This window comes from Triturus cristatus, chromosome 1_2 (assembly GCF_964204655.1).
Source record: "Triturus cristatus chromosome 1_2, aTriCri1.1, whole genome shotgun sequence".
In the NCBI taxonomy this organism is placed as follows: Eukaryota; Metazoa; Chordata; class Amphibia; order Caudata; family Salamandridae; genus Triturus; species Triturus cristatus.
The window spans coordinates 533,520,063-533,592,151 of NC_140580.1; the positions used below are offsets into that span (position 1 = coordinate 533,520,063).

Here is a 72,089-nt window from a genome sequence, read left to right on the forward strand (position 1 = left end):
GCTGTTCTGGGGTTGCGGAGAGGCGTCATCAGCCATGGCATGTTGGGATAGCCAGAGTCCCCTACATGGAAACATCATGTGAAGAAGTGGGTCAGGAGATGCCGTAAGATACAAAGATAGCGCAAAACACAGAACTAACAGAGTATACCCACCAACAAGACATGCTCGTTCCACGTGCAGCTGCAGCATCATTTCTGGCACCCTGCTACGCCTCATGATGTAGGCATCGTGTGCCGACCCTGGAAAACGGGCACCGACATGGGAAATCAGCATGTTAGCAAGACACATCACAAGGGCATTGATAGAGTGATAATGTTTGCGGTTCCTAAAGGCTACCTCCTGTGCCTGTGGTGGTACCAAAGCCACATGTGTCCCATCTATGGCCCCAATTACGTGAGGCATCCCTCCCAGGGCATAGAACTCACCCTTGACACGTGTCAACTGCTCACGAGTGGGAAAATGGATGAAGTCATCCAGGTGCACCAGCATGGCTTCTAAAACATCATGCAGGACACGGCTGAACATTGTCTGGGACATGCCACCAACATCAGCTATGGTCAATTGAAACGTGCCGGTGGCAAAAAAATGTAGGGCTGCCATCACCTTCATCTTGGAGGTCAGAGCTGTAGGATATCTGTGTTGTGGTTGGAGGTGTGGTGCAAGCCGGCGGGTCAAGTCCTCTATCAACTCTTGCGAGAAGCGGTATCTGCGTATGCAGTCATGTTCACGCATGGCATCCAGGTCTGGCATTCGTCTGGGGAGAGGCGGTGCCCTGCAGAGATTTGGAAGGAATAACGAAGAGTGAGTACATTACCACACCAATGTCACTGAGGTGAGCACATGTTCAACAGCTAATACACATCTGCTTAATACAGAGTCTGGGCTGTGCAATACATCCAGGACACATAGGCCAGCCAGGTGATACTCCTACGAAGAGCCAGCCACAATAGTTGCATGGCAATGTTGACGTGACATGCCATTAAAATAGCTGTGGGCCAGTGTAAGTGACAAGCCAGACACATTACATGAGTGACAGACATCCACATATCAGCATTTGAAGGATGTCATCTCATACAGACAGCTGGCGGGAGTTTAGACGCACAGGTCACATGTCATCTGAAAAAGGACAGATAACACACATTTCCATGAAGGGTTACATGTCAAAAACTGATGACCCAGACATTGAGAGAACGCAGATATTGCCTCATGTCAGGAAGTCATCTTCGAACCATCATGACACATGTAACGTGTGAGTCCACATGTGGCATGGTGTGCGTATATGTGTGTCATGCACATATGCACACAGACACATGTTGGATGCTGCAACAGCAGATGGATTTGACGGAACACCAACGGAAAGCTCATGGGAACACATGACACACACATGACATAGTCACATCGTGGCACGCTGTTAGTCACATGTCAGGTGTAATTATCCATGTACCTTGCATCAGGGGACAGTTGCGGGTGTTGCTGACTGTGCCATACCAGTGATGCAGTGCTTGACACATGTGTCCCACATGCACACATGTGCAAAGTGTGAAGGGGATGTGTGCCACGTAGTGCCCCATCACACATGACATGTGTAAACAGCTCATCACACATCTATTGTGCCACAACATGAGGAGACATGTGCCACATCACTGCCTGACACACCTAGGCCTTGCACATGAAGGACTGCACTGACAATGACTTGATGTCCAGCCTTGTGCGAGTCTGACACCTCCATTCCTTTCGTGTGCGCCTCCTATCACCAGTGTAAGCTGTGAAACGCAGTACACACGCTCTGAGGGTGTGTGTACGGCCCATACTCACGCGTGAGTACCTGCCGTACACGCGTGAGTATGTGCCTATCACTATAGTTGTGTTACTGTAGGTCCGAGTGATACGGCACGTACTCACGCGTGTACGGCCCGTACACGCGTGAGTACATGCCGTATCACTAGGGCCTACGGTACCCCCAACTATAGTGATAGGCACGTACTCACGCGTGTACGGCCCGTACACGCGTGAGTACGTGCCGTATCACTAGGGCCTACGGCACCCCCAACTATAGTGATAGGCACGTACTCACATGTGTACGGCCCGTACACACGTGAGTACGTGCCGTATCACTAGGGCCTACGGTACCCCCAACTATAGTGATAGGCACGTACTCACGCGTGTACGGCCCGTACACGCGTGAGTATGTGCCGTATCACTAGGGCCTACGGTACCCTCAACTATAGTGATAGGCACGTACTCACGCGTGTACGGCCCGTACACGCGTGAGTATGTGCCGTATCACTAGGGCCTACGGTACCCCCAACTATAGTGATAGGCACGTAATTACGCGTGTACAGCCCGTACACGCGTGAGTACGTGCCGTATCACTAGGGCCTACGGTACCCCCAACTATAGTGATAGGCACGTACTCACGCGTGTACGGCCCGTACACGCGTGAGTATGTGCCGTTTCACTAGGGCCTACGGTGCCCCCAACTATAGTGATAGGCACGTACTCACGTGTGTACGGCCCGTACACGCGTGAGTACGGCCCGTATCACTGTAGTGATGGTGCCCTAGGGGTACGTGTGAAACGCGCCGTACCTGTGTGGGGATTTAAGAATTACAATGGGGACACATGAGGGACAAGTATTAGGGCCTAAATGCATGCTGGTTGTCATGGATACCGAGTTTCAAGTTCAAAATTTAACATCATGTGGTCTGGAAAAAGCAGTTGGCCACATTATACGTTGTTGCAAAGTGGTTGTTGACTTGACATGATGCTGCAAAATCGAAAGATGCGAAGGCTGTCACTGGTGTATGTTTAAAGGGATTGGAGGAAACATAGGATGCAAATGAGTCTGACCAATCACTCTGTACTCCTGTAAATGAAATAGGCCAGCAAGGCAGATATAAGGCAGGCAGAACCCATGAGAGGGCACTTGCCTGCACAACATGTCAGTCGATACCACTGCTGCTGTATTGTCTCCCTCTGGCACCATGTCAAGGACTGTGGAGAGGGCCCAGCCTTTCACCCAGGAGGAGAACGAGGCCCTGCTGGATGTGATCCTCCCACGGTACCCCATGCTGTATGGTCGACCAGGGGAGCAGGTGAGTGCTGACTCCACTACCTTTGCCTGTGCACCTTTATTGTGTCTGTCACTTCTGGCATTGTGTCCAGGTGTTACAGACATGCAATGTTGGTTGGAGTGGGTTATGTCTCTCATGCAGGGCTTGATGTAGTTCATGTGTGCACTCCTCACTTGCATTGTGCTTACTGTGACATTCACTGCATAGTGCATGGCACATTCAGCCAGCCTAATCGTCTTGGGCATTCTTTTTCTATTGTCCTGCGGTGATTCAGTGTCACCCCGGTGTGACAGGTGACTGCACCCACAGATGTGTGTGAGAGTTGAGTGGAGCAGTGGTGAGAGAGGTGAGAGTGTCCAAATGATGTGTACACCCCCTGGACATTGATTTGTGTGAATGTTTCTTGTCATGTGGGTGAGTGTCTATGTGGAGTGTTGCACCACAGCTGCATAGAGGAGGCAACTGCTCAAGCCATCTCATGTGTGAAGTAAGCCGTGCTGTGTGTCTGACTTGCTGAGCTAGCCCCACACCTGTGACCCCCCCTGGCAAGTGGCACATGTGCAGAGTGAGGTTTGCATCCACTGTTGCCAATGGCAGGTGATTGATGTGTGCCTGTGTGTGTCTGTGTACTCTGCTGAGGTTTTGTCAGTGGCCTGGGGCATGTGACTGCTTTGTGGTGCTGTCCATCAGCCTTGTGTTGCTTGGGATGCACAGTGTGTGCCATGATCAGGGATTGTTTTGCACCCCTCATGCAACCTGTGTACTTACTATGCCATGTGGTGCATTGGTGCGTCCCCAGTGGAATAAGTCCCTATGACTAAGGTGCTATTACTTGCCAGCATACTATGCCCTGTTCAACAAATCAAAGATGTTCAAATGTGTGTCTCTGTGACATGGTGCAGGTGTAGTGATGTTGTCCCACTTTGTCATCCACACAGGTAACCGCCTACCAGAAGGGGAAGATCTGGAAGGATGCCGTCAAGGCCGTGCAATTGGTGGAGGGTCGCAGTCGGCGCCTGCCACAAGTGAGGAAGAGATGGCAGGACATCCGGTGCTGGACCCGGAGGATCGCCCGGGTCATGCTGAAGGAGGAGGCTCCTCGCAAGCATGGCGGGCGCCGGCGCCTGACCCACCAGATGAAGCGTGTCCTGGCGGTGGTCTTCCCTGACCTGGATAGGCGGATACAGGAGTTACAGCAGCCGGAAGGGGGTAGGTACATGTGTGTTTGTTGTGTGTCGCCAGCTTTTGTAGCTGCTCAGTCGCCTGGATACACTGCCAGGCTATATATGTGCAGTGCATATCTTGTTCCCCCAAGTCAACCTGTGCTGTTCTTCCTCCCTTCCCCTCCTTGACATGTGTTACCTGGTCTGTGTGTTATCACTATTGCACATGGTCATCTAGGCTGCCAGTTTATCAAGGTGCACACTGCTTTTAGCATCATGTGTGGGGGTGGTCTGCCTGTGCCCTGTCCTGTTCAGTCATTTTGGGGTGCATAATTGTTGGCACTGATGCTGAGTCTCAACATAGGAGTGTGAGGGTTCAAATGAACAGACTTGCAGCATGCATTACCAATGTTCTGGCCTCAGACATGATGTGCATGAGTGGGATATGTGCATAGTGCCGGGATGGTTGCTCCTGTAACAGTCCGCTCATTCTAGGACCATGGAGCAGTGTGCCCACTACAGTCCCCTGACACAGCCTGCCCTCCTACTCATGTGTGTCATCCAACACTGTGCACATTCACTGTGGGTTCCGCATGGCTCTGCCTCTGTGGCATTGTTCCCTGGCCTAGGTAGTATTTTTCACATGTGTGATACATTTGTCCACTGGACAGGGAAACACCAGTTTGCTTGTGCATACTCACACTGGCCAGTGCCTGTGTGGCTATTCACAACAATCTGTTGATGTTTGTTTGTGACCAATATGTTTTGGCAGCCCTACAAGGTGATGTCGTGTTAATGAAGCTAGTTTTCAAGCACAGTTATTGTAACCCTGAATAAGAGGTGTCACTTCTTGATCGTTATCAGTCACATTGACTCAGGTATGGGTGGGTGTGTGTGGGAGGGACGTACATGTTCAACCTTGATGTTTCATTGCCTGTTCTGACTTGTGTGTGATGATTCGCAGTACAGAAAGTCATCGTGCAGTGCCCCCGTGATGTTGGCCAGTGCTTAATGTTCGTGCTTCATAGCCTGTGTCAGTTTTTGACAATCATGTATCCTGCTTGTACATTTTTGGCACCTGTGTGTGGTTCAGATGCTACACAGTTGTGACTTTGTGTGCTGACATCTGTGGGTACATTCTGGCTTGCCATGAGGGGGAACCCACAGTACAGCTAGGCTTTTTTGCTAAACAATTGCAGGCCCATTAGCTTATGCATTGTCCTGGGTGTGGACATGTGTGCCACTCCAGATGACAGTCAGTAGGTCATATGTGTAACCAACTGTGTGATCAGGTGACGGATAGCCATGTGACAAATGACATTATTCAAGTTGTTACTCAGAGAAAATGTCCATTGGCACTCACTACACCTGTCAACATGTCTCAATGTTTCATATGCTTGACCTTGTTGTTTTGTTGTGAAGGACAATGATGTGCCTGCATGACAGATGTCTCCCAAGGAAGTGCACAAGACACCACCTTTACACTTTCCTGGGACCCGCTGGCACATTTTAAAGTAAGGCACAGTTTCAACAAAACTTGTTTAGAGTTCATACATATACATGTTCCCACAGTGTGGTTGCATTTGGGTTAGTCCTTGGTTGTTGCCGATACCAACTTACGAGTGTCAAGTCATCCAGACCACCGTGGTGCCATGTCTATGTACTTACTGATACCCCATTTCTGGCTAACAGTGGCTTATTTGAATGAGTCTGGCAGCTCAGACAATGACTGTGTACATGTAGTTTGGTGTGCACCTCCTTGTGTGACTTCTGTTATACAGACACATGTGTGTTCTGTTCACAAAGTGGCACATTCACACATTCTAGACATGTCCATTGTGTAAAGGGTTGTGATTCTCCAGGAATCACAATGTATTTCTTTGGGGTCTCCTAAGTACTCACAGGTTTCTGAGTGTGGGGACACCTTCTGCATTGGCATGTGGTATTTGGCCTTGGGTGCGACATTACAGTTGGGTTCACAGTGAAGAAGAGGTGGCATGCCTTCATAGTCTTGCTGTGCTCAACTGATCCCAGACACTAGCTTCTCTGGATCTTGGGATTTGAAGTTATTTGCTGTTGTGTCCTAATGTTCATTTTTTGCAAGTGGCATGGTGGGTCAACCAACTGGGGAGTGCAGGGCTTACGTATGTGGGGAGTATTCTAGATGTTACTCATGATGTCTTTCCTGTTATGCACTGTTGCCTATTTTGTTTGGACTCATGTGTCAGATGTATACAGGTGACTGATTTTTTCCTGTCTCTTCACCTTGCCCACAGCATCATCGGAGGACACCGAGGGAGACACTGGCACGGACGTGGAGGAGGGATCGAGCACTGGTGCCACCACTGCTGAGGAGTCGGCGGAATCTAGTGGCACGGAGGGCGAGGGGAGAGAGGCGGAATACCTGCCCAGTACCAACACTGACTACGAGGCTGACGGGTCCGAGGCTGAACTCCCTGAGTGGGCGGAGGCTGCTCCAACAGCTGGCAGCAGCACTCCATCCGTCACCGCCCCCTCCATTCCCATCACCGCCCTCCCACTTGCTCGGGTCCCTTCTGTCCGTGCTAGGCGACCACATGTCTCCTTCGTGCCAGGCACCGCACCCCCTGCCCCTGTCCCCCCTGCTGCCCTCGCTGCCGAGTCTGTGGACATTCAGCGGCAGTTGCAAGTTGGGCAGACATCGATCCTGACTGTCCTCCATGGCCACACCAGACTTCTGACCCAGATGGTGTCGTACATGGAGGGCATGTCATCAGCGATGTCTGACCAACGGATGTTGCTGAGGTCCCTGGACTCGTCACTGACGGCAGTAGTGAGTCACCTGCAGCGCTGCGTCCCCCCCTACCCCTGCCCCATCCACAAGTCCCACACCCATGCCTGTCCCAAGCACACCAAGACATCCACACACACGCACCCCACCAGACACAAGCAGCACACCACCACGTAAGGGCAAGCGCACACCTCCTGACACGCACACTCAGGGGGACGCAGGCACACCCACTGGGTCTGGGGCACACAGGCAGGCACACAGCCACAGTCCTCGTCCACATGACTCACTCCCCAGTCCCTCCGATGTCACTCCCCTTGGCTCCCTGCCCCAGATTCGGAGAAGGAGGCCCACTTTGCTGGGCTGGGCCTCAGCCCCACTAGTTCACCTGGCCGGAAACGGTCAAGGCACTCCACGGGTAGGGGAGTTGAGTCCCCCAGCCTGTCCACCACCTCCCCCAGTAGCGCTGCAACCCATCCCTCCGACCCCCCCCCCCTGCATGTGTGTAATCCCAGTCTAGCACACATATGGTACTTGTTCTGCTGGGTATTTGAACACCTGACTCACAATTGTGGGCATTGTATCTGTGTGAGCTCCACCCTATTCCTTCCATGACAGACAACATCTTGGTGGCTGGCCCAGCACCTGGACATTCCTATCAGTCCTGGGATGTGCGTGACAGTGTGTGTTCTCTTTGGCTCTCTTAGTTTAGTAGGCAGTGACATGACTATACAGTCTTGTGGCATGATCTCAGTGTGTGTATTGTGCTGCATCTGCCAGGGGTGGGTTTGCATGTGTTATTTGTCCTCACACGCACATGTGGTGTGTTATGCAATGGGGAAAGACATCCATCCTCCTGGGAGTGGGACACTGCTGTCAGTGATGTGTTTTTATGGCACTATCATCATAGTTCAAAGTTAGGGATGCGTACATACACCCATGGAGTTGTGGTAATTTGATAATGATGTACACCCCCCCATGTCTCTGTCCACTGCTGGTAGTCCTCTGCACCCACCCCCATGTCTCCGTCCACTGCTGGTATTCCTCTGCACCCACCCCCATGTCTCTGTCTACTGCTGGTATTCCTCTGCACCCACCCCCATGTCTCTGTCCACTGCTGGGAGTCCTCTGCACCCACCCCCATGTCCCTGTCCACTGCTGGTATTCCTCTGCACCCACCCCCATGTCTCTGTCCACTGCTGGGAGTGATGGGCACCCACCCCTCACATGTCCCTGTCCACTGCAGGTATTCCTCTGCACCCACCCCCATGTCTGTGTCCACTGCTGGTATTCCTCTGCACCCACCCCCATGTCTCTGTCCACTGCTGGGAGTGATGGGCACCCACCCCTCACATGTCCCTGTCCACTGCTGGTATTCCTCTGCACCCACCCCATGTCTGTGTCCACTGCTGGTATTCCTCTGCACCCACCCCCATGTCTCTGTCCACTGCTGGGAGTGATGGGCACCCACCCCTCACATGTCTCTGTCCACTGCTGGGAGTCCTCTGCACCCACCCCCATGTCCCTGTCCACTGCTGGTATTCCTCTGCACCCACCCCCATGTCTCTGTCCACTGCTGGGAGTCCTCTGCACCCACCCCCATGTCTCTGTACACTGCTGGGAGTGATGGGCACCCACCCCTCACATGTCCCTGTCCACTGCTGGTATTCCTCTGCACCCACCCCCATGTCTCTGTCCACTGCTGGTATTCCTCTGCACCCACCCCATGTCTCTGTCCACTGCTGGGAGTGATGGGCACCCACCCCTCACATGTCCCTGTCCACTGCTGGTATTCCTCTGCAATTAATGTGCAGGATATACTTGTTTTTTGTGGGGTGTGGGTTATGCTTCCTGCCCCTTGCACCCCCCCCTTTGCCCCTGGGGGTTGTTCTGACCTTCTGCGGCGTCTGCGTCGGTTTCTGAACACAAGGTCGTAGGCTATGAGGGCCGGGATGACGCGTAGGTTGGAGTCCATCGCTGTCCGTCGCGTACCGGTGCTCCTTGTTCGCGTCGTCCTCAATTTCCCAGCAGTTTTTGGCTCCCGTAAAAAATGCTACGTGCGGAGTGACGTAGGCACGAATCGTACTTGCTGGTCTGTAAAACGCTGCCTGACTCCGTCCGGACATCACGTATGCGCCATCCAGATTCAGATTAGTATGTATTTTTTTGCCGGTCGGTCTTTTGTACGACTCGTACGGAAATGGTATTTCTGTGTGAATCGTACTTGCGAGTTTGTAAGGTGTTTTTCCCGGGTACGAGTCGGACGGAGAAAAGGCTCCTTACGACCATTTGTACCCGGGTTTTACAGGATCGGAATCGGCACCTTAATGTTGAAAAAAATTCACACTGCAAAATATGACATTAGGTTTGCTCAATAAAAGCAGTTGAAAAAATGTGAGTTCATATCTTTTTAAAACATCGTCACTTCCAGCCATTTCCAAGCTCTTAAACCTTCGACGTGTGGAAAAATACATGTGATTTGTAAAGGGTAAAAGCAAAATAAACGTCCTTTTCATATTTCTTTGTGATTGTGTTAATTTGCTGTTTCTGTGAAATAGACCCCCGACCTTTTAAGTAAGGATTATTATGAGGGCACAGCATCACTACTTGTGACATCACCGTCGTGGTTTGTGAATTGGATATGATAATTAGTCCCACCATTATTTTTCATAGGGCTTGCGCCTGTACTTCAAAACTTGACTAAAACGATGGCAGCTCATTTCTCCCTATATGTGTTATCATGAAATGTGTTTTCTACACTTGTTCCACAGTCAACATTCTTGAGAACATCTTCCTCAAAAGAAACAACCTCTGCTGGAACGGTGTGAGGAGGAGGGACAAATGTGGATCATGTCTGTAGTCTGTATCATCCCATATTTGAAAATGAAGCGTATCTCTGTAGTCAAGCACATTGCAATGCAGAATTATGGAGAAGAATTAATGGAATTCCATTCTGTTTCAAAAACTGTCATGTCTGGTTGTAGCAGAAGAACAGCCCTTTTGAGAGGACCCGAATATCAATGCATGTCAGTGTGTTCTTTGACAGTTGTGTAACCAATTCCCACTACCATATCATCATTAAATGAAGGCTAATTTGCCATAGCAATGGTTAGAGACACACTTGTATCAATTGGAGTCTGCCCATGCACTTAAATTAAGCCAATCAGAAATGATTTGTTCAGCAGTTTCTAAAATAGTGGTTCACACTGAAAGTGGCCGACTTTGTTGCACACTAGAAACCAGTGTTACTAGTCCGTCTCCTCCTGCTGCTCTTCACTCTGTTGCTCCTTCCATCTGCACCAGAGCATTCATTCTAGCTTAGCAACCGCCAATTCTTTCCCCTTCTACAATGGCGATTATCTGCTGTGCTGAATCCTCATTTCCTATATAGAAGGACACACAACCCGCATCAAGGTCGGTAAACTCACTCGAGATTCACGTGCTATCCTCCTCCTTGTCTGGTGTAAGCTTAGCCCCCCCCTCCCCTAATTAAAATAGAATAAACCCATATAACCTAAAACTCCAAAAGATTGACGAATAGATCTAAGCAAGTAGATAACTTAGATGCAAGGAAACTGAAACTTTTTCATCTAAAACGTGAAAAACACCCAACCCAAAGAACAAAGGAACAATGCCAAAAAATGAAATTCAACCTTACTTGGATTTAAAATAAAAATATAAATCACAAGCTTTGCATAAACGAAAAATACACATATCCATAAATAAACAAACTTTGGACACACCCACAACTGTTTCAGACATAATCCCTCATCAAAACTATGCACAAAAAGCTCAGGCTACATACAGGGTAACTAATAGTGGTGGCAAGGAGAGATGTCAGTGACGGTGCCAAATGAAACAAAACCTTGCCCACAAACCTTTTATGTTCAACAGTGAGTCGGTACTTGATTAGTTTTCCACTCAATGATACAAAACTATATATATATTCACTTAAAAAACCATAGGTTTCACACATGTAATAGTTAGCTGGACATTTCCCTCGTAAAAAACCAATGAAATTCCCCCGTTATAGTTAGTAAAGGGAACTATAACTCACGCGACCGCAATCCACTGCTGATGACGTCAGATATTACATCACTGTATTTATTCACTTATTTACCCATTTTTCTTTCCTTTAACCTTTAGCTATACATATTTAATAAATATTTATTTTACAGAAAGACACATATATCATCAGTGATGTAATATCGCGTACCGTGCGCTTCGCGCACCTTGCGCGCTCTGTGGGCGCGCGGTGCGCTTTGCGCACCGCGCGCCCCCTTTACGCCGTTCGCGTAATTTTCACGTTTCTACCGTGCGCGCACGGTAAGCGCACTCCGCGATTTTTCGTAAAAATATTAAAAACATTTATGGCCCTTGGGGGTCCTTTGGGGACCCCCTGACAATGGCTAGGGGTTCAGGAACTGTCCACCCTGCCCCCTTTTCATGTTCTCCACCTTTATTTTTCACCTCCCTCGGACTGCGAGAGACAAAATGGCGGCCGACACTTCCTGGTTTCGACCGATTCGAATGTTTACTAAGATCTAACAACCAATCAGAATTGCGCTCGTGCACGGCAGGGTGCGCTTACCGTACGCGCACGGTGCGCGCCTATAGATATATATATGCTTTTAAATGCTATTTTCTCAGAAAATACTGAACAGATTTACACCAGACCTGCAAAAGGCACATCCCTGACCTGGGGACTACCTCTCTGCCAAATTTCAAGGTTTTCTGTTCAGCCGTACGGGCTGTAGCGCGGACTAAAGGTCCTATGGGAAAATGCATGGGGAAAACGCGTTTTGGGACCCCCCTTTTTCTCAGCCCCCGCTTGACGAATCCCCCCAAGACTTTCAGGGAAGGAGCGGAGCGGAGCGCCCCACCTATTTTGAAAATTTCGCGCGGATTCGTCAATCGACGCAAAAGTTATTCCAAATAGAATGTTGCAGATTTCCTATGGAAACACAGTCCTAACTATAACTATCTACTGGCGACCGCCAGTAGATAATATATATATATATATATATATGTGATCAAGTCCCCTAGCAGGGACGAAACGCGTAATGGCTGCTACTCTGTGGATGTAACCTAAGGACATTAAAAAACTATCGATCTTAAAGGATTGTGGTCCGTGCTCTTTTTGCGTGGCTGGTGGCAGAATCGCGGAGTGTAAGAGTGCTTGCGAATATATATATATATATACACATATCCGCTGTGCTTCTTATTGAAGGGTTTGTCAGCTCAGTAAAGGAGTCAGCAATCTCCGTACTGCACCCCTTCTGTCTTTCTTGCGTGCTTTGCATCAGACTGCAGACAACAAGAGAGTATTGCTCAGAATTACTTTATTTTAAAGTGCTCTCGTGCTCCTGCTGATGCGTTTCAGCTGCCATGCAGCCTTGCTCACAAGCAAAGGCGCCATGTTTTCTTTAAGTATTTAAAGTACTCGTTACTTCCTGAATCATAGAAAGTGACACTAGATTTTACCTATTTTGTCTGGGTACAACATACCCTTCTACATCGATGTGTTTCGATCCTACAAATCCACAATAAATACATTTTAAATGCATTTGTAAAAATTCTAAAACCTATTTCATTGTTAAATACATATATAAATAAATATTTTCTAAATGGAGCTAAAAACTGCCATAAATTCATTTTTCATTAAAAACGTACTACACGCCACCAGTTTCAACTTCAGTCAGTTTTCACTGTTGCGATTAAGTCCCTGTGCGCAGTATACACACATGAATGGTGCAATTCCATAACACTCCATCTTGTATCTCATAAGGATTCATTGTTAAATACATTTCAACCCAATTCATTTTTAAGTCATTTAAATACTTTATTTTAAGGTTTCACAATAAAACAAGATTTTCAAATAGTCCACAATCAACTATATTATAAACAGGCGTGGAAATACTTTGGAACAAGAGTCAACCGGTGCACCAATAGGTATTTAAATATTAAACAGGAGTGAACAAAGATCAAAATCTATTTCAGAGACGTGTTTTCCAAATCTTCTTTTTTATTCGCAAATGATTCAGACGAGACATGTGTTATGTAGTGAAAATCATCCAACGCGTTTCGTCCAGTACAATAGACTTCTTCAGGGCTGTAGAGTGACAGATATACACATATATAAATACATTTAAACAATATGACTGACAACATAACAAGGCACATCCCCATGTATCATGATGACACATATATCCATATTTTAGTTAAAACCCTTCTTAAATGTGGTATAAAGTCCAATTAACTTTAGACATGAGCAACCCATCAAGACAAGATACAGAAAATACACACAAGAAACATCCTGACAACGTACAAGAGGTGCAAGAAACCGTATTAAATATTTTCGAAATCCTTCTCAAGCATTTAAAACCATGATTTCTGTAGAGTCCTCATAAGTAGTGAGGCACAGTCAAAAGAGCGCAATATGTGCAAACAGTATAGTTTCATATAAGAAGGAGCAGATCAGGCACAGAAAAGATCGTGATGGCTAGATAAGGATAGTTAGGGACCCTATTTAAAAAGCCCATAGAGAAGAGAACAAGGAGAATAAATTGTGACAAAAATAAGAAATTGATATTGAGTAGCCCGGTGCTGTAGACACTAACCCCATCAGGCCAGATGGAGTGAGTACAGAAGCAGGCTAAGTAGTACCCACAATGTGCGAAGTGTTCATTCATGTGGTAACAAAGGTACCCACATTTTATCACAAATAGTTGGGAGTGGACATGTCATCCCTAAAAAAAAAAGTAAGTCCTGAAAGTAAATGAATAAAATATACATCCAGTTAGCTCAGCTATAACTAAGTGGTGTGTTTAAAAATAACAAAGAGGCATGTGCGGGGGTATGAAATACTCACACCAGACAATAGTTGAAATCATATTCAAAACGGTAGTGTGAAATTGGTAAGATCCATCCATTAAAGACAATTTTCGAGGTATGTTCCAGATACGGAGACCAAGGGCAAGTCACACAACAGGTCGATACCTAAAGCAAATAAGTAATCATCATATGATTATATCCAAGGTCGAAACCTGTATAGTTGTCACCTAGAGAAATGTATATTCCAATTACTAAAACATGATGCCAACCAAAAAGAGCTATTATGGCTAATGTCATTTTAATCGATGTTGCAGTAAATAGAGATTAAATGTCATCATAGAACGTAATGTGTGGAAATACTGTTCAGGTTTCCGCCCTAAAGTGTCGAACCAGCGAAGGAAATCTCAGGTCTTGAATTTATCAATAAGTCATTAGAAAGCCATAATTTCCGGTCAGTAAAAGTGGACAATTTAAAATCAATAGCATCTAAAATCAGTTGAACCATATATACAGTATCACGATAAAACTATCATCGGTCTCAGTACAAATCCATGGTGGGGAGAGAGCGCGCTATTCATTACAATGTTACAATCTAGACTCCATCCTGCTTGTTATGTAAGATCGTTAAAAACAGTATAAAATGATATAGAGTATTTACAATAAATGTAACATCCTTCATAGTACAAATTTCAAACAAGGGAATGCATTGTTCACTGCAACATCACAGCTTTAGCCCCTTCTTTCTTCTTATAAATCCTAGGGGGAGCAGGTATTTAGATGTAGCAAATATTACATACGGTTCTGTGTTATATTTCAAAACCCTTAAGGCCTCTTGATGCTTCCTAAATCCCAGCCTATTGCACAAGGGACGGATCCATTTCTTCCTTGCTCTAGCATATGCTGGGCAAAGAAGAGGATATGCACAGTGTTTTCAGTAAGGCCTAAAGTGCACAAAGTGCAAGTTTGTTCTCCCTGAGTTCCCCAAATTGCGGTATAGCTTCTGGGGTTTGTCGTACATTAATTTCAAGTACAAGATTCTCACCAGATGTGTCTGGAAATTGTCAAGGAAATCTTCAGAACATGGGTTAGATTTAACATTAAGAAATTGCAGTGTTCTCTGCCCAAATTAGGGTCTTGATGAAGTACATTTACGGCATGCGCCCAGTATGTTTGTTCCAGCGTATTCTTACAGCTTTGTGCTAACTTGTGTGGCTCAGTTCAGTATGAGCAGAGACCACGTTCTGTAAACCATTTCTTAACAAATCTAAGCTAGGGAAAAGTTAGGCATCTAGGAGTTCTTCGAGGCCTTCGCAATAGACCACTAGTTCTGGCATTGGCCATAGCCTAATCCAGTAAAGCAGCGGGTGTAGAGGTACAACTTGCCCTATATGTTTTACATTTAAATCGTGAAACATTTCGGGTAAGTGGTGTTGCCAGGGGTAGCCCCAAGATTCTCCTCAAAAACTTTTTCTCCCCATTTGTTATGTGCTTAATATCGCCATTACCCTAAAGTTCTGATCCATATAGTGCAGCTGCCTGTACTTTACATTTGTAAATCTCTAGTGCTGGTGTCGTTGGTTTACTTGAGGATAGGCTATACTTCTTAAGAATAGCCCCGAGTGATTTATCTGTGATTTCCATGCCAACTTTGAATCAAGTAGTATACCCAAATAGGTGAAGTTTGGGACATGCTCTAATTTCCGATTATTCACCCTAAGATTGGTTCTGAAGTCCTTGTGGGGGTTTAGAGCCATATACTTTGTTTTCCCAATATTTATTTCTAGGCCTTTTAGATTGCAGTACATGTTAAAATCATCCAATCCTTTTTGCAAACCTTTTCGGCATATGCACAATCAGGATAGTGCCATCTGCAAATAATAGTGCTAGGATCAAGTTCCCACTGAGCTTTGGGGAATCATTTTTTGATTTTTCTATATAATCAACCACATCATTAAAATAGAGAGAGAACAGGGTGGGCTCCAGAACGAATCCCTGTCTCACTCCTCTGGCTATCGGGACTGGTTCAGTAAGCTCGCCATTCATACTCCATCGAACTCTTGCATAGTTATCATGATGTAACCTTCCTATCTGATCTGGCAAGTCTGCAGGGACTTTTTGCTTTTGCAGTGAGTCCAAAAGTAGACCTCTGGTGAATAGATTGAATGCTGCTCTTAAATCTACAAATGCTATATAAATACGGCCTCCCTTTATCTTGGTGTATTTCCAGATGATGCACAGGAATTACATTTTCAAATGTCTAATACATAATTATTAATGTTATCAGTGATGTCACTGACCATGTCATGAGTGATGTAGTATGTGAGGTCATAAGCAGAGTATTGCAGGGGCGTAAGTTATAGTTAGCTCAGGTGACTATATTTTCTGAATGTCTATGGTTTTGTACGAGTGAAATCTGAGGCTAACTATAACATCCCTGCAACCTTTGGTTTTTTTCAGAGAATTTCTAAGGATTTAAAAAAAAAAAAGTATATTTCCTAACTATAACATCCTTGTAACCTTTGGTGTTTTAAGTGAATTTATATGAATTTTTTTAATTCTATTTCCTAACTTTAACTTCCCTGTTATCCTTGGTTATTTTGGTGAATTGCTGGTTTCTCACCTTCATCTTGCCTCTTTCTGCTTGTTGCTGACATTTATTCTGCCTCTTTCTGCTCATTTCTGACCTCTATTCTGCGTCTTTCTGCTTGTTTCTCACCTTTATTTTGCCTCTTTATGCTTGTTTCACACCTTTATTCTGCCTTTTTCTGCTAATTTCTCACCTTTTTCTGCACATTTCTCACCTTCATTTTGCCGCTTTCTGCTCATTGCTGACCTTTATTCTGCCTCTTTCTGCTGATTTCTGACCTTTATTCTGCATACTTCTTCTTGTTTATTACCTTTATTTTGCTTCTTTCTCCACTTTTGCCCTTGGCGCTGCGGGGGGAGCCTCAAGGCCACCACAGTCCCAGCCAGCTCCCCGCCTTCTGCAGGAGCAGGCATTGTTCTCACAGATAGAGAGCTGCTAAACATGCAACTCCCTGTCTGTAAGAACAATACTTTTGTCTTTATCCCTGCCCGCTTGACTGCAGGCGGGGAAACAGACGAAAACTCCACTCTCAGCAAGCGGGAGGGTTTTTGCAGCTCTCACTTGTTGAGATCAGAGTTCGTGTTTGCTCTGAAATGGTGGGAGCAGTCAAAGCTCCTGCCAAGTCAGAGCAAACAGCTATGCCCTGGGGTGGGCACCAGGGGACATAATAGAAGGCGGCCCGGCTGTGGAGGTCTTCAGGGTCATTATTGGTTCCAGGAGGGGGCCCCCTCCTTTGATATGCATGGACTGGCCCCACAAGGTGGTAGTCTCCAGGGCCGTATATGGCCATTATATATGTTGCGGTATCCACTTGTTTCCACAATGAGGGTTTCTAATATTGTTTAGTACCATCTCCGTTGGATAATGCATTTGCTAGAGAGATCTGTGTATTGTTTAGTCACAGTCATCATAAAATAGTAATGTAGGTTAAAGTGCCCGCTGTAAAGCACAAAGGGGCATATTTATTAAAGAGTTGTGTCACCCTTGCACCACGCAACAGGGCTCAAGAGTGATGGAACTCGAGTTAGATTTAGCAAGCCATGTAAGGCCACCTTGCATGGTCCTGAGTGCCTTGGTAAATCTAGAGTAATGCAACACAGCGCATTTTGTTACTCTGTCCCATGGAGGCATTCCATGGGTAGAGTGTGAGTGTTACCATGTATCCACCCATTGATTTTGGTGCATTCCCAGATTTACCATTACTGATAGATCTGGGAAAGTGTCAAAATGCTAAGCATCTCCAAGTGAGACATAATGATTACAAATACCGTTCTTTCTCCTTATTTTTTCATCTTTCTATGTGGGCTGCATTATGCAGCCCACATAGAAATAAGAAAATGCCTCAGAGAATGGTTTTTGTGCAGGAAGTTGTCCCCTCCTGCACAAAAATAATCCTGCTTCCAACACAGGCACTCTTGCAACATGGTGCCAGTCAGTCAGATCTCATCTTGAGATCTGTTGGCTCCACGGATCCTCTGCTCCATCATAGGTGTGTAGCGGTATTGAGTGCATTTAAAAATTATTATACTGAAAAGTAACTCTCTATGCAGATGACAGTTGATGGCTTTCAGTATGTTCCACCCAGGTTTTTCTGTTCAGCAGAAAAAGTTGCCTGCAGGGCAAAGATTCTCCGTAGTAGATACTTAAGGGCATATTTATGAGAGTCTTGCATCATGCTTGTACCACACAATGTGGAACATGCTGACGCAAACCTCTATGTCATATTTATGAAGCCACGCCAAGCCACTTGGCCTGGCTTTGGATGGCTTAAAAAATATGTAGTAATGCAATGCAGCGCAAATCTCTGGGTTGCATTATTCTGCTCAAGGGAGGCGTTCCATGGGTGTTGTAGTGGATTTTCCCATGTAAATCCCATGGTTTTTGATGCATGCATTCCCAGATTTACCAAACTTGGAAACACGCCAAAAAGATATGCTCCCCAGGTGAGGCGTAACAAGATGAAATATGTTCTCCTTGTCTTTTCATCTTTCTGCAGCACATACAGGAAGAGGAAAACGCCTCCATGGTTGTGTTTATGCACGAAGATGCCCCTTCCTGAACCAAAACAATCCTGCCTACAACACAGGCACACTTGCACCATGTTGCAAGGGTGCCTGCATTGGCGTTAGGCTGTCTAAATGGCATCAAAAGACACACAAATTGATGGACAGAATGCAGAACAAATCAAAACATTCACCCCCAGTCAAGAGATTTGGGTTAAATCCATCATTATTTTGCTCATCATTCCACCCCAGTTTAGACCAGGCCATATGCAAATCAGTCCTGACCCTGTGTCTCATGCGAACAGTCCAGCCCGAACTGCCAAGCCAGGTCCTCCCTGGACCAGAAACAAGCATCTTAGGACCGGTTTTGGGGTTGCACCCCTCTGCAGCCCGGATAGCTTGATTCCAGTGGCACAGTGAGCCCAGGACCCATGTCTGGGCATACCTGGCGCACTTAGGGCAAGAAAGCAAAAGACACACAAATTGGTGGACGGAATGCAAAACAAATCAAAACATTCACCCCCAGTCAAGAGATCTGGGTTAAATCCATCATTCTTTTGCTCACCATGCCACCCCAGTTTAGACCTGGCCATATGCAAATCAGTCTTGACCCTGTGCCTCATGTGAACAGTCCAGCCCGAACTGCCAAGCCAGGTCCTCCCTGGACCGGAAACAGGCATCCTGGGACCGGTTTTGGGGTTTCACCCCTCTTCAGCCCGGATAGCTTGATTCCAGTGGCACAGTGAGCCCAGGACGCACGTCTGGGCATACCTGGCGCACTTAGGGCGAGAAAGCAAAAGACACACAAATTGATGGACGGAATGCAGAACAAATCAAAACATTCAACCCCAGTCAAGAGATCTGGGTTAAATCCATCATTCTTTTGCTCACCATGCCACCCCAGTTTAGACCTGGCCATATGCAAATCAGTCTTGACCCTGTGCCTCATGGGAACAGTCCAGCCCCAACTGTCAAGCCAGGTCCTCCCTGGACCGGAAAGAATCATCCTAGGGCCGGTTTCGGTTTCTAAATGGCATCAGCACTGGGATAAAGGACAGCAATGCGCTTTATTTGATAAATATGGCTCATTTGGGTCCTTTTCCTGTGATGTAGTGCAGCAAGGTAACTTGCTGCACTGCCCTGTTCCACAATTCTCGTAAGTATGCCCCTATGTTATGTAAGTAGCATAGAGTTGATAAAGAGAATCATCATAGCATGTCAATTTCAACATAGCATAGACTGTGTGCATTACGTAGTAACACATGTAAATGAAGACTGCAGGTAGTATGACCTTTAACATCGTGGGTATTTTTGAATGAATAGTGTCTCTTTGGACAAGTTTGGCATAAAGTAAACATTGTTCTTAGTAGCTACTTTTAATACTCGGTGGAGTATTTCTCACAAGAGTTTCACTGTCTGCAAACAGTGTGGTACAGAGTAAACTTTATCCATAGAGTAAACACTGTTTAGAGTACCCACTTTTCTACTCATATCAGCATCATTTTGCACTTTGGGTTTGGTGAAGGGTTTAGTATGGATAAAGGCTCTCTGTAGAAGAGCATTGAATATGAACAGAAGTTGTGTATCTGGACAAACGTGGTTTTCTCTGAACACTTGTATACAGATTGAACACCATCTGCAGTAGGGGGTCTACCTGTGCGTGATTGTTAATGTGAGTTCAGCTATCCATGAAGTATATGGTATGGTATAGGGTCAATGCTGCATATAGCACAAACTTGGTACACCTAAGGGATTTGCATCTGTAATGGCTGTTAGAAATTCGATTATTAGTTATTGATTCCCAAGCAGCAACGACTATTCTTCCCAGGGTGAAATCACAAGCAAACCATAAATTAAACTGCTCAGCCCTTAGGTATCTTGGCACAGAGCAGTCAGGATTAACATATAGGCAATTTGGAAAGTATTTGTGCAAAACATCAAAGAGTAACACAGTGCAAACACACCATAAAAGGAGTCCTCAGCAGATTTAGAAAAATTGAGTAATCTTTCATAAATAACAAAAAGAAGCCAACAATAATCCAATTAGTAAAACCAGAAATATTCAGATTTTAAGATTTGAGTACAAACAGTGCCAAAAGGCGTAAAGTTCCAACTGTGGATATCTGGTCCATGTCGGACTGGGAAAAAGTCACAAGTTCAGGCTGACCACGATGGAGTGCAGACCAGCTACAGGGACCCAGTTACGTCCACTGTACAGAGTACTTCTGTAGGAGAGTAGGGTCTGCTATCCTATGGTCACCCCAAATTTTTGCTTTTTGCTTCACTGGTTTTTGACATATTGAGGCTGTGGGCCTGCCAATCAGACCCCCAGCCTGCTGTTCTCTCTACTAAATTAAAACTATGCACCCTAGGTGCATAACCAATTGGAAGTGGATCACCCTGTCAGCCCCTGTACCAGTGTACACTAGGTACCCAGGGCATTGGTGTACCCAAGGCCTGCCAGGGGCTGCAGCATGTATTATGCCACCCCAGGCTTGGCCTAACAATCTGACACAACTGGCTGATCACTCAGCTGGGGTAAGTTGGTGTAATCACCTCTTACTTAGGTGTAGTATACCTATACCTAACCTTAAATGGGACACCTGGTAACCTATGAGTCACTCCTATGGCAGGCCTTAACAATCCTGAAGGCAGAGTGCTTGGTTCCATGTGAGATGGTGCTCTGGCATGAGCTGAGCCTGTCTGCAGTGGTCGGAACAACTTCCTTCTACTGTTTCCAGATATCGTCATACCATATACTCTTAAGTGCATTATGAACCTCGCGGTTAAATGCTATCTTTGGTTTGGCTTTATCAAAACATGTCGAGTAAGGTGTCATACGAATTGGAATACTAACCCCTCGCCAATTCTGGCGACGGGGTTAGCATTCCACCCTTCTAGAGGGACACGACATGTACAGTGCCTGAAACCCGGGTAAAATCAGACATAGCCTCAGCTCCACAAAATGGATGCTGCCACCACAGACACAAGTCTGCCCTCCTGCTGCTGGGAGTCCTTCCAGCTTGGGAGGTGTGGACAAAGGGTTTCCTGCCAGGGGAGGTGCGAGCACCACCCCAGACAGGATTTTGTGTATTGGTCAGGTAGGGCTTGAAAGAAACCAGACATGCCTGTGGCTCACAAGGAGCCTCGGGGCATATGCCAGTTCAAACCGGTCCTGGGGCACACCAGTCCCGGGCCTGGGGCGAGCTGGACAAAGGATTGGGGGTGTAACCACCCCCCTTCCTGGTCCCACCCATAGGGAGGGACCTAGCAGGTAGTCCGGCCCCTAGAATCCGAATAAAGGTAGGAGCTGTGTCCTAAGACTTCAGACATCCTGGAATCAACTTGAAACTAAGAAGAAGACGGGAACTTCGACATTCTGCTGCACAGAAGACTGAAGAAAATCTCCCCTGTGGTCAGGGAGTGACCACCTTGCTAACGCAAGCACCATCCAGCGAATCAACGTCTGCTTTGCCGCCGCCTCCCGCCGGAGCCCGAGCCCAGAGACTGACAAGACCTGGACCTCCAGACCTCTCACCGCCCGATCCACAGTCCCTGCAAAGAGGAGACCCGTGGAGGCACCGAGACACGTGGAGCCAGCCATCTTGGAACGACTACGACAAGCTGACAAGTGCAACAACCGAGGCTCCCTCCAAGTTGTGCTTTGGGTCCTGAGAAGCCCAACCCTCGAGCAGCATCTGCACCAAAGGTGAGCCCTCCAGCATCTCCACGATCTGCGTGGGGCCCTTCTGCATTTTGCCACTCGACGCGCCTAACCGGTTGCTGGCCCGCTGGCTAGTGGCCATCTTGGCGACGAAATCTACGACAAACACCGCTGGTCTGGTTGCTCCAGACTGGCCCTTGCTCCCCTCCAAAGGAGCAATCCCTCTGACCTTGCTGGTCAGAACCAACAGCTGATTTCCGAATCCTCCTGCAATTGCTTTTGCCAAGGCTTGTTTGCTTCGATCAAGTCGCCGACACCGCCGACAGCGAGAGCCTGCGTGGGACAGCTCGTGAGCCGACTCCTGGACGTCGTCGACCTTCAGGGACCACGTGGCTGCGGAGACAAGCTACCCCTCATCACCTGTTTGCACCCGACATCGCCTGGTACCCACCTGGTGCCACGCTGGTCACTGGCTAGTGACTGTGAACACTGTCCCCTCTGCTTACAGGTCTTCAACATCTCCGATCCACTCTTGGATCCACTGCATCTCTTCCCGACCGACCGCCTGCAGCACTTTTGTCTACAGGCCCCACGGAACAGATAGAAGAAACCCGACGCACTTCGAGGCCTATGCACCCGCTTCCTGTGGGTGAGGTAAAGCTGGTACTCCGGTGCCCATGTGTAGTAATACATCTCTAGTGCCTGTGTTCCAAATCTTAAGTTCCTAGGTCATCCGGAAGATTCCTTTTGCAGTAACTTTGTACTTTTTACGCACCCATTGAAACCTATGGGAGCCCGCGTGTGACTATTTGCTCTGCACACGCAACCCGTGGACCTCCTGGTCACTAACTGAAGTTAGCTCCGTGTAGGCCCAGCGATTCTAGAGGCCCTAGGCCTTTTCCCTTTTCTGTTCGTGGTACTTATACCACTATTTTAGTATATGGTTCGAGTGGCCACCAGGGCCTATCCATATAAAGTGCAACTTCTGTGTATTCTGTGATAATCTTGTTTGACGATTTGTGCTCCTGTGCTCATAAAGAGACTAGGGGTTACTTTGAGAAATAAATACATATATATTTTGAATATATATCTGTGTGGTGTCCTTTCATTGGTATAAAAGGGGGTTGCTATTGGTAAAACAGCCTGCTTAACACGCTTCACGAGTTTAGCCTCAAAGACTGCTTAGCCTACGCTACCACTAGGGCAGCTAGTCCGAAAAGGTTGACTTACAACCACACCATAAGGGTTGCTTGGCATGGTACAAGGTGATCACTTTAACTAGTGAGCATCATATACCAGGCCAACTTCTCACATTGGTGAGCAGCGGTTGGATTTGAGCTTGCTGTGTTTTACCATTGTAATCTCTTGGTTACCAATTGAAAGATCACATAGGTACCTGTAGGTACATATAAAACAAGATTAGATATACATAAGTTCTACTGAACTTAGTTGTTGTAGAGCAAAGGGAGTAGCACACCCTGACTACAACTACTAGATAGGTTTAGTAGGTAAACCCAAGTGTAGGTAGATTGCAACACATCCACCCACACTTAAGAGCAATGGCCGGGGCAGAGGGGTCCACTGTACCCATCTCTGTTGAGAGTGACCCCCAGAGGGCACCATCCAGCTTTGCTACCCTTAATCAGAATGAGCTCAGGCATTTGGCAACTCTTAGAGGCCTTAAACAGCCCAAGAACCCAAACTCTGCTGAGCTCAGAGAGCTCTTACAGAATGATGAGAATCAGAGAGCACTCAAGAAAGCTTCCCAGTTAGCCCCCTTAGGGACAGGAACAGGAGGCCCCCCTTCTAAAGATGCCACTGAAGTACCCCTTCCCAATAGTCACCCCTTAGATGGGATGCCTACCACAGAGGATGAGAGTGAAAAGGATACTGACAGTAGTGAGGATGAAGGGAGAACTAGCCCAGTGCCAAGTGTTATACTTGGCCCAGCTAAACCAAGGCTATTGGGGACTGACAGTGGGTTCAACCCACTGGATCTCCCCAGTGGACTTAACACCGGGCTGGGAAGACAAAGGAATCGCTCAGGTGACTCCAATGCTTCCCATGGCTCTAGAGGCTCTCAAGGTCACTCCAGGAGAAGGATGACCACCCCTCAGAGGAGGGAACATGAGGCCAAGATGCAAGAGGCCCAGCTGAGGATCAGGAAGCAGGAGCTAGAAGTAGCCCTGATGGAAGAGAAACTTAGCAAGGCTAGACAGCATAAAGAGAGTGGGTCTATACCCACTGGTGGCAGCATTGTCCCTAAGGACAAAGATAGGGTTTTCGACAATAGAAACCTGTCTAAGGTTGTGCCCCCCTACAAAAGTGGGGATGACATCCACAAGTGGATAACTGCTCTTGAGAGAGCCTGCAAAGTACAGCAGGTTCCTGAAGATCAGTGGGCAGCAATCCTCTGGCTCTCCTTTGAAGGAAGAGGCAGAGACAGACTCCTCACTGTTAGAGAAGAGGATGTCAGAAACTACAGAGTCCTGAAGAGTGTTCTAGTTGATGGGTTAGGCTTAACCACTGAGCAGTACAGGTTAATGTTCAGAGACACCCAAAAGACACAGACTCAGGACTGGTCTGAATACATTGAATGTGCCACTAAGGCTTTGGAGGGTTGGTTGCTGGGAAGTAAGGTATCTGATTTTACAGGATTGTATAATTTGATGATGAGAGAACAGATTTTAAATAACTGTCAAAACCAGCAACTGCATCAACACTTGGTTGACTCTGATCTGACCACTCCCCAAGAATTGGGAAAGAAGGCAGACAAATGGGTCAGAACCAGGGTTAAGCAAAAGAACCAGAACCAGGGCCAAGGGGGTGATCAGAAGAAAACAGACCAAAAGGGTGGAGATCAGAAACCTAAAGACCAGAAGTCTTCAACAGGGCCCCAAACTACTGCTAAGGAGGGTGGGTCCCAACAGTCCAAGAAGAAGAAAGAAGGTCAGAAGAAACCCTGGTGCAATCATTGTAAAAATACAACTCACTGGACTAGTGATTGCAAAAAGGGTGGAGCCCCCAACACTGTTGCCCCTAAGGCACCTGCTCCCAGTACTACTGTTAGCAGTGTTGGTCCCCAGACAAAGGGTGTAGTGGGAATCACTATGGGAACTGAAGGAGATTCTGACTTAGACAGAACCCTTACACAGGCAGTCTTGATCTGTGATGGGGACATTGATTTGTCCCTGACTGTGAGCCCCAGTAACCTGGGCAAGTACAGACAGACTCCTTTAATTAATGACCAAGTGGCTCAAGCCTACAGGGACACATGTGCCAGTGTCACTATGGTGACACCAGGCTTTGTGGATCCTGGACAGTACATACCAGGTGAGAACTACCTGGTGACCAATGCCAGCAATGCCACTACTTCACATAGTGTGGCAGTTGTTAACTTCTCATGGGGAGGGGTAACTGGCCTCAAAAGGGTTGTGGTTAGTGCAGACCTCCCAGTAGAATGTTTGTTGGGCAATGACCTAGAGAGTTCTCTATGGTCAGAAGTGGAGTACAGGACTCATGCAGAGATGTTAGGTATATCATCACATGTCCTTGCTGTGACCAGGTCACAGGCCAAAAAGTGCCTCACTGAACCACAGGTCTTGGATCCTGGAACAATGGACCAAGCACCTACCAAGAAGAAGAACAGGAGGGTCAAGGCTGTGCCTTCCCCCCTGCCTCAGAGTGATGATCAGCCTTCCCAGGAAGCTGATCTAGAGGACCCTGAAGGAACTGTCCCTGAAGAGCTTGAACCTGACCAGGTTGAGTTTCTGGGGACAGGGGGACCTTCAAGGGCTGACTTGAGGCAGGCTCAGTTATCCTGTCCCTCTCTTGAACCCCTCAGACAGCTGGCTGCTGCTGAGGCTGCTGGGAATGCTCAAGGTACCCATAAAGTGTATTGGGATGAAGGGCTCCTTTATTCAGAGGCTAGAGACCCCAAGCCTGGTGCAACCAGGAGGTTGGTTATACCTCTGCAATTTAGGGGCTTCCTTCTTACCTTGGCCCATGATATTCCTTTAGCAGGACACCTAGGCCAGAACAAGACCTGGGACAGACTTGTCCCTCACTTTCACTGGCCTCATATGAATGAAGATACAAAGGAGTTTTGTCGCTCCTGTGTTACCTGCCAAGCCAGTGGCAAATCAGGTGGCACAACAAAGGCCCCCCTGATACCACTACCTGTGGTGGGGGTTCCCTTTGAAAGAGTGGGAATAGACATAGTGGGTCCCATGGATCCTCCCACTGCATCTGGGCACAGATTTATACTGGTGGTAGTGGATCATGCCACCAGGTATCCAGAGCCAATTCCCCTTAGGACCACTACAGCTCCTGTTGTGGCCAGGGCCCTGCTGGGAGTATTCTCCAGAGTGGGGTTTCCTAAGGAGGTAGTATCTGACAGAGGTACCAACTTTATGTCAGGATACTTAACAGCTATGTGGAAGGAATGTGGTGTCAACTACAAGTTCACCACCCCTTATCACCCACAATGCAATGGGCTTGTTGAGAGATTCAACAAGACCCTAAAGGGTATGATCAAAGGATTACCTGAAAAGCTCAGGCGAAGATGGGACATCCTTCTACCCTGCCTTCTGTTTGCTTACAGAGAGGTCCCACAAAAAGGAGTTGGCTACAGCCCCTTTGAATTGTTGTTTGGGCACCCTGTGAGAGGCCCACTGTGTTTGGTGAAGGAAGTGTGGAAATGTGGATTTTCCTGATCAGTTATGTCCCCTATCTTGGACCCCAACGGTTCTATATGCATGTTACAAGTACATGTATGTTCCCTCCAGTTCCAGTTTCTAAGACGCAAACATATGTGTGTCTACCGTCAACATGTTCTCTGTCAGATCCGCCATCAATGGGCTGGATATTCGATTCCTAAGTATGAAAGGCCACCGACTTTATATGGCTAAGTTACTCCATTTTTACAGTTCAGGCGAGTAGGCCCGATTCTGTCCTCAAAGCCTTTCCCTGCTCTCTGTCTCTGACAGCTTCAGCTTGAGCTCGCATCTGTATCCATGAACTTTGTCCTACTCCCTGTGCAGCTAACGGTGCCTGCCTCGGCCAGTTTTCGCCTGTCTGCCAAGAAGTTGTATTTCACCTTCGAATTATCTATTTTGCTCTTCAGCCGATGCATTCCTGTCCAGTGATTTAGGTAAACATTTCCTTTAGCTCACAAGCAAAGGACTCAGCCTTTCCGTCCTCCTGCAAGTGATTCATAGCCCTGTTGCCATGGAAAGTTTTCTGCCCCTCGCATCTCATATAGACACTTAGACGCTTGTACACGCACACAGTCAGTATAGAATAGATTCTGTCCGAGAGTCCTTCCTTGTGGATAACATAGTTCTTTAAACATAGGATGTTAGATATGATTTGGGATTAGGTTGACTTGACCCCAGACTTCTCGTCTCCACATGTAGAGCTAAATGTCAAGTCCCCTTCACCCCCTAGTTGCACGTCAATTACACGTCATGCTGCCGCGCGCGCATCTATGCCAAGTATTATCTTATAGATCCACCTATGTCTGATAATGCAAACCAATCATGTTTCTTTTATTCCTTATTACGCCTAGTTTCGATTATGTCACTGTCACGTCACTTTTCTTATCAAATGTTACGCCTTCTACATTCGTTTCATTGTAATGTACTTATTATAAAAATACATGTCTGTTAATAAATTATTGTACTTCACTTCCTGAACCTTCGTGGTGACGGAACCTGAGGGCCGCGACTCGAGTCGGCCATTTTGAATGGAATAAAGCCCATTAGAAACCTCTTATACCACGGATTCTGCCTCTTGTTATTTTGAGCTATTTACTTTAATTTAAGATTCCGCATGAAATTCAGTCCGGTAATATTTATTTTATTTACCACATAATGGCGCCCGAATAGGGACACTTTCTCATCTCACGCGCCGGCGGTGCGTTGCAGGCCCGGTCTCCTGCCACAGCTGGACGGACCATAAACGCGTACCAGCAGGATTTCCTGTAAGCTCCCTCCGGTCAAGCGGGGGCGACTGAGGCTGCAATCAACCCAGACGAGGCGGTGAGAAGTGCGAAGTATCCCGACCAGAGCCTAGCTGAGAGAGCAAGATCCGAGGTATACAGAGGCCCACCAGGTTTTCCGAAATTCCGACGTCCAGAAGGTCCGATGTCCGCAGTTATCGAGTCCTGTCCATTCTCTGAGGCCTTCCGTTTCAAGGAGCTACTCGGTGAGTACCATCGCCGAGGAGGCGTGTTGACGCGCACATAGGTTGTGCCGGTCAAGACGGATTTGGGTACACAAATCCGGTCTGCACTGTTTAGCAGTGTATATGTACTGTTTAGCAATATATCAAGTATTCCGAAGTATTCAGTTATTGTCAAGAAGTCAGCGTGGTGATTAGTTAGGCAGACTGTCATCATTGTCGATCATTGTTATAATGTTCAATGTTTAATGTTTAAAGTATTCAGAAATGTCTTGCATATTGTGGTATGAATGACTGTTCATTGTTCACTGTTCATTATTGTGTTTCTCGTATTAAGTAAGTTCAAGAGTAAGTATCAGGTCAGTTGTCAATATGCCGCTCTTCTCGAAGTTAAGACAGATTACTACCAGAAAAGGGGTGCTTGAAGAAGCAGTTCCTATTCCTCCTAGAGACACTCCAGGACATTTCATGTACCATAAACATGGCTTAGATGCCATATTGTTTCTTGATCTATGGGTAGATTATACCAAAGGATTACCGGAAAGTCAAAGGTGGCCCATAGCGGGAACCTGGGATGCAGAGTGCATCATGAAAGTGGAGGAAGAGTTATGGAAAAGAAAGGTCAGACAGTCACAGAAAGACGCTGTTGAGTTATGGCGTAAAGAATCTCATAGACGAACAGAAAAAGCACGTAGACAAGAAGAGAGGAGTAAAGAAAGTTCAAATAAAGTTCAAGAAAATCTATTAATTGAGGAAGGTATCCGAGTGAAATCAGAACAAGTAAATAGACAAAGAAATGCTCTTATGAATGGTATGTATCCCCTTCTAGCCGAAGGACTACCTAAGGCTGTTACGGAGGTGCCAAAAGACTTGCCACCCCCATTATTTCCAATTAAGGTACATCCAAAAGGGCATCCCAGAACCGCAGAAGATGTTTTTCTTTCCTCATATCTAGACGATGCAGCTCCCGAGTATGCTAACGCCACACCACATAGACCGTCTGGCGGAGGGATTCAACGTCAGGATCAGGTATCTGTCCCCGTGCAACAGCAAGTCCCGATACAAGCTTCGGCAAGCACATCTGTTTCCGCATCTGTCTCCGCAGTTGACTCTACAGGGGTATCGACACCCATAGTTGCGGTGTCACGTTCGACGAACCCATTCACGCCCGACGCCCCAGATGGGGCCACGGGAGGTGCTAGCAGTATTTTTACACCACCTAGAATAAATAAACTTGTTTTTCAAGAGTCAGCACATTCACGTACACCTAAGTTCGTAAATGAACGTACGCTTAAGGAACTCCTTGTAAATTGTAGATATGACCCCGTGGTCGGTAAAGAGGACGAAATGGTCCTGGCATCATTACGTATCAGACGAGCCGCAGAGTATTTAGCAAGGTTACCAGGAATGACTACGCATCTAGATAACATATACCATTTTGTTCAAACAGGACGAGATCCAGGATGTATTAACAGAGCTATGGAATTCCAGAAAGTAGAGATACAGGGGGAACTGTTACGTTTCCTCATAAACTGTGTGATCAGAAATCAAGATCGTCCGGGGGTAGACCGGAATGCAATGCTTATTCTTACAAGATGGAGTCAGAATATATCAGAAGGGAGACACGATAAGCAAAATTGTATAATAGCCATGTGCCGGAAAATACGTAAAGAAATAGAGCGTATTCATGAAGAGAGATTGGGAACAGACGAGTTTGAGCAAGACGAAGTGTCCGAATCAGGGAATTCTGCAAGACAGTCAGAGACCATAGCCTATGTAGGCAGAGGAAGATCTTGTGAAAATACTAGATGTTTTTCTGATCCAATACACTCTGTATGTCCAAATAATAGCAGAACGTATCCGACGCCTGTAATAAATCTGAAATCTCCTGAACATTCGTTTCAAGCCGCAGATAAAATACTACGAGAACGAAGAGGTTACCACCTCCTCGATTCCATGGATGAGCAAGAATTAGCCAGATCAGCCGTTCATTGGATTGTTAGTCCTGAAAAATACGGTGATGAGACCGTAGCACACACGTTTCTCAACCTCAGTACAGATGAACAACGTTTAGCTGGAATCTATATGATTCAGCAACTCCTCATATTATATAAGAGCCAACATGCTGACCCTGGTCCTTTACCTGATATATTAACGGAACTACTTACGTACAGATGGAGAGGTTCTAGTAACAAGCTAATTAAAGAGATATTAGTGTCACGTAAGCAGTACGTCCTTTTTGTAAATCCAGATTCTCTCTCCCTGCCCCCCAGAGAAAGAACACCGTACTACATGGATAGACAAAATCCTTTACGGGAAGTGCACCCAATAAAAGGCGAAGACAATGAGTTTCACCGTGTATTTGTTTACACACCCATATCAAAAATGGAATTATTAGAAATGAAAAAAGTAGTACCTAGTCATGACAAAGACCCAGCGGGTTTCCACCGAGAAATTAAAGACATGTTACTGATGGGAGAGTACACCTTTCCTGATATTATGACGATATTAAAGGTGCTTTTGCCTGCTGGCATTTATGAAAAACTGAAAGAAAAAGAGTGGGAAGTGGGAGACCAAAAGATAGACTGGACAGCATTAGCAGAGGAAGAAAGAGGCCGAGCTGCAGGTTCAGGGCTCGGGGATAAAGTTAAACTATTACCAGGTTTACTAGTACAGGTACTGCCACGTTTATTAACTACAAAGAAGGAAGATTGGGGTGCAATCACAGCCTGTAAACAAAAGCAAGATGAAGACACAAGCGATTATTATGCTCGATTTGAAAAATGTTTTGGTATAAATAGTGGTATAAAAGCAAGTAGTGACTCATATCCACATCTATTTGTGACAAAATTAGTGGAAAATGCATTGCCTCCAGTGAAGAATAGAATATTAAAATTCGAGAGTACCTGGCAAAGTAACACTCCGTCGCAAATGCTACAAATGTTACAGTATCATCACAATAGAATTAGGGATGAACAAGAACACGAGCATAGACGCATGAAGGATACAAAAATGAAAATGCTAGTTTCTCAGACAGTACCAGCAGATGGTCACAAAAAGGGTGTGACACATTCTGGTGATTCTGCAGTTCCTGTAAAAGGAACCTGCAATTACTGTAAACAACTAGGCCATTATGTACATGATTGTCAAGTCCTGAAACGAAATATAGCTACAGGTATTGCAAAAGAGAGACCACGATTAGTTAGACAAGATCAGAATGAAAAAGGAGCTATGCAGCATGGACAGTCCGTGCCAGTTCAGCAACAGTCTATGCCAGCCTCACAGCAACCCATACAGTTTGTGCCAGCTGCACCACCGTTGCCTGCTACTGCCACACAAACCACAACACAACAAATGTATCAGACTGCACAGTATGAATACCCTGAGTATCAGCGTTACGCATGAACCAGCCTAGAGAGGGAAGTTGACTTACCGCTTATCGAGATTCCGGTAGATCAAGAAGGACCTTATGTACATAGTGAATTATTAGGTCAAGATAGAAAATTCTTACTCGATACAGGGGCAAGTCGAACAACCATAAAACGTAGTGAAGTTCCAGGGGCACCCCTCTCAGGCTCTCAAAATGTTTCCCTTGGTTTTTCAGGAAAACCTATTGTTAATGAAGTATCACAGCCTCTACCACTTACGATAGGACCTTTGACACGAACTACAGATTTATTGCTTACTAAATCATGCCCAGAAAATTTGTTAGGAATTAAAACTCTGAAAGCACTAGGAGCCATAATATGTTGTTCTCCGGAAGGAGTAAGGTTGTTTTTGCGTGATTTTAAAGGTCACTATGTGTCTAGAGACATGGATCCCCGACTACAGATTTTACCAGTACATCTATGGGCACAAGGCCCTACGGATGTTGGCTGCATGAACATTACACCCTATCGAGTTACATTGAAAGCAGGAGTGGTACTACCACGAATGCGACAATACAAGTTACCGCATGATGCTGTAGTGGCTTTGTTGAAAATCATTGATGAGCTAATTGCCCAGGGAGTAGTTGTAGAAACAGACTCCAATGTATGTAATTCACCGATAATTCCGATTCTTAAACGAACTGATCCTACTGCCCCACCAGTGTACCGATTGGTTATTGATTTGCGTGAACTAAACAAGTGTATTGTACCACAATTCCCTGTGGTCCCTGATATATCATCATTGTTGACAGCAATTGATTCCGAAGCAACATTCTTTACTGTAATTGATCTCAAGAATGCCTTTTTCAGCGTCCCAATAGATCCGGAAAGCCAATACTTGTTCGGATTCAGTTTAAATGGGCGCAGCTTTAAATTCTCACGCGCTCCCCAAGGATTTACAGAAAGCCCCAGCATCTACAGCCAAGCACTAAAACGAGAACTTGACAGTATCCACATGCCAGTCAATACTGCACTGCTTCAATATGTCGATGATCTGCTGATCACCGCGAGAAGCGAGCCAGAATGTGAAAAAGCTTCTCTGACAGTTTTACATTTCCTAGCCGACAAGGGGCACAAGGTGTCCCCTTCTAAGCTGCAATTCTGTGTTCAGCGAGTTATTTATCTTGGTCACTCGCTGTCCAAGGAGGGAAGGCAGCTTACACCAGATCGTATCCAGTTAATTGCTAACATGTCAATACCCCAGACACAGAAGGAGGTGCGGGCTTTTATAGGCCTCACTTCATATTGTAGGCAGTGGATCCCTCAGTACGCATTTCTAGCAAAACCACTCATTCAGTTAACCACACAGGAGGCAGCCACATCGACTGTTCTCCCTTGGACTCAGGAACATACACAAGCTTTTGAAAGCCTAAAGGAAGCTTTATGTCAAGCACCTGTTTTAGCAACACCATGTTATAGCAAACCTTTTACACTCTTTGTTACAGAACGCGAAGGTACTGCCTTGTCAGTACTCACTCAGGATCAAGCAGGATCACGCAAGCCATGTGCTTATTTTTCCAGTACATTAGATCCCGTAGCTCAGGCTTTGCCTGCATGCCTGAAATCAGTGGCAGCGACAGCTTTAGCAATCAGACAAAGCGATGCCATAGTATTAGGACACCCATTGACAGTACAAGTACCACATGCAGTAGAGGTTCTTGTGAACCGAACACAAACACAACACTTGACCATAGCAAGACTTACCGGTTATGAACTGACATTGTTTCAACCACACATAGAGATCCGACGATGTAATACATTGAATCCTGCTACACTATTACCTGTAATTGGAACAGACCCACTAGCTCATGATTGTGTTGAAATCATTGAAATAAAGACGAAACCTAGACAAGACTTGACAGACGTTCCATTGTTAGATCCAGACCTGACGTTGTATGTAGACGGATCATGCATGAGAGCAAGTACAGGAGATTTAGTGGCCGCGTATGCAGTCACAACAGACACTGAAGTTATTGAGACACATTGTATAGATACTCTGTCAGCCCAAGCAGCAGAACTTATTGCTCTAACACAAGCCTGTATTCAAGCCACAAATAAGAAAGTTAATATATACACTGATTCACGTTATGCATTCGGAGTTGTACACGACTTCGGTGTGCTGTGGCGAGAGAGAGGTTATCTAACGTCCCATGGTGCCCACATTCAGCACGGACCCCTCATTCATGCCTTGTTAGACGCAATACATCTACCCACTGCTATATCAATTATGAAATGTAAAGCACACACGAAGGTTACTGATACCATTTCTCAAGGCAATGATTTAGCTGACAGAACAGCTAAACAGACTGCTCAGAATCGCACATTAGACATGACAAAGCCAATAGTTCAGACCCCAACACAGTGTATGACAATTAAGGATCCCACACTTGACGTAATTGACATACAGACACATGCCACAGCAGAAGAAATAAAGAAATGGACTGAACTAGGAGGGATCCAGACAGATCAAGGATGGATGACGAAGGAGAAATCTGTATGGTTTCTCCCTGATTCCATGGTTCAAGCCATTATAGCTACAGTTCACAGTCCAGCACATTTAGGAGAGAAGGCTATGCTAGACAGCATTCAGCACATTTGGTTCAACAAACATTTACGAGCAGCAGCTAAACAAAAAGTTCGTACCTGTATGATATGTTGCCAGTTTAATCCAGGAAAGAGTGTTCCCGTAGAGCAGGGTGGATTTCAGCCTCCTGACCATCCTTTTGAAGTCCTCCAGATGGATTATATTCAGATGGAACGTTGTCGAGGATTCAAATATGTTCTCGTAGTTGTCTGCGCTCTCTCCCGTTGGACAGAGGCGTATCCCGTATCAGATTACACTGCCCCGACTACTGCCAAGCAGCTAGTTCGAGAATTCTTCCCACGGTACGGTTTACCACGTGTTGTATATTCAGATAACGGTCAGCCTTTCTCATCCGAATTAATGAAACATGTCTCACTTTTGTTGGGATATCAGTGGAAATTCCACTGTGTCCGACACCCCGAGGCAGCAGGTCTCGTAGAAAGACATAACCAGACACTGAAAATCAGACTGTCCAAAATATGTAGAGAGAAAGGTGTCGACTGGATAGTAGCATTACCAGTTGCACTCTTTTACATGAGAATGGTAGCACACTCTAGAACAGGGCTATCCCCGTATGAGGTGATCTTTGGTAGACCACCGAATATGTGGGGGACGCCTATACCACGTAAAATAACTGATGTTGACTGTAATATGCTGACAGATTACCTGGCTTCCTTGATGTCTGCACTACAATCTTCTCGTTCACAGGTAGCTGCAGCCTTTCCCGACAACACTGAGGCGAAACCCCATGACGTTGTTCCGGGTAATCTTGTCTTTGTGAGAAATTTCGACAGGAAGAGTCAATTGGAGCCCAGGTGGAAAGCACCCAAGTTGGTCCTGTTGACCACAAGAACAGCCGTGAAGATCGAGGGACGAAAAGGGTGGATTCATTCCAGTCACGTAAAAAAATTTCATGGACTACCTTCAGATATAGACACTGTGCCCTGCACTCCCTCACAGACTGATTCAAAACTTCCTTTTGTTGAACAGAATGACTCTCAGTGCTATAAACAGAAACTCAGGTCCAGATCTAAACTGTCGGACGATTTGATTGTTTAAGTCCTCTCCAAGGTGAAGCGGTTGAATCTGTCCCGACATGTATCCCTTAGGTCTGAATCATGTAGAGTCCAGAATCATAATGAAACGACATGCTTATTGTAAATTACTGCGTAACCACTGTATTGTGACTTTATTAATTTTGTTTTCCTTGAGTTTTTTAATAGTTACTGCAAGTATATTGTTGCATATGTATTATCCTGTTTCTAAACGTGTTTTCAATATAACTGATGAACATTCTTTTAGTGACCTACCGCCACATGAATTATCTTATAGACTTGCGCTGCGCAATAACACATTCATTAGTATGTTACATCATTCTCATCAGACTAGTAATGCGACCAATTGTTGGGTGTGTGGCCGACTCCCTCCCTATCAGAATAACAAAGGAGTTCTGCCTTTCTTTCCACATCCATTCACACACAATGGCTCCTGTGGAGCATGGTTTAGTTTATTAAATTCCATAGACCCAGACACAGCAGTTTATCAACAACATTGGATATGGGGAAATCTGAATCTAGTTTTATTCAAAGTCTGTCACCCTAATAAGGAGGGTCACCTCAGTAGAACAGGAACTGATTTAGAAAATGAAGTGTATAAATTAGGTAATTTTACGCCTAATCTTATGATTTTGAATGTCAAATCCGAAGTTGAACTAATTCTGCCCACTATGTCAGTATTTCCAGTTAAGGGTGAATTATGTGTAAGAAAAGTTGGTTCCATACATATGGGCCATAGCCAATGCATTACTACAGTAGAATATAGGGACCAAGGTAAATCTTCATTTAGAGCTTCTCGCCATTCTTACTTCATATGTGGTCAGACGGCATATATGCGTCTGCCTCTAGATTGGGATGGTACCTGTTACATCGCATTCCTTTTGCCACCTGTTTTCCTAGCTCCCCCTGATTATTATCGAAATGTTCATTTAGTACACAATAGAGAGCGGAGAGATCTCCCAGTTGTCGATTATACTGAGACAGCATGGGACAAGTATGTAGATTTCAATAAAGGTATCTTTCCCTATATAGGTACAATATCAAATAGTAAGCTGATACGCAGACTCACCAAGACTCTTGAAGCTGTAGTAAACGAGACTATAGCCGCCCTAGGCAATCTGACAGAGGAACAATCAGTGATGAGAATTGTTGTTCTCCAGAATCGTCTTGTCCTTGACGTCATCCTGGCCGATAGGGGCGGAGCTTGTAGGGTCATCGGATCCAGCTGCTGTATATTCATACCAGAAAATTCGCCATCTGTATATAAAGCTATAACACGCCTTCATAAGATTGTAAGCCAGATACACGAGAATCCAGGCACTTGGACGTGGTCCGGGTGGTTTTGGAGTGTGATATCAGCCTGGGGATGGAGAGTTCTATCCTTCCTAGGTATTGGCCTTCTTATGCTCTTCAGTTGTTGTTTATGCCTACAATGTGGACCAGCGATTTGTGGTCTGTGTGCCACATCATGCATTCCACATCACAGTTCTCGTTCAAAATGCCGGAAGGAAGAAGAAATGATGCTCCATGAGCAAATCGATGGAATAATGAAGATTGATGTCTCGTGAAGGGCAAGAAGGGGACAAGGAGGGAATGTGGAAATGTGGATTTTCCTGATCAGTTATGTCCCCTATCTTGGACCCCAACGGTTCTATATGCATGTTACAAGTACATGTATGTTCCCTCCAGTTCCAGTTTCTAAGACGCAAACATATGTGTGTCTACCGTCAACATGTTCTCTGTCAGATCCGCCATCAATGGGCTGGATATTCGATTCCTAAGTATGAAAGGCCACCGACTTTATATGGCTAAGTTACTCCATTTTTACAGTTCAGGCGAGTAGGCCCGATTCTGTCCTCAAAGCCTTTCCCTGCTCTCTGTCTCTGACAGCTTCAGCTTGAGCTCGCATCTGTATCCATGAACTTTGTCCTACTCCCTGTGCAGCTAACGGTGCCTGCCTCGGCCAGTTTTCGCCTGTCTGCCAAGAAGTTGTATTTCACCTTCGAATTATCTATTTTGCTCTTCAGCCGATGCATTCCTGTCCAGTGATTTAGGTAAACATTTCCTTTAGCTCACAAGCAAAGGACTCAGCCTTTCCGTCCTCCTGCAAGTGATTCATAGCCCTGTTGCCATGGAAAGTTTTCTGCCCCTCGCATCTCATATAGACACTTAGACGCTTGTACACGCACACAGTCAGTATAGAATAGATTCTGTCCGAGAGTCCTTCCTTGTGGATAACATAGTTCTTTAAACATAGGATGTTAGATATGATTTGGGATTAGGTTGACTTGACCCCAGACTTCTCGTCTCCACATGTAGAGCTAAATGTCAAGTCCCCTTCACCCCCTAGTTGCACGTCAATTACACGTCATGCTGCCGCGCGCGCATCTATGCCAAGTATTATCTTATAGATCCACCTATGTCTGATAATGCAAACCAATCATGTTTCTTTTATTCCTTATTACGCCTAGTTTCGATTATGTCACTGTCACGTCACTTTTCTTATCAAATGTTACGCCTTCTACATTCGTTTCATTGTAATGTACTTATTATAAAAATACATGTCTGTTAATAAATTATTGTACTTCACTTCCTGAACCTTCGTGGTGACGGAACCTGAGGGCCGCGACTCGAGTCGGCCATTTTGAATGGAATAAAGCCCATTAGAAACCTCTTATACCACGGATTCTGCCTCTTGTTATTTTGAGCTATTTACTTTAATTTAAGATTCCGCATGAAATTCAGTCCGGTAATATTTATTTTATTTACCACAGAAGGCTGGGAGTTACCTCTCAAAAAGCCTAAGCTAGACATAGTGGACTATGTACTTGGTCTCCGCTCCAGGATGGCTGAGTATATGGAGAAGGCATCTAAAAACCTTGAGGCAAGCCAGGCCTTACAGAAAGCTTGGCATGACCAAAAGGCTGTCTTGGTTGAGTATCAGCCAGGACAGAAGGTATGGGTGTTGGAGCCAGTGGCCCCAGCAGCACTCCAAGACAAATGGTCTGGACCCCATACAATCCTGGAAAAGAAGGGAGAGGTCACCTACTTGGTGGACCTAGGAACTCCCAGGAGTCCCCACAGGGTACTCCATGTTAACAGGCTTAAAGCATATGTTGACAGGGCAGACATGGGCTTGCTCATGGCTACAGATGAGGGACAGGAGGAAGAGAGTGACCCTCTCCCAGACCTGTTGTCTCAGAACCCTGAAGATGGCTCAGTTGAAGGAGTGACCCTTGGAGGCAACCTCACTGCCCATCAGCAGACTGAATGTAGACAGGTTCTACAATCATTTTCACATATGTTTTCCTTGATACCTAGTCAAACTGACTGGTGTACCCATGTTGTGGACACTGGTGACAGTCTGCCTGTAAAGAACAAACTTTACAGACAACCTGACCACGTCAGGGACTGTATAAAGGCTGAGGTACATAAAATGCTGGAATTAGGTGTCATTGAACCCTCAGAGAGCCCCTGGGCTAGCCCAGTGGTTCTGGTCCCCAAACCTCACACCAAAGATGGCAAGAGAGAGATGAGGTTCTGTGTGGACTACAGAGGACTCAATGCTGTCACCAGGACAGATGCACACCCTATTCCAAGGGCAGATGAGCTCATAGACAAACTAGCTTCTGCAAAGTTTTTGAGCACATTTGACTTGACAGCTGGCTATTGGCAAATCAGATTAGCTGAGGAGTCTAAGGCCAAAACAGCATTCTCAACCCCAGGTGGGCATTATCAGTTTGTGGTGATGCCCTTTGGTCTGAAGAATGCACCTGCCACCTTCCAAAGGCTGGTGAACCAAGTCCTTACTGGGTTGGATGACTTTTGTGCAGCATATCTGGATGACATTGCTGTCTTTAGCTCCACCTGGGAGGATCACCTGATCCACCTGAAGAAGGCTCTTGAGGCCCTGCAGAGGGCAGGCCTCACTATCAAGGCTACTAAGTGCCAGATAGGGCAGAGTAAGGTTGTGTATTTGGGCCACCTTGTAGGTGGGGGCCAAGTTCAACCACTGGAGAGTAAGATACAGTCCATCAAGGATTGGTCCCCTCCAACCACCCAGACTCAAGTTCGAGCTTTCTTGGGCTTGACTGGGTATTACAGGAAGTTTGTTAAGAACTATGGGTCCATTGTGACTCCTCTTAATGATCTGACATCCAAGAAGATGCCCAAAAAGGTTCAGTGGACAGTAAGCTGTCAAAAGGCATTTGATGACCTGAAGGAGGCCATGTGCTCTGCACCTATCCTGAAAAGTCCTGACTACTCCAAAGAGTTTATTGTCCAAACAGATGCTTCTGAGTTGGGTGTGGGAGCTGTGCTGTCACAACTTAATGTAGATGGTCAAGACCAACCCATTGCTTTTATTAGCAGAAGGTTGACCCCCAGAGAGAAGAATTGGTCAGCTATTGAGAGGGAGGCCTTTGCTGTGGTGTGGGCCCTGAAGAAGCTGAGGCCATACTTGTTTGGCACTCACTTCAAGATTCAGACCGACCATAAGCCCCTCTTGTGGCTAAATCAGATGAAGGGTGAAAACCCCAAACTGCTTAGGTGGTCCATTTCCCTACAGGGGATGGACTTTACAGTGGAGCACCGGCCAGGTACTGACCATGGGAATGCAGATGGTCTCTCCAGGTACTTCCACTTAGGACATGAAGACGAGACTGGTCAAGGCTAGTTTAATGTCCCAGCGTTTGGGGGGGGGGTTGTGTAGGAGAGTAGGGTCTGCTATCCTATGGTCACCCCAAATTTTTGCTTTTTGCTTCACTGGTTTTTGACATATTGAGGCTGTGGGCCTGCCAATCAGACCCCCAGCCTGCTGTTCTCTCTACTAAATTAAAACTATGCACCCTAGGTGCATAACCAATTGGAAGTGGATCACCCTGTCAGCCCCTGTACCAGTGTACACTAGGTACCCAGGGCATTGGTGTACCCAAGGCCTGCCAGGGGCTGCAGCATGTATTATGCCACCCCAGGCTTGGCCTAACAATCTGACACAACTGGCTGATCACTCAGCTGGGGTAAGTTGGTGTAATCACCTCTTACTTAGGTGTAGTATACCTATACCTAACCTTAAATGGGACACCTGGTAACCTATGAGTCACTCCTATGGCAGGCCTTAACAATCCTGAAGGCAGAGTGCTTGGTTCCATGTGAGATGGTGCTCTGGCATGAGCTGAGCCTGTCTGCAGTGGTCGGAACAACTTCCTTCTACTGTTTCCAGATATCGTCATACCATATACTCTTAAGTGCATTATGAACCTCGCGGTTAAATGCTATCTTTGGTTTGGCTTTATCAAAACATGTCGAGTAAGGTGTCATACGAATTGGAATACTAACCCCTCGCCAATTCTGGCGACGGGGTTAGCATTCCACCCTTCTAGAGGGACACGACATGTACAGTGCCTGAAACCCGGGTAAAATCAGACATAGCCTCAGCTCCACAAAATGGATGCTGCCACCACAGACACAAGTCTGCCCTCCTGCTGCTGGGAGTCCTTCCAGCTTGGGAGGTGTGGACAAAGGGTTTCCTGCCAGGGGAGGTGCGAGCACCACCCCAGACAGGATTTTGTGTATTGGTCAGGTAGGGCTTGAAAGAAACCAGACATGCCTGTGGCTCACAAGGAGCCTCGGGGCATATGCCAGTTCAAACCGGTCCTGGGGCACACCAGTCCCGGGCCTGGGGCGAGCTGGACAAAGGATTGGGGGTGTAACCACCCCCCTTCCTGGTCCCACCCATAGGGAGGGACCTAGCAGGTAGTCCGGCCCCTAGAATCCGAATAAAGGTAGGAGCTGTGTCCTAAGACTTCAGACATCCTGGAATCAACTTGAAACTAAGAAGAAGACGGGAACTTCGACATTCTGCTGCACAGAAGACTGAAGAAAATCTCCCCTGTGGTCAGGGAGTGACCACCTTGCTAACGCAAGCACCATCCAGCGAATCAACGTCTGCTTTGCCGCCGCCTCCCGCCGGAGCCCGAGCCCAGAGACTGACAAGACCTGGACCTCCAGACCTCTCACCGCCCGATCCACAGTCCCTGCAAAGAGGAGACCCGTGGAGGCACCGAGACACGTGGAGCCAGCCATCTTGGAACGACTACGACAAGCTGACAAGTGCAACAACCGAGGCTCCCTCCAAGTTGTGCTTTGGGTCCTGAGAAGCCCAACCCTCGAGCAGCATCTGCACCAAAGGTGAGCCCTCCAGCATCTCCACGATCTGCGTGGGGCCCTTCTGCATTTTGCCACTCGACGCGCCTAACCGGTTGCTGGCCCGCTGGCTAGTGGCCATCTTGGCGACGAAATCTACGACAAACACCGCTGGTCTGGTTGCTCCAGACTGGCCCTTGCTCCCCTCCAAAGGAGCAATCCCTCTGACCTTGCTGGTCAGAACCAACAGCTGATTTCCGAATCCTCCTGCAATTGCTTTTGCCAAGGCTTGTTTGCTTCGATCAAGTCGCCGACACCGCCGACAGCGAGAGCCTGCGTGGGACAGCTCGTGAGCCGACTCCTGGACGTCGTCGACCTTCAGGGACCACGTGGCTGCGGAGACAAGCTACCCCTCATCACCTGTTTGCACCCGACATCGCCTGGTACCCACCTGGTGCCACGCTGGTCACTGGCTAGTGACTGTGAACACTGTCCCCTCTGCTTACAGGTCTTCAACATCTCCGATCCACTCTTGGATCCACTGCATCTCTTCCCGACCGACCGCCTGCAGCACTTTTGTCTACAGGCCCCACGGAACAGATAGAAGAAACCCGACGCACTTCGAGGCCTATGCACCCGCTTCCTGTGGGTGAGGTAAAGCTGGTACTCCGGTGCCCATGTGTAGTAATACATCTCTAGTGCCTGTGTTCCAAATCTTAAGTTCCTAGGTCATCCGGAAGATTCCTTTTGCAGTAACTTTGTACTTTTTACGCACCCATTGAAACCTATGGGAGCCCGCGTGTGACTATTTGCTCTGCACACGCAACCCGTGGACCTCCTGGTCACTAACTGAAGTTAGCTCCGTGTAGGCCCAGCGATTCTAGAGGCCCTAGGCCTTTTCCCTTTTCTGTTCGTGGTACTTATACCACTATTTTAGTATATGGTTCGAGTGGCCACCAGGGCCTATCCATATAAAGTGCAACTTCTGTGTATTCTGTGATAATCTTGTTTGACGATTTGTGCTCCTGTGCTCATAAAGAGACTAGGGGTTACTTTGAGAAATAAATACATATATATTTTGAATATATATCTGTGTGGTGTCCTTTCATTGGTATAAAAGGGGGTTGCTATTGGTAAAACAGCCTGCTTAACACGCTTCACGAGTTTAGCCTCAAAGACTGCTTAGCCTACGCTACCACTAGGGCAGCTAGTCCGAAAAGGTTGACTTACAACCACACCATAAGGGTTGCTTGGCATGGTACAAGGTGATCACTTTAACTAGTGAGCATCATATACCAGGCCAACTTCTCACAACTTCAAATCATTATTTACGGAGTATTGTGAGAATCCGCGTCGAAGATGAGTCGCATAGTTAAAGTAAAATGTCAGTTCTGAGATGCAGCATGGCTGCGGTGTGAGGTCCTGATGCATCAACGTCAAAGATCTCATCGACAAGGGCTTGTGATGCGAAGCCCAGAGTCAAGGATGCGTTGCACAGTTGGGGCGATGCATTGGTTCAGTAGAGCTGCGAGGCTACGATGCGGAGTCCGTCATCATCGTTGAGGCTGTCGTCAATGAGGGATGCGAGGACTTGCCCTGAAGAAGTGTCACACAGTGGCAGTTCCGATGCATTGATGGGCTGCAATGTGATTTGGGTCTTTGTGAAGGTTCCAATCCACGCAGCAGCTGCAATGTGTTTGTTCTGCTTGGGGTTTCACCAAAGAGCAGAGATGAAATGTCAGTTCTGCTGGATCCACAGAGCCTAGCATAGATCCTTAGGCCCACTTCCAAGGGTCCAGGAGTCAGTTAGCACCATTTGGCGGGATAGACTCACAGATGGCAGAGTCCAAGTGCAGGAGCAAGGTTGTTCGATCCTTCTGTCCATGAGGCTCAAGTCAGGAGACCAGCCAACGAGCCCTTGCAATCCCACTGCAGTTCTGGATTCAAGAGCTGCATGTCCAGTCCTTCTCACCCAGCCAAAAGGGCAGCAGGTCAGCACAGCAAGGCAGCAGCGCAACAATGCAGTCATCCAGCATGGCAGCAGTCTGGCAGAGTGGCAGTCCTGCTTCCTGTCAGACTATCCACAGGTCCAGAAGTGTACTGAATTGGTGGAATCTTTCGTCCAGTAGTTATACCTAGTTGGGCTTATGAAGTGGGGGAAAAGCTTCTAGAGGTTTCCCTTTGAAATCCTCAGACATTCTGCCTTCCCTGTCCTGGCTCCAGAATACCTACAGGGGTATGCAACCCTATATGTGGAGGCAGGACACAGCCTATTCAAGTGTAAGTGGAGCTGTGTTCATCCGACCAATAATGGCCCATCCAGGCAGTCTTAAGCTTGCTATTGTGTGTGGCTGTCTTGAAGAAATATACAAAGCTCAACTGTCAGCTACATCCAGTCATGTGACCCAGGTACAGGCTACAGGCACGAAATGGCTAAGGCACAAAAATGCCAACCTTCTAAAAGTGTAATTTTTCCCAAAATTTTATTTAAAATCCAAATTTCATTAGGTTTTTTCATTGCCAATTCCAAAGACACCAAACGTACTGGGTACCTACTCTCGTTTAAAAATGACAGCTTATTGAATATGATAATGTCAAGAGTAGCGGCTTCCTCGGAATCTGCAGGCGATGAACAAAAGGGCCCACCTCTCGATACCACCAACTCCGACCTTAAGTGTAACGGAGGATTGATGTGATCAAGCGGGGGGAAAGAATTTAGGTAGGGGACTGGAGGGAGGGAGATCTGAAAGAAAAAAGATTAGAACAAAAACAACATTCAAATACCTAATCAGGTTGCCTTTACAATATGAATCAAGAATCACAATGCACCTCGCATTGTTATGGAGAATGTTTACGCAACAATCTTTGCCAAAAAATAAACATAAAACCATTCATTCACATTCAAGGGTATTTTAACCCGTTCCTACTCATGCATTCAAAGAAAATAAAAGAAATCGCATATACTTCATTCCGATGTTTAAAGATACTCCTTATGTTAAATACTATAGTCTTTTAAAAATATCCAAGCATTAAAACACATGAATCATAACGTACATTTGTAAAGAGAACATTTGCGCCTTGAAGAACTTTGTACTTTCAGGTTTTGATGATTCACCTTAAACACAGACAGTAGCTATGACTTCAATAAAATGTTCAACTAAGCAAACTTTTCATTGTTCTAATATTTTTTATCTCGAATTAAATCTCCCAAAGCTAGAATGATGACTTTCTTCTTGAAAGCGGCTACTCCGAAGACCGCAAAACGAAAGAACAGCTGACTGGAATAAAAAGGGGCGTGGCCGCACGAGCGGAACAAAGGAGAGGATACCAAAGCCTCTTTTCTACAAAGCGGCCTTAATCAGGAATAAAACAAAGAGGCCCCAACCATAAGAATATCAGGAAGACTACCAAAAGCCCCGTTTTTTCACCAACCTTCAAAAGGAGCTTAGGAAACAACGATCCTTCCGTGCGCGAGTACACTGAATAGTGAGCACGGAAGGAAGGGCGTGTCTACTGATGTTCACGTCAGCGCGTCCATACACGTACCTGGCAACTTCGGATTTGTATTCCCAATGATGCTTCAAGACCTGCAAAGAAAAGAAACAAGCACAGGCAACAACAAAAATATACGTTGCATTGCAGCACATTAAAAGAAGTCCTTAATAACAAAGATTCAATGTATTAACATTACGTGCACAAAATCACCAAAAGCACAGTCTTATTTACACACGGTAATGACACCAAGACCACCAATGAGTCGAATGAACAGCGCCATGTGCACGTCCACAACGCTTCTTAGCACAAAAAGGCATAGGTCTTTTTTGTCGCTGTTGTTTACTAAGAATAGCAACACCTGAGGGAGGTGAGGTGGGCCCTAGACCGCGCACCGCCCTAGTTCTGACAGTATTCCTCCCTCCCAAGCGTGGTCTAGGGCCCGGCTTTTGAGGATTTCAGAGGTGGAAACGTTGCACCAAACGAGGCGCATGAACATTTCTCGCTGGTTCCCAAGAGTCATTTTCAGGACCATAGCCCTTCCAGGAAACTAAATACCAGAGCTTGGAACCCTGCAACCGTGAATCCAAAACGTCCCGTACTTCATACTCCCAATGACCATTAACCAACAAAGGTGCTGGTTGCTCATAACAAGAATCAAGAGCTTGTTTCAAAAGAGAGGTATGGAAGACTGGATGAATCCGTAAAGATTTAGGCAATTGCAACTTGTAAGTGACAGGATTAATTTGACGTATCACTTTATAGGGACCAATAAATTTTGGATGAAACAAACTTTTAAGTCTAAAAACAAAGTTTTTGGTTGACAGCCAGACTGTGTCTCCAGGTTGATAAATGGGACCGACTCTAAGATGTTTATCATATTGTTTTTTGTACTTTTCTTTTGCATTGATAAGGCTCTTTTGAATGCGACGATGAATTTGCTGCATGTGTAATACAGAATCTCGCACCGCTGGAGTATCTTGGGTTGTAGAGGGCAATGTCAACGGTATGGTCATATGATTATAACCATATAGTCCCATAAATGGTGTTGTATCTGTGGAAGAATGTGGAGATGAATTATAAGCAAATTCTGCCATCCATAATAGATCTAGCTAAGAGATTTTAGTTTCTGAGACGTAACAACGTAAGTACTGTTTTAAAGTTTGATTTAGTCGCTCAGTTTGGCCATCAGTTTGTGGATGGTAACTCGTGGACATGTTAGAAATGATAGATAAAGTGCGACACCACTGTTGCCAAAATGTCGATGAAAATTGGGATCCTTGATCAGATAAAATGACAGCTGGCAATCCATGTAATCGCACAATGTTTTGAAGAAAGAGCTGAGCAAGTTGGCTGGAAGTGGGTAATTTCTTACAGGCAATAAAATGGGCATATTTAGTCAAACTGTCTATCACCACTAAAAAAACAGAATGTTGTTGCACCAAAGGTAAACCTGTAATAAAATCCAATGATACATGTTCCCATGGTACTGTAGGAGTAGGTAATACTTGCAACAATCCTTTTGGTTTGGTATGATCGGATTTATTCCTGGCACATACTTCACATTCTTGTACCATGGTAGTTATGTCTTTAACCATGGTTGGCCACCAAAAATTTGTTTGTATTTTTTCAATAGTTTTTTTTACTCCAGGATGTCCGGCTAATGGAAGTGAATGCAACCATGAGAATACTGTTTCTTGTAATTCTGTGGTAGATAAATACACCTTATTGTCCTTTAATGGTATTCCTTGTTTCACTGTTTGTTTCTTGTCATTATTTATCCAAGCTGACCAACATGGCGGTGGGAAATGATCTCGGATATGATCTAGAAATTGTTCCGCAGATAGTACACATAGTACTTTAGATTGAGGTGATTCCACATGTATTTGTAACGAAGAGTCTTTTCTGGAAAGAGCATCAGCTTTTTTCTTCTCTGTTCCTGGACGATATGTTACCAAGAAATCATACTCAGCAAAAAATAACATCCAACGTAATTGCCGAGGAGTTAATACTCTTGCATTACTCATGAATTGTAAATTCCTGTGATCTGTAAATACCGTCACAGTAAAACGTGCTCCCAATAGGTAATGCCGCCATTCTTTAAAGGCATCATGAATAGCAAGAAGTTCTTTCTCTGCAATTGTATAGTTTTGCTCTGCAGTGTTAAGTTTTCTTGACATATACGCTACAGGATGTAACTGTCCGGTACTATTATGTCTTTGTGATAAAATTGCACCGATTGCAATATCTGATGCATCAGCCTCTACAATAAATGGTTTATTGACATCAGGATGCATCAAAATTGGAGCGGCTGTAAAAGCGTTCTTCAATGACTGGAAGGCTGAATCAGCCTCTGAAGTCCATTCAAATGTTACCTTTTTTCGCAATAACTTGGTAATAGGAGCTACTACCAAAGAAAAATGATCAATGAATCGTCGATAAAAATTAGCGAAACCCAAAAAACATTGGACAACTCTTACAGTTTTGGGTATAGGCCAATCTGTCACAACTTGTATCTTTTTATCGGTCATTCGCATTCCTTCTGGTGTTAAGATGACTCCTAAAAATTCCACTTGGTTATCATGGAATTCACATTTAGACAATTTACAAAACAAATGATGTGTTCGCAAGGTAGTTAAGACCTTGGTTACATGGGTTTGATGTATGTCCTCAGAATTGGAATATATAAGTATGTCATCAATATAGACTATGACAAATATATCCCAAAACTCTCGCAACACATCATTAAAAAAAAATTGGAATGCTGCTGGTGCGTTGCATAATCCAAAAGGCATGACTAAATATTCAAATAAACCATACCTAGTTTTGAATGCAGTCTTCCACTCATCACCATTTCTGATGCGAACTAAATGGTATGCCCCTCTAAGATCAAGTTTGGTATAAATTACCACTAATTTCACCGGATCCTACAAGACAGGAATGAGTGGTAGAGGGTATTTGTTCTTAATTGTAATTTTGTTCAATGCCCTATAAACAATGCACGTTCGTAACTCTCCATTGGCTTTAGAGATAAAAAAAAAAGTGGAGAAGCTGCTGGTGATCGAGAGGGACGGATAAATCCATTCTCTAAATACTGATCTAGATATTGCCATAAATATTGGTTTTCTGGTTCAGATAAGGCATAGATACGGCAATTCGGGACACAAGCACCAGGTGTTAAATCAATTTGGCAGTCATAAGACCGATGAGGAGGAAGAGTTGCTGCCTTGACCTCACTAAAGACGTCTTTGAATTGCAAATACTGCTCTGGTAAGGTTATATCATTCTCTTCTGCTGTAGCTATTTGAGCTCTACTCTTATTCTCGACCTTTGAGTCAGAATTAGAAAGGCAATGAGTGAAACAATATGTAGAGTCAAAATACAAAGTTCCTAGTTGCCAGTCAATTCTTGGGTTGTGTAAACACAACCAGGGCATGCCTAATATAAACCCATAATGTGGAGCTTGAATGACATCAAATTAAAGCTTTTCAGAATGTTTTTGCTTTTTGGCATCCGAATACTCCATAGCGATTTCCACAGTCTGTAATGTTACGGGACCTCCAGATAATATCTTTCCATCAACAGCCTGCACTATCGCTGGTGTCGCTTTCTTTTCACAAGCTATGTGTAATTTTTGTGCAGTGACTGCATCAACAAAATTACCTGTTGCCCCTGAATCTATTAATACCAACAACTGGTGGACTGTATCTTCTTGCACCTTAATGTACACTCTTAAACGAAGATGGGCTTTGTAATTTGTTACACAGAAATTGATGGAAGGGAAAGCAAGAACACCCAAGAGATCCCCTTCAACACATCTTGGGCACTTTAGTTTTCCATCGATGTTTGCATTGATGCAACCAATGGCTTGGTTATTGTAGTCTTCCCTTTAGGTTTAGTTGGACACTCCTTAACAAAGTGTCCTTTTCTTCCACAGTACAAGCATTGACCGTTTTTACGCCTTGATTCTTTTTCTTCTTTACTTAATGGCTGTCGGATTGTTACGATTTCCATTGGTTCGACAGTATGTTCTGGATTTGTAAACTGACTCTTATATTTTTCGGGGCGCAAATTTACTTTCTCAATACCCCTTTTTTTATCATGTTTTCTTTCTGACAAACGATGGTCCAAACGAAGTGTGAGATTGATTAACTCAGGACAAGAAGTGGGTTGAGGGTCTATTTGAGCAAGAACGTCCTTAAGATCATCTTTTAAACCTTGATAAAATAAAGGTGATCTTTCTTCTTCAGGCCATGAGGTCTCCGTGATTAAACGATTAAAATGAGATAGATAAGTGATTAAGTCTCTGTTCCCCTGCTTTAATTCCAATAATTCTTTATCTGCTGACAAGGTGACTGCTCGTCGGTCAAACACCTTTTCAAATTCTTCTACAAAGCGTCGCCAATTGTATAGTAACGGGCTGTCTTGTCTTACCAATAGAACTGCCCATGTAGCTGCGTCTCCAATCAAATATGAAATCAAAGAGGCAATTCTAGTCGGGGAACGCTGCTGGTCTACATGTGAAATGTAATTCAACTTGTGTTAGAAAGACTTGTACCTTGGAGGGATCTCCAGAAAAACGTTCTGGAGGGGCTAACGGAATTTGTGTTGGTATTGTTACAGCGATATTTGTGGAAGGTTGAGACTCTGATCTTGCCGTGGTGGGTTGTTGAAAGACCCCACTAACACCTTGAGGATTTTGCATTTTGTCTACCTTAGTAGCTAACGCTGCTGTGGCATTCTTAGTTTCTAATAAATCTCTTTGCATTTGAGTAATGACCTTCAAAAGATCATCCAAGGTGGCCATTGTGCTCTCACGTGCAGATCGGGAGGAAAATAATTCGTGGGCTCACTATTCTCTCAAGAGTAGCGGCTTCCTCGGAATCTGCAGGCGATGAACAAAAGGGCCCACCTCTCGATACCACCAACTCCGACCTTAAGTGTAACTGAGGATTGATGTGATCAAGTGGGGGGAAGGAATTTAGGTAGGGGACTGGAGGGAGGGAGATCTGAAAGAAAAAAGATTAGAACAAAAACAACATTCTAATACCTAATCAGGTTGCCTTTACAATATGAATCAAGAATCACAATGCGCCTCCCATTGTTATGGAGAATGTTTACGCAACAATCTTTGCCAAAATGCCAAAAAATAAACATAAAACCATTCATTCACATTCAAGGGTATTTTAACACGTTCCTACTCATGCATTCAAAGAAAATAAAAGAAATCGCATATACTTCGTTACGATGTTTAAAGATACTCATTATGTTCAATACTATAGTCTTTTAAAAATATCCAAGCATTAAAACACATGAATCATAACGTACATTTGTAAAGAAAACATTTGCGCCTTGAAGAACTTTGTACTTTCAGGTTTTGATGATTCACCTTAAACATAGACAGTAGCTATGACTTCATTAAAATGTTCAACTAAGCAAACTTTTCATTGTTCTAATATTTTTTATCTCAAATTAAATCTCCCAAAGCTAGAATGATGACTTTCTTCTTGAAAGCGGCTACTCCGAAGACCGCAAAACGAAAGAACAGCTGACCGGAATAAAAAGAGGCGTGGCTGCACGAGGGGAACGAAAGAGAGGACACCAAAGCCTCTTTTCTACAAAGCAGCCTTAATCAGGAATAAAACAAAGAGGCCCCAACCATAGGAATATCAGGAAGACTCACCAAAAGCCCCATTTTTTCACCAACCTTCAAAAGGAGCTTAGGAAACAACGATCCTTCCGTGCGCGAGTACACTGAATAGTGAGCACGGAAGGAAGGGCGTGTCTACCGACGTTCACGTCAGCGCATCCATACACGTACCTGGCAACTTGGGATTTGTATTCCCAATGATGCTTCAAGACCTGCAAAGAAAAGAAACAAGCACAGGCAACAACAAAAATGTACGTTGCTTGCAGCACATTAAAAGAAGTCCTTAATAACAAAGATTCAATGTAATAACATTACGTGCACAAAATCACCAAAAGCACAGTCTTATTTACACAAGGTAATGACACCAAGACCACCAATGAGTCGTATGAACAGCGCCATGTGCACGTCCACAACGCTTCTTAGCACAAAAAGGCATAGGTCTTTTTTGTTGTTGGTGTTTACTAAGAACAGCAACACCTGAGGGAGGTGAGGCGGGCCCTAGACCGCGCACCGCCCTAGTTCTGACAGATAACTCCAATGTTAGTCTAAGGAAGAGGTACTCCTTGCAGTAGTGAAAAACAAATGTAAGAGTTTTTCACTACCAGGACAGGCAAAATCTAAAGTACATGTCCTACTTTTTAAATACATCACACCATGCCCATTTGGCTGCCCAGGGACTACCCTAGGGGTGACTTATATGCAATAACAATCACGGTTTGGGCCTGGCAAAGGGTTACTTTGCCAGGTCAACATGGCAGTTTAAAATTGAACACACATGCTACAATGGCAGGCCTAAGGCATGTTTAAAGTGTTACCTAAGTGGGTGGCACAATGTTAGGGTTCACGGGAGGTTTCCTCCTCGAGACCCTATAATGGCCATTATTTCTGCCCCTTCCATACAACGTTCTGCTTTTGAACCTCGTTGCTCCTTGAGTTGGTGAGTATGCTGGTGACGGTGGCCATCTAAGATGGCCGCGGCATACCCGCAGTTTAACAGCCTAGTTTTCTTTCCACAACAGGAGAAGCTCAGGTGAAGCGCGCGCGAACGTTCTATGGCGCACTTCACTGTGAGCTTTCCCGATTACAGACCTGTATTTCATCGCGTCGTGGAGAAGTTAGTCAGGAGTCATTCTGGGTGTCGGTTCATCGGCGTCGCGTTCCCAAAAAAAACAAGAAACACAAGGTTAGTAAATTTAGTTAGCGCATGCCCAGAGAAGAGTAGAGAGGGCAGTGCGCAAGTCAGAGGAATTAGTGTCTCGTTTCCAAGACGAGTTCTACCACCAGTAAACATAACAGAGCTTAGTGAAGGGACGAAGAAGCCTTCCTTTTACGCATTAGTACACTCCGGGGTTCTGAGATACTCCACGATTGTTTGAGGCACGACCCCTGTATTCAGTCATTACAGAAGAGCGTGTGAGCTGTTATCACATGACGTAGTTGTTTTCCCGGCAGTTGAAACGCATAAAGAATTTAGCAATTATAGAAGTTGGTGTGAGCTGTTATCACACACACCTGCATTCAACTCCAAGGATAGCTAGGAGGTTATTGAAAATACGACTAGATTTGGTGCCACTATTAAGAACCATTTTCTTTTAAACTAGTTCTGAGTCAGTTCTGAGTTGTTATTCATACCAGTTCCTAGAGTGAGCTGCAGAAGGAAGATAACATTCGAAGATAGCTAGGACTCTTCTCAAGTAAGTCAGAGGAAGCTAAAGAAATTAGACCAAGAGTTAAAATCCCCTAAAGAACGAACACTTACCTTGTTATTTATTTTGTTAAGAAACAGTTAAGAAGAATCCTGACATCACCTGTAAATAGAAAGAAAAAACATTAAATAAAAGACTTCTCATCAAAGAATATCCAAATCAACATAAGAGAAGTTAGAAGAGAGGCAAGGCCCACAGAAGGTTCCTGGTAAGACAAGTAATTACATTTATACATATTGTAGTTTAATGATGAAGAAAAAATATGATAGAAATGTATTTATCTACAGTCTAAAAAGAATATAGAAGAAGACGAGACAGAGAACTAACTGAAGAACTACGGGCAGTCTCTTCTCTATCCCATTCCCCTTTCCCCCCTTGGTACTTACCTGTGGAGAATTAAAGTAAAGCTTAACAGGAGCGTACTGAGAGGAGAGTTGGGAACAGGCATCGTTCTGCTACTGTGCTATCCCGAAAATTACATAGCCTTGACACACAATCAGTGCTGCAGGCCCACTAGTAGCATTTAATTTACATGCCTTGGGCACATGTGGGCCACTTTACTAGAGTATTACACGTAAATTAAATATGTCAATTGGGGATAAGCCAATGTTAACATGATTTTAAGGAGTGAGCACATGCACTTTATCACTGGATAGAAGTCGTAAAGTGGGCAGAATCCTAAGGCCTGCAAAAAAGATATCAGAAAAAATGGAGGAAGGAGGTGAAAAGTTCGGCGGAAGACCACCCTAGGCTGACAGGTCTATCAATGGCAGTACTTATGCTCCATATTGTTCTGAGCTATTTTGTACTTACTTTTGGCCACTATTTCCATAATAGTTTATAGAACAATGTGTGCAAAAGAAATTTGGAAGATGTCATTAAAGTTGGTATTTGAAATATTAATAGTGAAGTTACAAATGATGTCATAGAACTCTACTAACTTTAACTGGTGAATGTTTGTGTTTTCTTTAGTTCAAAATGTTAATGTTGTCACTGACATGGCCATCTAACTATAACGTTACCTTAACCTTTGTTTTTTTTCAGGGAATTTCTAGTTTTTTTAATGTAAAGTAATATTTGAAAAGTCAAGAGATACTAGACAGTGGAACCCCACATGCCTCAGCACCTAACTTGCTATCCCTAACTTATGTAGATATGATCTGGAACTACCCAGAGATGTGTGTGCACACTGACAAACACCCACTGTCACAGTGTAATTCCAATACAGGAATATAACAATTTAAAAAAACAACAGCACAGGTGCACCACAAAGAAACTTAGACAGAGAATTTGATAAAATCCACGCCCAAAAGAATTCTTCCAACATTCTTCTTTTATTTCAATGAAGTTTTTTAAAACAGGATCTGGATGATCAAGACACAGCCGATGCGTTTCGTCCTTATCAAAAGGAATTCTTCAGGGCTGTTGGTACAACAAACATATATACACCAATGGACATAGGACAAAACATTTTAAAACATCACTGACTGTTTCCAACAGTTATTCATGGTGAAAATGTATACATCACAATGTTCAAATTTCAATCCATAGTAGATTGCTAAGGAGAGAGAAAATTGAGGATCAATAGAGGGAGTTTAAGAGTCGGTCAAGAGTGATAATATTGAGTGATTGCGCAATTCCAAGCGAGAGAGAAACCAGGGCAGTGAAATATCGAAGTAAGATTGCAAAATCTATAATGAGAGTGAGTAGAGCCATATTCCCAAAGTGTGAGCGTACTTTTCATAATGTAATACCCACCAAGATGAGTCTTATTACTGCTAGTATAATGAACTGAGCCGCATAATTAGCCAAATTGGAGTAGACACTTGCTTCCGTCCTGAATGTGTCTATATTTAGAAAGAAGATTATATTAATAATCCCAAGAGTGATAATAATAAGACGGCTATGCTTATAAGCTTGAAAATATAGCCCAATACTTACGAAGTTTAAGCTTTGATTAGCACCTTAGTCTGAAAGAAGAAGGACGAATGGATATGTGATAACTCCCAATCCAAGGTCCCAGGTCAGGGAATAGGTGATATATGTCATTGATTGCACAATTGCAACAGTAGGCCTAGATCCAGAGAGATGTTTGCGGTCATACTAAAATAATACATTGTATGGCCGTGCACCACATAATAATTTACTCAAAAGAGTGATCTCAATTTAAAATATTGCAGGAGATATACAAAAATATGTATGTTTAGTTACCATAAAGGCACCTATCGAAAATAGTGTACTAGAGCACAAGGGGGATCGTGGTTATTTACGAAACCTTAGAATAGTATAACGATTAAGCTGCCAAATTCCGTAAAATAAAAATAGGTAAGTATAACCTATTCAAAGGTTGCATCACATTATCCAAACAAAAGTGAGAAAGAGAGAGACCTTGAGATAGAGAGAGCTACCGCTCATGGTGCATTAACATCATACCATATTAATCAAGGGCAAGATCCCCACTTGGGCCTTTACAATCTCATGCCTTAGAGACACACAGCCTGAATAGAAAACTTGTCTATACAATGCTATAACGCTTCGTGCCGACAATGATAGCAAAGAATAGATAATCAATGAGTAACCAGTTTTGTCTGGAGCATCACTAAAGTAAGTATATTAAGTTAAGGGCAGCACTCCCCACGAAGCAACGAACGCACATCACCCTAAACAATAACACTATGAATATCCCCAAACATTATACAAAAGGCAGTGCCCGCCAAAAGATTCTCAAGAAATACAATCAGCATCAGAAGATAACCCATTACTATTTGCAAATGATAATGCGACATAGTGGGTTACTCACAAAGCCATGTTGCTGTCATAATACAATAGAGAACCCCCAAGGTACACAATAATATTGTTATGTAAACAACCATACAAAGCGTAATAATTCAAAAGCCGGTCGAACCGTTTCACTTCCAGCATATTAGACTTACCAGATTCAGCTGGAGTATTCTTTATAAGTTGAAGTCCAAACGGGTACAAAGTCGTATTTTAAAATAACTTTTTATACCCGAGCTAATCCCTGTTAATCGAAAACAGCTGAGTGAACCGAGCTGCTTCCGGAGTTTTTGAGGTCTATAGCAGCCGCCATCTTTGAGTGGTGTATCCCATATGGCGATAGACACGGAAATAAACAAGTCGCTGTTTCTAACGGCTAAAACCCAATGAAAAAATACTAAATAAAATACATGGTGTTTAAACATTACTTAATATTCAAGTATCCATATAGAAACAGAAAAATAAAAATAACGGTTGGATGGGTGTCAAGAAAAAATATAAAACATTCCTTAAGAAGACCAAGACACATGATTTTGCCAAATCGCAATAGGTTCTGCATTCAAGAAAAACATTCATTGTTTAACCGAAAATGCCGACCATGAACTATAAAGAAAATAGATCGATCAGGTTCATCGCAAAGTGCCAAAAGCTATGGCGGCCACCATCTTGTGATGGTACATCTTATATTTTTTATGGGAGAAGATATCAAGAGCAAGCAAAAACGAGAGAAAGACCGGCCAGTCCATGTCATGAAGATCAGACTATGGAGAAACCATGATCTCAGCGACACTATTTTAACGCAACTTACAGAGACAAAGTATGGGGGAATTCCATCTATCATGAAAGGTCAAGCGTGTAACAAGAATTACATGTAATTAATGTGGTTAGTTTGTGATCAGGATGCCTTCTATCGCCCAGAACGGGCAATTTTAATCCATGAGGATGGCTCTAACCCAGGTGGTGAAATAAATAATAAAAATAAAAGGTGGAAACCCTGGCTAACAAACTTCATTGGATAGAAGATAACCTTGAGTTTTGGTGAAGGCAATCTATAATAATGCAATTAAAAAAATGACAAAAAGTGGGATGAGAGAAAGAAAGGTGGTCAAAGGTGACCAAAGAGGAAACACATTTAAAGCATAAGAGTAGTGTTTCATATTCAACGAGAGTTCAACGAGAGTAATCATAATAATACATACATATTTTGCATACAGCTATTTACAGTATTATATCATTTAGAAGATCTCCAAGCAACGCAGCCTACCAGTATGCAAACCCGGGCCGGTGCAGGGAGGGAAAATTATTTTATGTGAAATCAATGGTGTATTAATTTACAGTAACAAACAGATCAGCATATCATAATTAGAAATGTTCCTCTAGGTCATTTATAACAGTATCCGATCTCTATAGAAAATAGTGCATCTCATCATCACTATTGTAGCCCATTACTATACATCGAAGTTTGCATATCCAGCCGGCTTCATTTTTTCTCAATGATAATTCCCTATCTCCCCCTCGGGGTGATTGGGACATGGTCAATTCCTATGAACCAGCATTCTTCATCAGTTCTATGGTTTTCCTGCATATGGTAAGTTAATGAATATCTATGGTCACCATTGCGTATGGCCCTTAGGTGCTCCTGGATTCGAGTTTAAAGTGGCCTTATAGTGCTGCCCACATACCTGGACTTACAATTAATCATGTGACTGATGTTATGTGTGTGGTTGGTATTGAAGCTAAAAATGTTGGTCTTATTTCTCCCCAATTTACAGACGTTGCAGTCCCCACAAATGTAGAAACCTTTGATGTTGTGGGGCAACCAAGAGACTGTCTTTGGCGTGGTTACATAACTTGGGTATAGGCTATTCCTCAAGTTCTGTCCTCTTCTATATGTGACCCTTGGCCTAGGGGACACAGATTCTTTGAGAGTAGGAATTTCCAGCAGTAGATGCCACAATGCTACAATCGTTGTACTGTGTGTAAAAAGACACATGGGCTTTTCTGTTTTGTTTTGCAAGGTTGGACCTAAGGGTATTTCCCCTAGGTGTTTTATTAATCCTTTTGTGGGCCTTCTCCACAATGTTTTTACTGAAGCCCCTTGCGAGGAAACGATGTTTAGTCTCATTGATATTCCTATCAAAAGTTTCAATAGTACTACAATTTCTCCGCATACGAACCATTTCGCCACACGGGATGTTGTCAATCACATGATGGGGATGCGCGCTCTTAAAATAAAATGTAGGGTACTATTGCAAGCAGTGCTTTTACGGTGGGTCATACTCTGTATGCAGTTGTTTTCTACATAAAACTTGATGTCCAAAACATTAATCTGTTCCCTACTGTAATCTATGGTAAGCTTTACATTATAAGGGTTCTCATTTAAATAGGCATGATAATCCAAGAGGTCTGGGGCAGGTCCATCTCAAAGCATGATAACATCATCAATGTACCTGCCCCAGGAGATGATGTGTTTCATCCACCGGGCCGCATGGCGGCCCCAGGCATGCTCCCGCTCGTACCAGCCCATGAAGGTACATGACTACTAAGGTAAATCCAATCCCCCGATGCACGGCCTTTGGCCATGCACAGTGGGGATTGGCCACAGGGCCTTATGTTTTTTAAAGGGGAAGGGGGCCACGAGGCCCCCTCTCTGAGCCTTATTAGGACCTGTGACAACTCAGGTACTTTTTTTTTTAAGGAGAGGGGGCTAAATGGACCACCCTCTCTAAAGCTTATTAGGCCCTGTGCTGTTTTTTTTAAATTACAGGTGAGGGGGGCATGTGTACCCTCTCCCTGAGGCTTATTGGACTCTGGAGACCCCATCCCCCAGGGCCTTTTTTCTGAAAGGGGAGAGGAGCCACAGTGCCCCCCTCCCCAAGCCATGATAAGCCCCAGGGAGCCCCTCCCTGAGTATCTTTAAGCCCTGGGGACCCCATCCCTAGGGGCTTTTTTTTATTAAAGGGGAGGGGGCTGCATGAACCTTATTAGGCTCTGAGGAGCCCATTGCTTAGGGCCATTTCTTTTAATTAAAGGGGAGGGGGACCATGTGTACCCCCTCGCTGCAGGGCCCTTTTTAAAATGAAAGGTGAAAAGAGGCACATGGCACCCCTCCCAGAGACTTATTTTTCCCAGGGTCTTTTTTATGAAAGGGGAGGGGTACTGTGAAAAACCCCAACCTTTGCTTTGTTAGGCACTGGGGACTTCATCTCCCAGGCCCATTACTAAAATTAATGGGGAGAGGGGCTGCGCAGCTCCTTTCCCCAAATTTTTCTGTCCAAGGACCCCACTCCTCAGGGTCCGCATCATTAAAAGTGGGTGCTCACAGAGGGCAACCACTATACATTTATTGGGGGTGACATGGAGCCCCAGAACTCCTGTGGTTCTGGGCAGCTCCCCGCATGTAGTGAAAGCCAGCTTCTTATGCTGCTTCCTCCAGGTGTGACCAATATTTTGATATATTTCCCTGCCTGCATCAGTCAAAAGTCTGCTCCTAGCCATCGAGAGCATTATCAAAGCTTCCACCCGCTGGGAGCAGACTTTGTGTTTGTTCCCACTTGGCAAGAGATTCAGAAATGCTCCTACCAAGCAGGAGCAAACACAGGTTTCCCTGCAATTATTGGCTCAGAGAGGGGGGCTGTTTGGGCCCCCCTCCCTTTTAATTAGCAGCCCCAGGGGATGGGATCACTGGGGCATTTAGAGGCTCGGTGGTACACAGCTCCCTCCCCATTTTGAGTAATTTCAGTCCTACGGGTGGACTCCCTGGCACCTGTAGAGGCTAGGAGAGTGGGACCATGTGGCATCCTCTGTATTTTCAGTCATTTTGGCCCCGGGGTGGGCTGCCTGGGGCCTGTGAGGGCTCAGGGAGGGGGGCTACTTGGCCCGCCTCCCTATATTGATTAATTTATGCCCATGGGTGGGCTCTCTGGGACATGTCATGGTTCAGCCAGGGGAGGCCATATGGCACCCCTCCCCATATTGAATAATTTTGGCCTTGGGCGTGGGCTCCCCGGGGCTTGTGATGGCTTAGGGAGGTGGAGCATGCATTCACTCTCCCCATATACAATAATTTCAGCCCAGGGGGTGGGCTCATGAGGGCCTGAAATGCTCACCCTTCCATTGATATTCAAAGCACCCCGATTGCCATTTTTTTTCACAATTTCGCTGGAGTCCTATGGTATCACTGTAATTTTTGCCAATGTTTTTGTTTGTTTTTGGACCCAGGGTGTGTAGGGTGCCAGCGTATCCCTCTATTTTACCCTTATATATTTTTTCACATGTTCAGTTCAGGGAACTAAGTGCCCGAGTCCTGTAATGGCTGCCATGTTGCTGCAGCTAATCAGAGCACTTGCTCCAGTGGAAGTCTGACACCCACTACAGCAAATTGGCAAAGGGACAAAAGCTCCCTGGGCCAATCAAAATGCTATATTTTTGTATTGGGTTCAAGGGACTCTTGCAGTGCATTGCGGGGACATACTTTATAGTTAGCTAAGGTAACTAAAACTGCTGAATTTCAAGTTTTGTATGAGTCAAATCTGAGCCCTACATCCCTGTGACCTTTGTTTTTTTCAGTGTATTTCTAAGGATTTTTTAAATTCTATTTCCTAACTATAACTTCTCTGTAACCTTTGGTTTTTTCAGTGAATTTGTAAGGTTTTTAAAATTCTATATCTTAACTATGACATCGCTGTAGCCTTCGGTTTTTTTCAGTGAATTACTAAGGTTTCTATCAATCAATCAATCAATCAAAAATCTTTATTCGGCTTCTAGAAAACACCATAAAAGCACATAGCAATAAAAAAAATAAAAAATGTCATTAAAATTTTTGCTGATATACATCAAATACAGTACTAGTTTTTTCTTCAGCAAACCCCTCTTGTTTTCCTTATTTTTAAGGCCATCTTCAAGAAATTCACCACACAAAACAGAGTCCGAGAGTCATTTACCATTTGTAGGTGTAGCAAGGCGACCCTGGCCTGCTTGAATTTAGCCTGTTTTAAAATACCAACTAAAAATCAACGTCTCGGCACTGAATAAAATGGGCATAACAGTACAAAATGAAGGGTATCCTGAGGAGATCGTAGATCGCAGCCACAGGGACCCTTCTGCTCAACCGAAACAGTAAAACCATGAGGCACAGATAACAAGTGATGTAAAAGATTGAGCCTAAAACGGATGATTAAAAACCTATCCTGAGCATTACACATAAGAGTCAAATACGGTTCCATCCCCACCACCGTTTTCAACATATTGTAAGCTATCACAGAGTTCTTGCCCCCTTCTTTTGTTTCTCTCTGCAATTGGACATAGTTAAAATATCTTTTCATCACCAATTTCCTGTCCAAACGGGTAATTACCATGGGGGTACTAAAAAGGTTTTTACATCCAATAGACTCAAGAGAGGACTTTACATATCTCAGCCAAGGAATGGACAACCCTTTATCCCTACTGATGCTGCCCATAATTATTTGCCTGTTTAGTTCAGCCTCTGGGTTCGCCCATATCCTAATCCAGGCCATAATCGGCTTCAAATTAACCACATCCTCTATATAAGCCAATCCTAGTTCCTCATGGGTGACATAAGACGAGGTACTTTGGGGAATGTTAAGTAGGGATCTCAGGTATTTATTCTCCTCTGTCTGAAGCTGATGGACTTCTCTACAGCCCCAAAGTTCAGCTCCATATAACACCTTTGCACAGCAAATTGAGGTGTACAATCTTGCTATCTGCTCCGGGGATCACCGTCCCAGCCTACGTCCATAATTCATAATGGAACCTGTGGCCGAGACTAACTTTGTGCATCGTTCCTCCAGTAAAATTTTAAAATTTAAACGCCCATCAAATAAAATGCCTAGATATGAGAAATGTTGTACTTTCCCTATACTATTGTCACCCATTTTATAAGTAAATTTCTTCATAGGTTTGCGTCCAACCTCCATGACAAAGGATTTAGAGAGATTGCCCGACAGATCCTTCGTGTCCATGAAATTAACAAAACCGTCTATTAGACGCTGCAAGCCCCTGGGTGTGCGTGCTAGAAGTACCGCGTCATGTGCGTAAAGCAGAACCGGGATTGGCCTAGATCCTACCCTGGGGGAATCCACCTTTAGATCAAGTAATGCTTGCTCCAATCCATTAATATATAGGGAGAACAAAAAGGGGGCCAAAATGCACCCTTGTCTAACCCCACTGGTGCATGAGAACGATGCTGATAGGTTCCCCTCACGGTTATATCGGACTCTAGCAGATGTGTTACAGTGTAGGTCCCTAAGTATATTTATAAGTCCCCCATCCACCCCCATCCACCCCCAGCCTACTTAAAAGGGCCCATAATTTCTCCCTGTTTACATGGTCAAATGCGGCCGTTAGGTCCATAAAGCCTAAATAATAAACCGACCCCTCACTTGCTAGTGTATATTTAGCCACTAGTAAATATAAATTTATACACTGGTCGGATGTAGATTTCCCCGGTCTAAAACCATATTGAACATCAGTAATGACCCGATTTTCCTCCGACCAATCCATCAATCGTGCAAAAATCACATGTCCCATAACTTTCGCTGTGACGACGATCAAAGAGATCGGGCGATAACATTGAGAATTGTCCCTATTCCCTTTTTTGAATATAGGGACAATTATCGCTGTGGACCACGAACTGGGACAACCAAACGTTACTGCAGCATTGATCACTCTTGTCAGTATGGGCGCCCACAACTCAATATTACTTAGAAAAAGATCCGGGGGAATGCCATCCGGTCCTGGCGCTTTATTAGGGGATAGACCCTGTATTCCCCCAATGATCTCCTCCAACGTAAACATAATTGCAGGTACCTTCCCTGCCTCCACCTCAGAGGGAATTGTACTATCCACTACATAATTATAAAGGCCTTTTAAATGAGCTACCCAATCTTCCGGCAAGATATTGGTGCCGAGTGTGGGAACACTGGCATCCTGGAAACATGGATTATTAATTATTTTCCTGAAAGCGGATGTGTCCCTCCTTAAGGCAGCCTCCCTTAGGTCTTCCCAGGCCTGTATTGAATGGCTCTTTTCCTGCATTTAACGGCCTGATAATATATCAGCCTTGACTCTTTTACTTTCAACTTATCCCTTGGTGAGATTTTTAAACAACTTTTTATATTTTTAAGGGCTGAGGTGCAGTATTTATCAAACCATCTTGGATTATCCATAGCTGGACCATGGTGGGTGGAGCACAACAACTTGTCCACTAACTGGGCAACTGCCTCAAAGCATTTAACTACTTCTGGACCCTCAACCATGGGGTCCTGGCACCTTTCTAGTTCTCTCTTGCCTTCTCTTATGAGTTTGTTATAAAAAGTACATCCATCCACTTTGGCCAATTTTAATCTTCTCCCCTGGTCTTTTATTTTCTCTATGCTACCACCCCTTCCCTTCTTGTTAGATTTTTTAGTGACCACACCCTCAACCACCAATGTTAGAGGGTTGTGGTCACTAAAAGCACTCAGGTCAATATCAGCCCTACTTTCCCGTTCTTTTAAAAATTTAGAGACTACTTTAAAGTCAATGAAAGAGGAGCACTCCCTCCCCTTAAAAGTGGGATTAATCTCTCTCTCCCTCTCTTTGGTTATCAAATCCACGGTATGCTCAAGGGCGTGTTTGCTTAACACCCTTCCCAGCTCATTCCCCGCAATTGAGTGCTCAAAGTGTGGTCTGATCCTAAGCGGGCACGAAGACCAATTTCCTTGGGCCGGTCTCAGATCAGGGAAAAGATGACAATTAAAATCCCCCACAACGGATACCAACGGGGCCACCGCCCCCTTGTAGACCCAATTCCCTGCAGTGAGCCTAGCATCTAACGCTTCCACACCAGACCCTGTCTTTTTTTGTGACGTTGGGTTATAAAAATTGAACAAGAGAATACAGTCCCCATAATTAGAAAACCTAAGGGCCTGCATACAAGCAGAGGACCATTTTAGATCGGTCCAAGTGCCTCCCAATTGTAGGTCCACAAAAATACACAATCCCCCCATGGCTCTCCCTGAGCAGGACTTTCGGGCCGGGACAGCGAAGTGCTTGTAACCTACTAAATGAATATTACTACAATCTATTATCCAGGTTTCCTGTAAACATATAATCTGGAAACCCTGAATATATTGCAGCCAATCAGGGTCCTCTATTTTGGACGCAAGCCCTGCAATATTCCAAGATGTTATTTTTATATTGGAATTTTTAACTTTGTGTACTTCCAACTGTGACGAGTTTATGGGGTCCTGTGCTACTCTTTCTGGTGTGATGCCCTCTTCCAGTGCTACCATAGTGGCAATCCTCCCTGCCATCCCTACATTTTCCATTAACAGGTCCATGTTATCCCCACACCCCGCATCAACACCCTGTGAGACCCTACCTGATTCCTTTGTTTGGTCTAGCTGCTGAACCCTTCCATTTTTCGCTCACCGTCAATCCACCTCACTTAAAACTCTCCCTCTAAGCAGTGGGTCGAACCTGTTGCGTAAAGGGATATTTCTCACTCCCCCTGCTCCATATGCACATTCTAATGATCCCTCTCCATAATTGCTAACCTCCAATGCTAATCTTGCTGACTTTCTATAAAAGAATTCCAGGGGCAACAAGCCTATCGCCAATCGTTCCTCCCACGCTCGATCTCTGAAGCAACGAAGTGCTTTGTCCACCAGGTTAGGGTGCCTGAGGGTTACTACAACACAGTCCCCTGGGTATACTTTTTTAGACTTCCCTACCCATGCTACTCGCCTCACCATTGAAATATGCCTAAGGTCTGTACCATTAAACCTCGCTTTCTGACTTAGGCAGTGCTCCGTCTTGTTTATTAATATTTCTGTTGCTTCCCGGGTGTTCCCTTTGGGTGCCGGCACGCCCAAGAGAACCAATGTGTATGGGCTGCATGCAGGAGGGAGATCTAGATGTATCAACCCCTTTGATCCCTGCACACAGCCTTCGCCCTCTGAGCCCCTGTTATATTCCTTACTCAAGATCCCCCTAGTAGCCTGATCCGGAGTAGGTCCCCGCCTCTCTGTCTCGCCCTCATTAATCGCTTGTCCTTGGTCCTGGTTTTTTCTAGTACCGGGCAGTTGTTTGACCCTCTGTGCTCCTAGTCCATTCTTCCCATCAGAAGGCCTTGTCTCTGCCGCCACATGATCACTAACGGTCCTCCCTATAATATCCACACCTTTCCCACTTATCAAACTCTCCTGGTGCAACTCGTGACCCTTTCTCCAATTTCCCATCTCCATCAAGTGAGACTCAATCTGGTCTAATTTAGATAATAAGGGTTTTAAGGCAAGGATAAGGAGATGCTCAATTTTGGCCCAAAGTGCGCTATTCCTAACCAATTCTAAATCAATCTCCTCGTGCACCACATTGGGACATGAAGCTACTTTGTTTGAATCATCTGCCCCCTCCTCCCTCGCCCCAGCTGCGCCAGTCGAGTGCTTGCTTATATTTCTTTTGGGGCCCCCTTTGTTTTTTTGCCTGGGCTGTTTGGTTAATTTCGATTTTATGACCCTCCCACCCCCTTTCGCCACCGGCTCCCAAACTGCTGGACTTGCTTTTTTCTGGGACCGTGTCGTAACTGACCTATTTCCCCTGGCTAAAATCGGGTCCGCGGCATTTTCATTAACACCCTCATTCATACTCTCCCCCATTTCCTCATGGATCTCAACAATCACACTCTTGCCCACCTTAACTGAATTACGGGCCTCTTTACCCTCCTCCCCCTTTGACCCTTGATTATAGCTAATACTAGTACCATCCTTGACCCCCCCTGGACACTGTGGCGGACTTAAAGGGCGTGACTGTGATTCTGTAATACAACACGGATCCCCCTCTGGAATCACAGACTGGCTCAGCCTACTCGTAATTGGTGATTTTGACAGGGCAATATGCCCGAGCGATGAGCGTCTTTGTGCCTGCGCCAGTGCAGTCGACACCCTTCTTTCCGTCAGCTGGATTTGATGTGACACCAGGGATTCTGCTCTTATGATGAAAGCGTCCAAAGTCCCTACAATGCTGCATCCTCCCCCCGTCCCGAGGTTCTATGTTTACTCATAGTTCTCCACTCACGCTGATGGTCTCCAAGAGGTAATTACCGGCTTTTGTGAGAAGTCCTTAGGGGTGTGGCCCTGCTCTGCCTCTACCGGCCCACTAACGACCACAAACGGCCTGCCCTTGGCCCGGGCTGAGCGGGTATCCGGAGCGCGCTTTTTAAGGACCTCTGGGACTTAGAGTCCCTGATGGAATGCACTGCAGGCACTCACCAGATGCCAGGGGAGCTTGCACACTAATTAGGGAGCTCCGGCACGAACCACAAAAGGGAAGTCTTCCCCAACAGCCACCTCCCAATTGTTGTCATCCAGCGCTACAGCGCTACAGCATGCAGGGGCCCAGGTGGACAGATCAGGGACTGGGAGTAGAGGTAAAAACCTCAATTTTATAGTGACGTCTGCTAGATGGCCAGCGCGCCACCGCCGCCACACTCCAGGAGCCACCGCACATTAATTTGTCAGTCACAGCGGGACCATCAGCAGCCCCCTGGCCCGATCCCCGGCATTCAAACCTACAGGGACATCCCAATTACCGCTGGTCAGGGCCCTGCTGCAGTACATGCAGCAGGCTTGCTGGAGATTCCGAGCCGGGAGCAGCCTGCTCTGTCGGGGTCACTGACACCCAGGCCGCGGCCACAACGTGCACCCTACCATGGGGGCCTCAGCTCAACAAGTGCGAAAAGCGCGAAAAGCGCGAAAAGCGCGAAAAGCCTCCAGTGTTGGCAGTGTTGGCAGGGCGTCTCCGAGTGGTTCTCTCCGGTGCCGCCTCCCGGGGTTCGGATGTCTACTTTACAGCCAGGGCAGCGTAGTACATCGGCGCCTTCCCCTCCGGTCCGGAGGATTGCAAAGTTCACTCATAGCTCACGGAGGCCTCCGCACCACCAGATCGACCCCAGCCGAGAGCGCCTGCTATAACCGGCTGGGCGTGCCCGGAATCGGCGCTCCTACTCTAACATTCTGCTCATCGTCGGTGTTAAGGGGTAGGTAGCGTGTTTTGCAACCAGGATGGCCCCCGCAATGCCGCTCGTATCTGCAGGATCGCAGGCCCAGTCCGGAGCTCGGCTAGAGCATGTCGGCCATGTTCGGCGGTTAGCCACGCCCACCTTCCTTTGTCAGTCTCTATCAAAAACAAATCATAACTGTAACCTGTAACATTTTACAGTGGATGATTGAGCACCTGTGTGGGTCTGTTAGTGGGTGTATTAGTGTGTTTGTGTGTGGGTTTGGGAGTGGGAGTGTCTCAGTGGCTGTGTGAGGTGGTCTATGAGTGCAGGAATGGATCTGTGAGTGCCTGTGTGGGTCTGTGACTGATTGTATCAGAGCCTGTGTGGTTAGGTGAGTGGCAGTGTAAGTGCTGCAATGGTTCTGTGGGTGGGTGTGTTAGTGTGTTTATGGGTCTGCGAGTGGGTGTGTGAGTGGTGCTGTGGTTTGGGGGATTTGCATACGTAGTGTATTTAAAGGAGACAACCATGCACTCTGCTCTTACAAGGAGATGTCATTAAAGAATGTATTCATCACACTCACCGAAGTTCAGATTTCGTTCCAAAATATGAACGTTGCATTCACAACTGTTAAGAATTTCAGATCATTTTCTAATGTGTAATATTAGTGAAAACGTTTTTGCTTTCTATTCGCCAAGCCCAAGAATTTAGGATTGTTTCCATTTACTCAAGTGTAGCTTTACCTGGGGCACCTGGTATGTTTATATTTGTAAGTGTTTTGCATTGAGATTTAATTTGTCTGAAATGAATGGCAAGATCATGATGAAATCTCATTTTTTCTAAGAAGAGTCCACGATTTTCTGGAAAATGTCTACTCAACTGCATTACTTTGTACTGGGAAATTAGTTGCTATTTTGTAATTGTGCAAATGTCTATTGCATTTTGTACACTGCACCTGCATAATGAACCACCCATTTATGTATTTCGCTGTGTCGCTTCTTGCCATTTGTTTCATCAGGTTAATAACTGAGGGATTTTATAATGTAAATGTTGTATTTGTCGCAAATTCATCACAAATTCGCCATGAAATATCATTCCCAACACGTATGTTCCGATTTGCGGAAAAGTCAGAAGATTGCGTGTGTTTGAAAAAGCGTAAAACACATATATACACATATTGTAATTAATGTTTGACAATAGCTGTTTACACATAGAACATTTAAACTTGTATTTATTTTATTAATATTAATGTACAACTCTTTTTATTTGTATTTCACGTCGGCGCAATCACACAGACCTCGTGATGACATCAGTATTTGTGAAGATAATAAGACTTAGTAACAAAAAGATATGATTGGAGAAGACAAGTTTCATTAAGGCATTTATTTTGTCATTTTTTAAAATCCAAAATGACAGCAAGAGGCAGTGAGGAGCAGGAGGTGCCACAGCAATCAGAGCACAGGGGTATCTGAAAGAATCTGGCTATGAGGACCCAGCCCCTAAAAGCTAACTATTACCTGGATTTCTTCACCATTCTATCTGGGGTATACAAAACTGTTGATAAATTTAAAAAATTCATCTTGTGGAATAAGACCCTTTCAAGGGACACCGACAAATATTATTCTTGTGGTCCAACAAGTATTTTGTACCACCTTAAAACCTACCACAAGTATAAGGGCACAGAAGCAGAAAGCTGGTGTGGGGCCATCCACCTCCAGGGCTGCACCACCGGCTCCCTGAGAGAGAGTGACAGCAGAAGTGGAGAGACAATGGCCAGAAATTTGAGTTAAATTTAAGTTAAGGCACATTGAGACATATTGCCTTGACTGCAACACTACCCTTACAGCAGGTGAGCAGTCTGACGATGTGATTTTGGAGACAGCAAGGCAATATACCTTTTAATTTCTTTTATGATTTACTCCAGGTGTTTTTTCACTGCTTTTGTGTTTTTGGTTACAAATTTGTTTCCCCCATGTTGCCTTTTTGTTTGAGAAAAAATACAAATGTTAGAAAATAAAAAACACAATTCCAGAAAAAAAGAAGAAAAAACAATTCTTTTCAGAACCACCTTTCATGGTTAAAAAAAGATAAATAAAATGTATTCTGTGTTTATATAATAAAAAAAGTGGTTGGATAAGTATGTGACTGTGGTAGTGCTGCATGGGTGACTGATTAGGTTTATAAGTGTCTATATAGGTAAGTGACTGGCTGTATGAGTGAGTGACTGGGTGGATGAGTGCTAATTTTAGTGTGTGAGTTACTGTATAAGTGAGTGAATGTCTGAGTGGGTTTATGAGTAAATTAGTGGGTATGAGTTGCTGTATGAGTGAGATAGTGAGCATGTAAGTGGCAGTATGAGTGTGTGAGTGAGTGTGGGAGTGCTTGTATGAGTGAGTGAGAGGTTGCATGGGAGGATGTATCAGTGAGTGAGTGAAGGAATGACTGCCTCTATGGGTGAGTGGCTACCTGCATGAGTGAGTGGCTGCATGCTTGAGTGAGTGGCTGCATGCATGAGTGAGTGGCTGCATGCATGAGTGAGTAGCTATATAAGTGGCTCTATAGGGGAGTGAGTGATAATCTGAGTGATTAGGTGGGTGAGTGTTTGATTAAGTTAGTGACTGGGTATGTGTGTAGCTCTCGGGATGAGTGACTGTGTGTGAGTGGCTCTTTGAGTAAGGGTCTGCAGGTGTAAGGGGCTGCATGCGTGAGTGACTGTCTTTGTTAGTTCATGTTTGAGTTAACGAGTGGGGGTATGCCCCACTCTATGAATGAAATAGAGTATATGTGAGTGGCTGTATGACTGAGTGATTAGTTGTGTGAGATGCTGTATAGGAAAGTGACTAGTTGTGTGAGTGCCTGCATGAATGAGTGACTGTTAGAATGAGTGACTGGGTCAGTGAGTGCCTGTATTATTGTGAGAGTGACTGCATGAGGGACTGAGAGTATGAGTGAGTTTATGAGTGAAAGAGTGTTTGCATGAGCTGCTGTATTAGTGAGATAGTAGGTATGTAAGTGGCATTATGAGTGAGTGAATGAATGTGTGAGTATTCATATGAGTGAGTGAGAGGGTACATGAGAGGATGTATGAGTAAATGAATGAATGAATGCATGAGTGCCTCTATGGGTGAGCGAGTGACTGTGTGAGAGGCTGCATGGGTGAGAGAGTTGGTGTGTAAGTGAATGTATAGGGGAGTGAGCATGTATCTGAGGGCTAGCTAAGTGAGTTATTAGATGGGTGAGTGCCTGTATACAAGAGTAACTGGGTATGTTTGTAGCTCTAGGGGTGAGTGACTGTGAGTGGCTCTTTGAGTGAGTGTCTGCATGTGTGAGGTAGCTGCATGAGTGAGTGGTTGCCTGCATTAGTTGCTATTTTAGTCAACAAGGGGGTGTACCCTACTGTTAGAGTGAAAAAGTGAGTATAGTATAGCCCGTCTGAGTGAGTGACACACTGTGTGAGTGACTGTATGGATAAGTGAATGCTTACGTAAGTGACTGATTGATTGAGTTGTTGTGTGACTGACTGTATAGGTGAGACACTGTATGTGTCAGTGCCTTTATGAGTTAATGATTGGGTGGGTGAGTGTGTGTATAAGTGAGTCACTGGTTATGTAAAATAGTGGTATATCTGACTGAATGAAGGTATAGAAGACTATAGAAGTTGGTGACTGGCATTGCAAGAAGTTTTGTGGGTGAATATTTAACTGTATGAGTGTTTATTGGTGAGTAAATGTGTGTGTAGGTACCTCTATGACTAAGTCAGTGGCTATGTCAGTGTTTCCATCAGTGTATGACTGTGTGTATCAGTGGCTGTATTATTGTGTGTATGGGTGAAATAGTGTATACAATTGTGCATGCTTGGATGTATCAGTGTATACACAAGAGGGTCTCTGGTTGTGTCAGCAAATGCCTGGCTAAGTCACTGCACCCATCAGTGTGTGGGTGGATGTATTAGTGTATCAATGTGTGTGTGCATGAGTGTGTTAGTCTATGCATGAGTGTGTGTCTAGGTGTGTTAGTGTTTGTATCAATGTGTGCTTGGATGTAGTATTCTATACAACACAATGTGACTGGGAGTGCCACAGTCTGCATCTGTGTGTAAATGGTTGTGTGGATATCTATATAGGTGAGTAAGTGGGTGCATGAGTGTGTGTATCAATGGCTAATTGACTGTGTGAGTGGCTGTATAGGTGACAAACTCACTAAGTCAGTAGCTTTATTAGTATGTATGGCACTAGTTGTATAGCTAACTGTCCGGTGGTATTAGTAGCTGTTTAGATATATAAATGAGTGTAGGCGTCACTGTTTACAGGAGTGAGAAAATATCTTTCTAGGTGTATGGGTGAGCGATTGTATCAGTAGTTACATGGAAAAGTGACTGAGTATATTAGTGATTGTATTCATGGTTTACTGGTTGTATAATGTACTCGGACTTTAATTAGACAGTGCAGTATTTGGATGTGGTATTAACTCCTTTCTGGAGGATAAAAACACTGTTGAATTTTGATTAACTTGTTAGGATCAAATCGGTTATAATTGATTTCCAAATAAACGGGTAGCATTATCACTCACCTACATCCACCAGCCGGTGAGGAAAAAAAGGAGATAGGAACGGTTAAGATGGAAGATAATAGGTAGGAATTTCAAAGTGAGGAAGAAAAAGGGGGAAGGAATCGAGAGTGGTAAGAAGGGGGGAATGAAAGCGGATGGGTGGAAGCCCTCACAAAGCAATATCAAAGAGTCATTTCCCACTTCAACTCCATACCGTAGAAGGATTACCCTGTATCTGATGTGTCCATTGTAATACAGATTACACATAGGTACGTTGGGGAAGAAAGTTCCCGATAAGTGGTGGATAGAAATTTCAAACAAAGGCCCCAAGTCCATTCAAAAATAGGAATGGTGTGTTCCACGATGGAAGTTAGTTTCTCCATACAGAGTTAGTCCCCAAAGTTGTGGAACCAGTCACTGTGTGTAGGTATGATATCTGTGCCCCATTTGGGTAGCAGAACTTGCTTAGCCACGCAGAGCCCTAAAGTAATGGGTTCCCCCCTCATATATCGTAAGGGGTATGTCAGTGCATTAGGGAGACCCAGAAGAATATAACTAGGAAAACGGGGTTTATCAGTATTAAAAATCTGGTCAATGTCTGCAAGAACATCAGCCCAGTATTGGTGTAGCTTGGGGCAATGCCACAACAGATGAGACAAGGTACCCGAGGTGTCGCTGCAGCACCAGCAGCGATCATCACTTCCCATTTTCAACCTAGCAATGTGTGTGGGCATGAAACACTAATAATAGGTAATCTTAAGGAGAGTCACTCACCGGAGGCACTGCATGCAGACGTGCAAGTCCGTTGCATAATATCTGGCCATTCTTTGTCAGAGAACTGATGCTCACATTCCAGTTCCCACTTGTATGTGCAGGGGAGGCTGAAGCCCGAGGGATAGTGTTCAGGAAAGCGTAAATGTCAGAGAAGATACATCGGCCATCCTGTCTAGAAAGGAGCTATCGCTCAAAATGAATGAGTGACCTGCTTGCATGTGGGCGTATTGTTGGGTGGGTCACCAGTGTCGAATTTCAATGTAATGCCCATGCTCTGTGTTGGGCAACCCAAAGTCACTGTAGCTGGGGAAACTCCAGTAGACCCTGGACATCAAAGAGGTCTCCTATATTTTGCAATTTGCTTCTTGCCAACGAGAGAAGGATCTGCCGTGCAGTGCTGGGGGAAATCTGCATTCCCTATAATTGTTGGGAAGATGGGGTTGTAGAGGTGCTTAGATGGGCTGAGTTTGACCTGATTGTCGCCCTAAATATTGGGGAAATATACATCCCTGGCAGTCGGTGTCTCTGTGGAAGTCACAGAATTTTCTAATATATATACCCTCTACCGCCTGGTCTAAAAAGCACCAGTGTTTATCTGTGGTCGGGCACTGCCATTCCACTAGAAACCACAGCTGTGCTGCCTGGTAATATCTTAT

The 72,089-nt window shown here is 45.0% G+C and overlaps 1 long non-coding RNA gene across 1 annotated transcript; it reads right to left on the reverse strand.

The window, feature by feature from the left end:
• Positions 1 to 12,861: 12,861 nt before the first annotated feature.
• Positions 12,862 to 45,015, reverse strand: LOC146867577 (uncharacterized). Its single transcript, XR_014966108.1, has 3 exons — positions 44,919 to 45,015; positions 13,876 to 14,003; positions 12,862 to 13,116 (listed from the first exon to the last, which is right to left on the reverse strand). It is a non-coding gene; the product is annotated as an uncharacterized LOC146867577 (long non-coding RNA).
• Positions 45,016 to 72,089: the final 27,074 nt, after the last annotated feature.